At 35.5% G+C, this 72,089-nt stretch overlaps 1 protein-coding gene and 1 non-coding gene across 2 annotated transcripts; one reads left to right on the plus strand and one right to left on the minus strand.

Annotated features, from left to right (window-relative positions):
• The first annotated feature begins 18,259 nt into the window (after positions 1-18,259).
• On the plus strand, positions 18,260-18,366 carry LOC141688670 (small nucleolar RNA R71). Its single transcript, XR_012562103.1, has one exon. It is a non-coding gene; the product is annotated as a small nucleolar RNA R71 (small nucleolar RNA).
• Positions 18,367-29,016: 10,650 nt separating this feature from the next.
• LOC141682880 (transcription factor MYB108-like) lies at positions 29,017-31,026 on the minus strand. The gene is made up of 3 exons (XM_074487569.1): positions 30,700-31,026; positions 30,091-30,220; positions 29,017-29,977 (listed from the first exon to the last, which is right to left on the minus strand). Exons 1-3 carry the CDS (start codon positions 30,896-30,898, stop codon positions 29,242-29,244), a joined length of 1,065 nt encoding a protein of 354 aa, XP_074343670.1. The 5' UTR covers positions 30,899-31,026; the 3' UTR covers positions 29,017-29,241.
• Between the last annotated feature and the right edge of the window lie 41,063 nt (positions 31,027-72,089).

Here is a 72,089-nt window from a genome sequence, read left to right on the forward strand (position 1 = left end):
TCTGAAGGAGTTCTCATATTTCACTTGGTTGGAAAAGAAATAACAAGTAGTTTCTCTTTCTTCCTCACTGTGAGTGTGTGATTTTGTTTAGTGTACCTCACATATGTTTCACTCTTCTCTCCACTCGTGTTTACACTCATTCTCACAAGTGTATCACTCATCTCATAACTCCAAAATTCAGCTGTACCTGCAAGGAAAATCACCTTAGCCATCCTTAAGGAGGTCACAGGTGGTGCAATGGGAGTTCGCAAATCCCCATCCTTGTTAAACTCGTCAGATGAATCTGAGTCATAATCTACAAGTTGCTAGTTTCCCTTTTGGGGTTCCAGATTTGAATTCTGGGAAGGTAAACAATGATCCAACGAATTTAGCATAAAGATCAAAGTTCCCTTCTAATGTCTGTGAAGACATTTCCTTGTGACTCATCAGGTAATATCTGAATCATTGTCAACAAGTTACCGATCTGTACCTATGTCAGATCCACTATCCGCATATGCATTCAGGGGATTTAAGCCTGGGGAGGTAGACACTGACCACTGATATATGGCTTTTGGATCAGTATCATCTCCTAACACCTGTAAAGGCAATTGGTCCATTAAAGAACCTTGAACAATCGAATCTGACCGTAAAATGGTCAAAACTCTTGTTTCTGTCAACTCATCCTTTGTGTGTGTAACGCATCAAGAATTGTTTATGTTTGAGGTGGTGGCACTACATTGGATGCCTTGGCCGACAGGCAAATTTCAATAGACGCACCATGTTGAGAGAATGAATCTAGTAACTATTTTTTAGCCTTTTCAGCCATTACATCTTTTTGAGAAGATGTATGGGGGCTAGTAGTTGTCTCGGTTTAAATACTACTCATCTTTGTAGGAGACAGAGCTGCTGGGTTGACTTCAGAACCTTCCTTATATGGTGCACTAAGGCACTATCTCCCTCACGCTCATTCATACTTTATTTTAGTGGTAAAAGAGTGTTGGTTGGTTCTGTTTCTGTGTTTGTCTTTACAGTCTGGGATAGAAGTTGTGGGTTTTCAACCTCATGACTGTCAATGAAAGAAAGCCATTGGAGACTGAACCTGTATCACAGAACATATGGCACTATAGAGATAAAATGTACTTAAGATCTATAATGAGTGAAAATTATACATTTAATCTTTTGAGAGAAATGATATACAATAGTGATTTTAAAAGATTTTAAATGAAATAAGAAATCACTAATGTTGAAAGAAGTTTGAGTTCAATGATAACATTACCAGCTTGCAAATAGCCATATCCCTCAGTTAAACCTTTGTTGTTATCTGTAAAGGTAACCAGTGGGCCAGCTTTCTCAACCACATTTGATAGCAGGGCTCTATCTCCGGTCATATTGTCTTAACGATCCACTGTCAAGAATCCACACTACCGATTCCACCTGTTTATAGCCCTGCACTATAAATGGATTAGAACTTCTTTGGAACCCAAACTTGGTTGGGTCCGGCATACTTGTAGAATTGACCTTTGTCAGGAAAAACAACATTCTTAACTTTAATGTTCTCAACTTTCTCAATGAATGGACATTTGACCTTGTAAATAGCCTTAACAAATTTTTGTTTAGGCTTAGGCACAAATGTCTCCTTTCTAGCCTTAGAAGGACTAGCAGTCTTAGACCTATCATGCTTCCTATTATTCACATGCTGACGAGGAGTAGTCTTATCACTAGAAACATGCTTACCATTAAAATAAGCATACATCAAATTGAAAGCACAAGACATACAATTAGGAACACCACATACTTTATAAGAGCGATTAACAACAGGCAAATTATGCATGGTAGACATGGCATTTTTTTATCCAACTCATGTATGTCTGAGTTAGTCTCAGTTGCTTTCACAACTTTGATTGGAACTTTCGACACACTTCACTTGGAAATAACCTTCTCATTAGCATGATCTTCAGCACGTATTTCTTCTTGAATAATAAAGGAGGTCTCATCAAATGGTTCAGCAATTGATCCTTTATAGAGGGGTTTATCAACACCCTTAAGCACATGTGCTACTTCCCTACCTTTAGCACAGACATGAGGAGGGGAGTTTATGCCTAATTCTCCATAGCAGTATTGTAATCAAAACCTATTCCAGATGTTTGATTAACAGCTTGCTTACTGTAGAACTCTTTAGCCTTCGAACAAGAATTGAAGTAAGCTTCAACCTTAGTCTCAAGACCGGTGATCTTGTCTTTGAGAATAGTTTCGAGTTGTCTATAACAGTTAACTCTATTCTCTAGAAAAGATACTTGTTCTTTTAATTTGTCTTAATTAATGTGCACAAGTCTTAATTCATTGACCTCTTTCTCAAGGTCTTTGATCTGCTGACTTAACAGTTCATTATCACGATGAGCACAATCTAAGGAACCTCCTAGATGATAAACTAATTCAGCATCAGTAAATTTTACCTCTTTTCTTGACGGTGAAGTATTTCCATCAATAGCCATAAGAGCAAGATTCCCTTCTTCTTCATCTTCACTATCAGTATCATCCCAGCTTCTTCCCTTAGCCAGATAAGCCCTTTCAGAGTTACTCTTCTGATTTAAATCATAAGAATTCTTCCTTACTTGCTTTGGCTTCCTGCATTCTATGGCTAAGTGTCCCAACTCATTGCAGTTATAGCATCGAATGGTGCTCCGATCAACCATCCCTATTTTGTATCCACCACTACTAGTGTTAGAGGATGAAGATCCGCCTGTCTAGAATCTGTTGTAGTTGGACTTGTACTTGAACTTGGGATTTCTCTTGAATCTGACATTGGAGAATCACTTGACAATTTGGGCCATTGACTCATCTTCCAATTGCTCCAGCTCTTCCAAGGAGTAAAAATCATCACCGGATTGATTTATAGTAGGAGGATCATATTCTGCTAGTAACACATTTTCCTCAACCTTGGAAGACTGTATCATTCTCTCCGACTGTTGAGATTGTTGTTGTTGTTGTTGACCTTCAGCTACTAGAGCAGTAGATGTGCTGACCACTCTATCTTTCCCGTAGACTTCCTTTTGCTGAATCTGCTCCAACTCATAGGTTTTTAACACACCATAGAGTCTATCCAAAAAAATCTCACTCAGATCTCTAGCTTCTCTTATGGCAGTGATTCTATGTTCAAGATGAGTTGGCAGTGTTAAAAGGAACTTTTTGTTGACCTCCCTGATTGAATAATATTTTCCATTTATGTTTAGGTTGTTGATCAATGCATTATACCACTCAAACACTTCAGTAATTCCTTCTCCTGGATTGGATTTAAAATGTTCATACTCAGAGGTTAGGATCTCTAACTTGTTCTCCCTAACTTCCTCTGTGCCTTCATTAATCACCTCAATAGTTTCCCACATGTGTTTGGAATTTTTACAGTTCATCACATGTCTGTTCATCAAGGGATCAAGGGAATCAATTAAAATTAATTGAAGTCTGGCATCCAAGGAGGCTTCTTCCTTTTCAGCAGGAGTAAAATCTTCAAGCTCTATTTCATAGGTTCTAGCTTTGGTAATCACAACATCATCTACTATAACCTCTGGTTCAATAACCATCGGAATTTTTGGACCCTTCTTTAACAAGTTCATATATTTGGGATTTGTAACTTGTAAAAACAAGAGCATCTTCTTCTTCCACATAATATAATTTTCTTTATCAAATAGTGGAATTTTAACGGTTCCAAATTTTTGTGAAGTCATTATGAATTTTTGAATAAATAAAAATTTAAGGAGTGGAAGAATCACAAAAGTCTAGGATCTAGATTTGTTCGTTAATCAGAAGGCTCTAATACCAATTGTTAGGTCCCAATATGTTTGTAGAAGGGGTTTGAATACAAACTATACCATTTAATCGAATTTAGTGTGGAATAAAAATTGAAACAAAATTCAAGTTAAATAAAAATATTATTAAACTTGAAAGGTGTTACAACAACGGTATCGATTACAATGGATTAATCTCACATTAATTATCATAAATCTAGAATAAATTCGACATGAACTTTTTCTATTTTTGCAATAAAAAGAATCAAATGCTAAACGCAATTTGAGATTAAGTTCTAGGGATTTTGATTCGCTAGATAGTTACACAAGAACAAGAGAATGATTTCTAGTGGTTTGGATTTAACTTTAAAACTAGAAATTGATGGTCTTGAAATTTGCAGTTGAAGGATGAAATATTTGTTCTGCGGCTGCTGTTCTTGGTTGGTTGATTTCTGTTTTCAATGATATGATTGTCTGCTGCTTCTGTCTTTAAATATTAATCAACAGAACTGAAATGAACTGGCATGACAATCGGCAAGACAATTGAATGAACTGGCAAGACTATCGGCAAGATAATTGATTGAACTGGCAAGACTATCTGTTGAACTAGTAGAACTTTTGGTATGACAATCTATTTGAGCTGGTATGACTTTCGGTATGACAATCTGATTGTCATACCAGTTCAATTGATTGTCATGCTGAATTAATATTGAATATAAATTCAAAATCAATTCTGAAAATTCCTAATATTAATTCAGAATTAATTAATCAATTAATTCAATTAATAAATAAATTAATCTTTGCAGATTTAATTTATTTTCTTAATTAAACTATATGACTTAATTAATTAATAGAGAATTAATATTACTCTTCAACAGCAACCATTCTTCTGAAAATTATGAATCAATTCCACCACTTCAATGTTGACACTCGATGTACTCTCTGGTTCATGAGTGACTAACTTCCATGACGTTTCTTCATGTCTTGACTTTGATAACTTGATTTTCTTCAGATTAAATCCCTGTAATTATCTGATACCCTGACAAGATCTCTGTTACTTGATTAAATCCACAATCTTGATTTATATCACTGAGGCTTGATCAATTTCTTGAACTTCTTCCAGTGAAGTAATTCCTCAAGTCTGTAGATGAACCTTGTTTCTGAATCCTTTGACAGATGTTACTTTGAGAGATCTCTTTGACGATAGATCCACTATTTACTTGTACATTCTTATTTGAGTTGATTTAAATCCTCGAATAAACAAATAGGCTATGACATATGCCTTTCACATACACATACATGAACCTATGCTAGCATGGCAAGTTCTAAATCTCAAGATCCACTGTCGCTTCACAAGAGATTAACACCATATCTTATATGTTCGCGACGCACATAAGACGAATAAGCACAACCAATACTAGATATCATACAACCATCACACACTAAGGTATTAAACAACTAACTAAATAATTCCGTATTAAATCCGTTACGACCCCATGATCACGATTAGCCCATGATTGAACTCATCGTCACCATGGGTTCATATGAAAACATGATAATAATACAAGAGAATAACTAATAAAAATACTTAATTAAACCAGAGTACGTCACAAGAGTAATAAGGTTCAAAGTAAAAAAAAACTAGCATCCACTGATGCAACGAATAAAAGAATCACAAGAAAACTATGCTTCCTCTTCTTCGTTGTGATGTGCTAAAACGGTCTTCTTCCTTATCTCCTTGCTCCTCGATTGATACCACGATTCAACACCCGTGAAATGACTCTGAAAACTACTTATATAGGAGCCCCACAAGTCCCAGTCATCTCAGAAGTCGGAAGTTCAACGGGAATAGAACTCTAAAAATCAGGATTTTAATTCACGACCCTGAGCGGCCGCCCAGCAATCCTGAGCGGGCGCCCAGCTTTCTGAGCGGCCACCCAGCTAGGCTGAGCGGGCGCCCAACACCTTACTGGAAAATTAATTATTTTTCTCCTATTTTCTACTGCGTTTTGCTTCTAACTTCCCACTTGCAATGCCAAGCACATACTTAGGCCTATTCTTGATGAAATCTCTCCACAAATGCAAGTAATACCCTGAAATGCACAAACACTAGAAAGACGCATCAAATACATAAAATACTTGATTTCAAGACATCAATTCAAGCCATTATAAGATGTTCTAAGTGGTATAAAATGCCACTTCTCAGATGGAGCCTCGGAGTTAGCACGAAAGTAACCAGCAATTGTAGTCAAGGAAACAAGAAAAATCAGAATTTCCAGAAGGTTGGGGCGGCCGCGCTAGTCTTGGGAGCGGCCGCGCCCATTTGTTCGAAAGTGAGCGCGCCCGCGCTGGTATGCGGGGCGGCCGCGCTGGGTCGTGATTGCAGAATCCTGATTGCAATATAATAATGATTTTTCAGACTCCAGATCGTATTGGGCTTATATATAAAGCCTTTTGAAGACGTTTTTGATAACAATGAGAAGAAGGAGAGAGCAATAAGAAGACCTAATAGCACAATACAACAAAGGAGATGAAGATCTTAGTTTTACTTGTGATTCTTTGCTTAATTTGTAACGTTGGATGCTTGTTTTCTTATTCGTTGGAACCTTACACTCTTGTTAACGTACTTTTGATTATTATTCAGTTTATAAAGATTTAGTTTTTATACCAAACTTTCATTGGAACCCATGGTGACGATGAGTTCGGTTATGAACTAATCGTTATCGTGGGGTTCTAACGGATTTACTTATGGATTTCTACAATTAATTTTCTTTAATATCTTGGTGTGTGGTGATTGATTGATATCCTAGTATTGGTTGTGCTTATTCCTCTTATGTGCGTAGCTAACATATAAGATAGCGTGTTAATCTCTATTGAAGCGAAAGTGAATATAGAGGTTTAGAATTTGCCATGCTAGCATAGGTTCATGTATAATTTCTATGCATGATTCGAAGGTAATTTTAACCATCTTACTTTCCCTATATAATCATGATAGATAACTTGTGCATTAAACCGTTATATTTTCAAATTCTATAGACATATAGGGTCTAACCATAATTGGTGTCTACTTAGCTTCTATCTCTTTTGTGGATGTCTAGTAGTAGGGTATCCGTGCAACGAAAGTTGGCGTTTACTAGTTCTGTGTTATCTGATTAGTTGTCATCACCATTGCGTGCTAAGGTTAAGAACAATGACTTTGAATTAAGTATTTAATGAAGTTAGAATCCCATGTTTATCTCATATAGTTAATTCAATCACTTTTTTTCTTAGTTAATTCAATCACTTTTTTCTTAGTTAATTGCATGTTAGTTTAATCTTAGTTATAAACACCTCAACTTATTATTGTCTTAACACTGAGAGGCATCCATACAATTGTTGCATAGGTGCATAATCTTAAGTTAAATAAAAAGAGTCTCCGTGGGTACGCATCTGATTTATATCTTATACTACTTTTGAACGCGTATACTTGCATGTAATTTTACCGCGTATTTTCGCCCTAACATTTTTCTTCATGGTTAACCAAGAAACCAAACTTTGTCCTATGTAAGCAGAAATACCACTTGTACTCTTCCTATCTGTTTGACAACCTGCATAATCTACATTAATATAGCCAACAAGATCAAATACATTTGTGTCAGGATAAAATAAACCAAGAGTAATAGTTCCACTCAATTTTTTGAATATTCTCTTAACAACATTCAAATGAGACTCTTTAGCTTTAGCTTGAAATCTTGCACAAACACAAACACTATACATAATATCAGGTCTAGAGGCTATAAAATATAATAAAATTCTAATCATATCTCTATACATCAGAATATCAACGTCCTTACCTTGTACATCAGTTGTCATCTTACTAACAACATTCATCGGTTTTGATTTTAACTTGATATTATCATAACCAATATTTTGAGTAAGTTCCTGATATAATTTGATTATTGTACATATATACCTTCAGGAGTATGCTTGATTTGTAAGCGCAATAAATAATTGAGTTATCCCATCATGCTCATATCAAATTCACTATGCATACACTTAGAAAACCACTCACATTAAACATCATTAGTAGCACCAAATATAATATCATTAACATATATTTGCACAACTAAGATATCTTTACCTTTAAATATAGTAAATAAAGTTGGATCAATAGTACCTCGAATGAAACCATTCTTGATCAAGAATTCACTTAATCTTTCATACCAAGAACGAGGTGATTTCCTTAATCCATATAAATATTTCATCAACTTATACACATAATTTGGTTATTTTTCATTTTCAAATCCAGGAGGTTGCTTAACATAAACTTCTTCTTTAGGAAACCCATTTAAAAAATCACTCTTAACATCCATTTGGTGTAGCTTGATTTTCTTGTGGCATGCAAATGGAAGTAACATTCTGATAGATTCTAATCTTGCAACAAGAGCATAAGTTTAATCAAAATCAATACTTTTTTGTTGATTATATCCTTGTGCCATAATTCTTACCTTATTTCTAATGGCATTACCAAATTCATCGACTTTTTTCTTAAAACCCCATTTAGTATCAATGATAGAAGCATTCTTAGGTGGCTCTACAAGTTCCCAAACATCATATCTTTAAAATTGATTGACTTCTTCTTGCATTACCATAATCCAATTTTCACCATTAAGAGTTTCGTTGATCTTATTTGGTTCCTCCTTAACCAGAAAAGATGCAAAAGCGTAAATATTTGATGCTCCTTTACTTGTCTTGATTCCTTCTGATCTATCACCAATAATCAATTTTAGAGGATAATTCTTCACTGTATTAGGATACTTTGGTAGAGAATGTTGACCTATAACTTCCTCATTTGTTCGAATTCTCTTAGAAGAAGGTGAAAGGTATTCACCATCAAACATATTCTGAAGCTTTTTAATAGCTCTATTTTCTCTCGGACCTTTCAAAGTAAGTCTAGATAACTGTTCCAAAGTTTCATCTATAGGTGAAGAAGTTCCATCTTTTTTATGAGCAAATGGAGTTGCATCTTTTGACTTATCAGCTTTCTATGAGTCAGTTTTCTTCACTGCCAACTCGCTGTCAGTACCTGTACCTGCAACATCTTCCTCTTCCCTTAACAGATCGTCATTAGACTCTTGAAATGAAATATCAATAGATTCTTCAACAACGTTTTTAGATAGATTGCAAACTCTATAAGCACGACCAGTTAAAGAATTACCCAAATATATAGCTTCATAAGATTTAGAATCGAATTTACCATCCCTTTCAAAAGTTTTGAGCACAAAATACTTTGAACCAAAGACTTTGAAGTAACCAATTTCATGTTTCTTCTTTCTCAGCAATTCATATTGAGTCTTGTTGAGTAATGGCCTGATTGGCACTCTGTTAAGAACATAGTTTGCTATGTTGACAGCTTTTGCCCAAAAACTCCTTGGCAGTTTGCTTTCCTGAATCAAAATCCTAGCTATTTCTTGCAATGATCTGTTCTTACGCTCCGTAACTCCGTTTTGATGTGGTGTATGAGGTTGTTATTCGCTAAAAACGCGCTAATAATACACGCAAGTATACGTGTTCGCAAGTAATATAGAATTATTTCTAGTTTGTTCCCACAGAGAATGGCTTGGTTAACTAATTAATTTATGCACTTATGCACCAATGATATGGCTATTATCCAATGCTAAGATGAATAACAAATTGGGATTGTTTATAACTAAGAATTAAACTAACGATTATAACTAAGAGAATAAGAATGGTTGAATTAATATATAAGACAAACATGGGATTCTAACTTCATTAAATACTTCATTCAATAGCCTTTTCGTTCTTAACCTTAGCATGTAATGGTGATGACACTAATCAAATAACATGAAACTGATAAACGCCAACTTTCATTGCACGAATACCATACTACCAGACATCCATAAAAGAGATAGAAGCTGAATAGACACTAATTATATTGAGACCCTATATGTCTATAGAATTTGACAATATAACGGTTTAATGCACAAGTTATCCATCATGATTATATAGGGCAAGTAAGATGGTTAAAATTACCTACGAATCATGCATAACAATAACACATGAACCTATGCTAGCATGGCAAGTTCTAAACCCTTAATTCACTTTCGCTTCATTAAGAATTAACAAGCTATCTTATAAGTTCGTGACGCTCATAAGACGAATAAGCACAACCAATACTAGGCTATCATACAATCACCACACACTAAGGTATCGAAACAAATTAACTAAAGGAATCCATAAATAAATCCTCTAGAACCCCACGATAACGATTAGCCCATAATCGGACTCATCATCAACGTGGGTTCCGATGAAAGCATGATATGATAAACGTAGTCTTTATACTGAATAAATAATAAAACCAAGTACGAAACAAGAGTAAGGTTCATGAATAAGAAAACTAGCATCCAAGTTACAACTTAGAATAAAGATTCACAAGTAAAAACAAGATCTTCTTCGTCTTCATTGAATCGTGCTAACACGGTCTTCTTACGGCTCTCCTTGTGCTCTGGTATATCCGTCTCTCTAGAAAACATCTTTTTTTAAGTATATATAGCAGCCCATGCAAGATAGAAGTCCTCCAATTGTAAATCAACTAGAATCGGGATTCTGGGATCCCGACCCAGCGCGGCCGCGCGCTAGACTAGCGCGGGTGCGCCGTGCTTCCGGAAAAACTTCTGATTTTCTTTAATTTTTTGTTGCAATCGAGTTGGGTTCCGGAGCTTTATTCCTTGGACATCATCCTAACACCATATTAGCACCAAAATAATGCTAATTCACCTGATTCTTAGAATAAGTCCTGAAATGCAAAAACACTACCCCCAAACTTGAATCAATGTTTGTCCTCAAGCATAAACAGACTCAAAGAACAAGAAATAAAAATGCATGAATGCAACTAAATGAATGCAACGATCCCCAATAGAATAACTAAACCAAACAACAAGTAACATCTCAACAATTGCAGTTATTCGCATAAGATCAATCAAACCTCACAAATCAATCTACAAACCAGAGATGTGCGTGTGTGCAACTGCTTACAGATATACTATCGCCACTAGATCAATAATCATTACTCACTATTCATCAAAGCAATCACAAGGTTATAAACAAAATAAAAGCTACACTCAAAATAACTTATAACACTTCAATTCTTATATTGGAGTTTGACATGGATTCATGCTTTTATTCAAACAAAACAATGCTTATTTGATCGTGCAATGAGTGAGGTTCACAAAAGACTTATACAATAGTACCCATGTAGCGAGCATTAGTTTAGCGGATCCCAGACTATGAAAAGCCATAGGTCACTAGGCACAAAGTCCCCTAAGAACTTAATAACTCAAGTACTAAAGAGCCCACTCATGATCAATTATACATAACACTTATTTTTTTCTCTCTTTTTTTCTTTTTTTTCTTTTTTTTCTTTTCTTTTTTTTTCTTTTTTCATAATTTCTGAACGAGTGTGTTTCGCTCCATCTCGTTCAACCCTAGACTACTCATATAAATATGAGCCGACTACTAGCCATTTGACACCTAGCCAACACAACTAGAAATAAAATCCAATTTTTCTCCAATTTTTAAATATCCATGACTTTTATTATTAAGAGAATATCCTAAATTCTAAATATAAACAAGCGATTAAACCTCGACAAACAAACAAACCATGACCATGATCTAGCACTTAAGCAACCTATAAGACTTAGTGAAATACAGTTGTTTCTAGCATACAAATCAACTCGATAAGACTTAACATCACTAAATACGACATCACTACACTAGCATCAATATCACAAGTCAATCGGAAAAATTATCTAAGGGATCATGTTATTATGCAAATGCATGAACTATATGAACAAATTACTATAAAAACTACCAAAAATAAAAAAAAACTACATGGAAAAATATGCAACTATATGATTTAAACTATCATGAATATGCAAACTATATGCGACTCACACAAACATATTCCTTCAATTACTACCCCCAAACTTAAAATATTAACTGTCATCAGTGAAGGTAATAGTAAGGAATCAGGCACACCTAATCCGAATCAGGATTCTCACCCTCAATGGGTGGAGTGTCAGGCATGTCCAGAGGTGGATACACGGAGTCCTCACCAAATACTGGCCACTGGATGTCAACACCGGTGGCTCTGAATACAGTCCCAAGTGCCTAGGTGAGATCACGTGCAAACCTGCTGTGGATGTCATACATCACATCCATCCTCCTAGCCAGACACCTATACTACATCATGCTCATGCCAGCTCCAACATCAGCTCTTTCCTCCTCCTCATGTACCTGTTGCGATGGCCCCACCTCATCTCTTAGCTGAGATCTCCAAGCAGTCCTGCTCGTCTGGGTGGCCCCAGCAGCTAGCCTCCCACCAGGTAGATGGTTAAAAGTATAACCAAGCCCCTTGATATCGGGCTTGCCTCGATCCCATTCTTGCATCGTAGCCAAAGTAGTGATGTCAATAGGAGCACTCGGGATCTGCAACTGCTCATGTGCTGGCCAATTAACACCAACTGCCATGCACAATTTCGTCACAATAGATGCATACGGTATAGAGCCCGTGGTACTCCCCCTCAAGAACTTCAGGATACCCTAATAAATCACCATCCCAAGATCCACATAATCGCCCTGAAGAATGCCCAACAACAGTAGTGCACGCTCCACAGTAATCTCATGCACATGCGAAGATGGCATGATATTAGCACAAATAAACGCGTTCCATGAACGCAAACCTGTTCATGTTGGAAGCCGGGAACGTAGAGTACTCAGTAGTGCCCCTCTTGATCTTCCAGTGTGTATCAGGCATGCATAGTGTAATAATAATAAGATCCGGATCAAAGTCCTCTGGAGTCTTATCATTCCAAGTGTCCTGCCCGGGCTTCCTCGCAAGCTCCTCAATCACTCTCCTAATAGCATCAGCACTATACTCCATAGTCATCCCTCGCACCACCGTGAAGCCATTCTTCCCATCCTTCGCATTCGTATTAAACTCGCAAAGAAGACTCATGGGCATAGCAGCGGGTTCCTCGCAAAAAGGAACCCAGCCCATCTCCAGAATCATCTCCAACAGCTTACCATCCTTCCCCGATGGCAGAAAACCTCGCTCCTTAGCAATAGGATTTGAGAGAAGACTCGTATACTCCGCTTCAGCCTCGGGAGTAGAGAACCTCGGCCTTACACCACCCGCACTAGAAGAATTGGTGGTGCTGCTACTTACTTGAGTTCTTTGTCTCTTGGGTGCCATTGGAATGGAGTAGAGAGAATAAGAGTTTGTGTTTGAGAGAGATTTTGTGTATGAGAAATTTGTGAAGTGGTGAAGAAGTTTGTGTATAAGTGTATGTATTTATAGGAGGTGAAAAGAGAATTATATATGGAATAGAAGTGAGATTTGATTACGGGAATAGTGGGAATAATGGGTTCGATTTGGAGAGGGAAATTTGGGATGTGAGAGAGTAAAATTCGGGTAGGAATTGATTTTGTAGCAAAAATCCCGTTTTCCTCTTCAAAACTGTTATTTTTATTTTTCTGAGTTGGGACCTCGGTGCGGCCGCACGTTAGGACAGCGCGGGCATGCTCTACTTCTGCCAAATCGGCGCGGTCGCACGCTAGATCAGCGCGGGCCCGCCTGGCTTCTGAAGTTGGCCCTAAATATTTCTATTTTTTTTGTGATTTTCTCTTTTCTTCTTGCTTCCTCTACCTACTAATGTACAACAAACTTGGGTTTCCTCCCAAGAAGCGCTTGCTTTACGTCGTTAGCTTGACGTAGAAACTCGAGATCAAACGGACAACAAAACGGCACTAACCACCTCGCGGTTTACCGTGTCACCATAGTAATGCTTCAACCTCTGACCATTTACCCCTGGATCATTCTCAAAAATCTCCACCGCTCCATGTGGAAACACAGTTTTGACAATGAAAGGCCCTGACCATCTTGACTTTAACTTTCCAGGAAAAAGACGGAGACGAGAGTTGAACAAAAGAACTTGATGTGCCGGCATAAATGATTTGAGTACTAGACCCCTATCGTGCCACCTCTTGACTTTCTCCTTATACATTTTGTTGTTCTCATAAGCTTAAAGTTGGATCTCGTCGAGCTCATTAAATTAAAGCATCCTCTTCTTATCAGCTGCATCCAAATCCCAATTTAATTTCTTCAAAGCTCAATACGCCTTATGCTCGAGCTCCACAAGCAAATGACACCTATTACCATAAACCAACTGAAATAGAGACATTCCCAATGGAGTCTTATACGCTGTTCTATATCCCAAACAGCTTCATCAAGCTTCAAAGACCAATCTTTCCTTGATGGACACACAACTTTCTCTAAGATGCGCTTAATCTCTCTATTAGATACCTCAGCTTGACCATTCGTCTGAGGATGATAAGTCGTAGCAATGCGATGATTCACATTATACCTTTTCATCATAGCAGTGAACTTACGGTTGCAAAAATGTGACCCCTCATCACTAATTATGACTCTTGGAGTTCCAAACCTTGTGAATATCTGCTTGTGAAGAAAATTAAGTACCACATTCGCATCATTTGTTGGCAACGCCTTAACTTCAACCCATTTCGACATATAATCAACTACCAACAAGATAAACTGATTATTACAAGATGAGACAAATGGCCCCATAAAGTCAATTTCCCAAACATCGAAGACTTCAACCTCGAGAAGCACATTAAGAGGTATTTCATCCCTCTTAGACATATTAATCACACGTTGACATCGATCACATTTCAAAATGAACTGATGAGCATCTTTAAACAAGGTTGGCCAAAAGAAACCTGCTTGAAGAATACGAGCTACTGTCTTTTCTCCACCATAGTGTCCTACATAAGCCGTTGAGTGGCAATATCGCAAGATCCCCCCCCCCCCGTTTTGCTGTAAGGAATACATCTCCTGATGATTTTGTCAACTCCTTGATAAAAAAGAAACGGCTCATCCCACATATACCACTTCATTTCATGCAGAAACTTCTTCCTTTGAGTGTATGATAAGTCAGCTGATATGATGTTACTCACAAGGTAGTTCACAATGTTTGCAAACCACGGTTCTTCCTCTTGCACTCTAAACAGCTGCTCATCGGGAAAAGACTCATTTATCAATGTCTTGTCCAGTGAAGTAGCATTAGGGTTCTCTAAACGCGAGAGATGATAAGCGACTTGATTTTCAATCCCCTTTCTGTCCTTGATCTCTAATTTAAATTCTTGAAGCAAAAGAACCCATCTAATCAATCTAGGCTTCGAGTCCTTCTTCAAGATGAGATCGAATTGCAGCGTGATCAGTAAAAACTATCACTTTAGTCCCAAGTAGATAAGATCGAAATTTCTCAAAACCATAAACAATAGCCAAGAGTTCTTTCTCCGTAGTAGTATAATTCAGTTGAAGACCATTCAATTTCTTACTAGCGTAGTAGACCACATGAAAGATGTTGTTCTTTCTCTTCCCAAGAACTGCTTCAAATGCATAGTCACTTGCATCGCACATCATCTCAAAAGGTTCATTCCAGTCAGGTGCAGTTATGACAGGTGTCGTGATTAAACTCTTCTTCAATATTTCAAAACGGTAAGGCACTCGTCATCAAACTTGAAAGGGACATCTTTCTCTAGTAAACTGCACAATGGCTTCGAAATATTGGAGAAGTCCTTGATGAATCGCCTATAGAAACCCGCATGACCAAGAAAGCTGCGAATTCCCTTAACTGAAATTGGTGGAGGAAGACTTTCAATAACCCCCACCTTAGCTTTGTCCACCTCAAGACCCTTACTAGAAACCTTATGCCCAAGAATAATGCCATATCGTACCATAAAGTGACATTTCTCCCAATTGAGAACCAAGTTGGTCTCAACGCACCTCTTGAGAACATGTCCAAGATTTTGCAAGCATTCATCAAAAGATTCTCCAAATACAGAGAAGTCATCCATGAACACCTCCATATTATGGCCAATCATATCAGAAAAGATGGCCATCATACATCTCTGAAATGTGGTTGATGCACCACACAAACCAAATGAAACTCGTCTGAAGGCGAAAGTACCAAATGGACAAGTGAAGGTAGTCTTCTCCTGATCTTCCGGAGCGATACAAATCTGACTGTAACCTGAATAACCATCCAGAAGACAATAATACTTGTGACCAGCCAATCGGTCAAGCATCTGGTCAATGAAAGGCAGAGGGAAGTGATTCTTCCTAGCGGCCTTGTTCAGCTTCCTGTAGTCCATACAAACTCTCCATCCCGTAACTGTTCGAGTAGAAATGAGCTCATTCTTCTCATTAGCAACAAATGTGATACCTCCCTTCTTCGGCACACACTGAGCTGGACTCACCCAAGAACTGTCAGAAATGGGATAGATAATCCCTGCATCTAGCCACTTAAGAATTTCCTTTTGCACTACTTCATTCATTATTGGATTAAGTCTTCTTTGCTGCTCGATCGTAGGCTTGCTACCTTCCTCTAAAAGAATTTTATGCATGCAATAAGAAGGGTTGATTCCCTTAATATCTGCTATAGTCCATCCAATTGCCGATTTGAACTCTCTTAGAATCCTCAAAAGCTTCTCCTCGTCGCTGCCTGAAAGGTCAGATGCAATAATAACAGGCAAAGTAGATGCATCACCTAAAAATGCATACCTCAAATGTTCAGGTAAAGGCTTAAGTTCAAGAATAGAAGCTTCCTCAGTAGATGGCTTAAGGCATTTAGGATCTTTGTTCAATTCCTCCATTCCAAGAGATTCAAAAGGCATATCAATCTTCCTCTTCCAGGGAGAAGCATTTAGATATTGTAATTGCTCTTCACCTTCGTCATCCTCACTATCTGAATTCCCAATAAGGCCTTCTTTATTGCATCAGATGTTAGCAATTGATCAATTTTTGAAGTAACCACATAATCGACCAACTCCACCTTTAAGCACTCCTCATTTTATGTAGGAAATTTCATAACATTGAACACATAAAAAGTTACATCCTGATCCAGCACTCATATTGTGAGCTCACCCTTCTACACATCTATCAAGGTTCGGCCAGTTGCCAAGAAAGGTCTTCCCAAAATTATGGGAATCTTCTTATCATCCTCGAAATCAAGAATTATGAAATCAGCAGGGAAGATGAGTTTATCAACCTTGACCAAGACATCCTCCACAATTCCTCGCGGATATGTAATAGAAGGTCGACCAACTGCAAAGTCATATAAGTCAGTTTTGGATCAGATAAGTTTAACTTCTTGAAGATTGACAAAGGCATCAGATTGATGCTTGCTCCCTGGTCACATAAGCATCTGTCAAACGACACTTTTCCAATAGTGCATGGAATAGTGAAGCTTCCTAGATCCTTAAGCTTCGGAGGCAACTTCTGTTGCAGCACAGCACTGCAATCCTCCGTGAGAGCGACAGTCTCTAAATCATCTAGCTTCACTTTCCGAGAGAGTATACCTTTCATAAACTTTGTGTAACTAGGCATATGCTCAAGAGCCTCAGCGAAAGGTATGTTGATATAAAGTTTCTTGAACACCTCCAGAAACTTCTCAAATTGTTTATCCAGCTTTTTCTCCTGCAGCCGCTTAGGGAAAGGCGGTGGAGGATAGATCCGTTTCTCCCCTGTATTACCCTCAGGAGGAGTGTGCTCAACAGTAGTCTTCCTTGGTTCCACTTCTACTTCCTGCTACTCTACTTCTTCTTCATCCCCAGCTTCTTCAGTCGAAACTTGAGTTTGTTCGGGATTCGTAACCTTTCCAGACCTCAAAGTGATTGCCTTCACCAGCTCCTTGGTTTCTCTCTGTCCTAGCACTTCAGTGTCACTAGGTAATGTACCAGGTTGACGATTAAGCAAGGCATTGGCAATTTGTCCAATTTGATTCTCCAAGGTCTTGATAGAAATAGCTTGACTCTTGCACATAAGCTTCAACTCCTCTAATTCAGATTTTGCATTAGCTTGTTGCAGCTGAAGTTGCTGCCTTGGTGCAAATTGCGGTTGTTGAAAACCAGGGGGGTTGTACTGCTTAGATGGATACTGCTGATAAGGCTATTGAACCGTATTCTGAGTGTTGCTCCAACTGAAATTAGGATGATTGCGGTTGTTGGGATGATAAGTGGCTTGCACAGGTTACTGCGATCGCTAAAAATTGCTCACGAACTGAGCTGATTCACTAGAAATAGTGCACTGATCAGTCTCATAGGCATCAGCACAAAGCTCAATGACACTAGTAATTTGATTAACTCCATAGTTAGTTAAAGTGTCTACCTTCATCATCAAAGCCTTAAGTTGGGCAGTTATACCAGTTGCTGCATCCAACTCCAGAATTCTTGCTACTTTTTCCTGAGTCAATCTCTGAGAAGGATTTCGGTATTCATTAGCAGCCATCAGTACAATCAATTCATAAGCCTCATTATAGCTCTTAGCCCACAAGGCTCCTCTTGATGTTGCATCGAGCATGGGTCTAGAAGTGGCACCTAATCCATTATAGAAACAGTTTATAATCATTCAATCAGGCATGTCATGGTATGGCCACTTCCTTAGCATCTCCTTATATCAATCCCAAGCCTCACACAGAGATTCTCCAGTTTGCTGAGCAAATTGAGTAAGAGCATTCCTGATTGCAGCAGTCTTCGCCATAGGGAAGAATTTAGTGAGAAACTTTTGAGCAAGATCCTGCCAAGTGGTGATAGACCCTGGTGGTAGAGAATGTAACCACCACTTCGATTTATCCCTTAAAGAGAATGGGAAGAGTCGCAGCTTGATAACATCTTCAGTCACACCATTAAACTTGAAAGTATCGCAGATCTCAATAAAATCCCTGATGTGCATGTTGGGGTCTTCAGTAGGAGAACCCCTAAACTGAACTGAGTTCTGTATCATCTGAATTGTGTTTGACTTGATCTCAAAAGTGTTAGCTGAGATGGTTGGCCTGATAATGCTTGACTGAATATCATTGATCTTAGACTGAAAATAGTCCATCAAAGCCTTAGGAATTTATGCTTGATCCCCCATCACTACTAAAATTGGTTTCTCTACTTTCTCTTCTTCTTTTATCTTCTCTTCGTCCTCAAAAACCTCCCTTCGAACCACTACAACTTCTTCCTCGGCTTTATCCAGAGTTCTCTTACGAGACCGCGAACGCATATGCATACACGCTCGCTAGAGTACGTGAAATAAGACAAGGGAATAGATAAGTAACAATGTCTGAGTCAATGAACTTTAACAATCACTAATGACAAACACATACACAAAAACAATTAACACTACAGTCCCCGGAAAAGGCGCCAAAAACTTGTTAGTCTCTAAACACGCGCTAATAATACACGCAAGTATACGCGTTCGCAAGTAATATCGAATTATTTCTAGTTCGTTCCCACAGAGACTGGCTTGGCTAACTAATTAATTTATGCACTTATGCTCCAATGATATGGCTATTATCCAGTGCTAAGATGAATAACAAATTGATTTTGTTTATAACTAAGAATTAAACTAACGATTATAACTAAGAGAATAAGAATGGTTGAATTAATATATAAGACAAACAGGGGATTCTAACTTCATTAATTACTTCATTCAATACCTTTTCGTTCTTAACCTTAGCATGTAATGGTGATGACACTAATCAGATAACACGAAACTGATAAACGCCAACTTTCGTTGCACGAATACCATACTACCAAACATCCACAAAAGAGATAAAAGCTGAATAGACACCAATTATATTGAGACCCTATATGTCTATAGAATTTGACAACATAACGGTTTAATGCACAAGTTATCTATCATAATTACATAGGGCAAGTAAGATGGTTAAAATTACCTACGAATCATGCATAACAATAACACATAAACCTATGCTAGCATGGCAAGTTCTAAACCCTTAAATTTACTTTCACTTCATTAAGAATTAACAAGCTATTTTATAAGTTCACGACGCTCATAAGACGAATAAGCACAACCAAAACTAGGATATCATACAATCACCACACACTAAGGTATTGAAATAAATTAACTAAAGGAATCCATAAATAAATCCGCTAGAACCCCACGATAACAATTAGCCCATAATCGGACCCATCATCAACGTGGATTCCGATGAAAGCATGATATAATAAATGTAGTCTTTATACTGAATAAATAATAAAACCAAGTACGAAATAAGAGTAAGGTTCATGAATAAGAAAACTAGCATCCAAGTTACAACTTAGAACAACGATTCACAAGTAAAAATAAGATCTTCTTCGTCTTCGTTGAATCGTGCTAACACGGTCTTCTTACGACTCTCCTTGTTCTCTGGTATATCCGTCTCTCTAGAAAACGTCCTTTTTTAAGTATATATAGCAGCCAATACAAGATAGAAGTTCTCCAATTGTAAATCAACTAGAATCAGGATTCTAAGATCCCGACCCGGTGCGGCCGCGCGCTTAATCAGCGCGGGTGCGCTGGCTCTCTTACAAATGGGCGCGGGCGCGCGCTAAACCAGCGTGGGCGCGCCGTGCTTCTGGAAAAACTTCTGATTTTCTTTAATTCTTGCTGCAATTGATTTGGCTTCTGGAGCTTTATTCCTTGGACATCATCCTAACACCATATTAGCACCAAAACAATGCTAATTCACCTGATTCGTAGAATAATGCCTGAAATGCAAAAACACTAGAAAATACATTAAAATACCAACAACTTGAGTATATTTACACCAATTCAAAGCTTTACAGAGCGTAATAAAGTGTCATAAATGCCACTCAACAGAGGTGCAGAGAATTGATGTGTAATTCCTCTTTCTTCACAATATGGAATAAAAACCTTTTGGAATTCACCACCATGATCACTTTGTATACCTATAAGTGTTATTTCAAGCTTATTCTCAAGTAAATTTATTAACTTCTCAAATTCACTAAAAGCACAATCTTTAGTATATAAAAACAATACCCATGTATATCTAGAATAATCATCAACAATAACAAAAACATATCGTTTTCCTCCAATACTCTTATAAGCTTCTAGACCAAATAAATCCAATTGTAAAAGCTCTAAAGTTTTAGAAATAGATACCACTTTCTTGACTTTACGTGATATTTTGATTTGCTTCCTAGTTGACAAGAAGCACAAGTTTCTATCTTAACATACTTCAGTTTTGGCAATCCTCGAACTAGCTATTTTGTTAACAACTTGCTAAGTAATTTCATATGAGCATGTCCAAGCTTTTGGTGCCAAATTTCTGAACTTGTATCAAATGCTGCTAGATAACATGTTTGTTCCCGTTCTTCAAAATCCAATATATATAAATAGGGGAATGATCAAATACAAACTAAAATTAAAATAGAAATTAGGAACTAATCTAAGACATTAGATCTACCTAATCAAATGGTCCCCCTTAAATCACCCCACCCAACTACTCTGCACCCTCCCACACCCAATTTCAGCTTTTCTCTTCAATTTTTAATTTGATTTTTCCCGTCAAACCGTAAGTTTTTTTAAAATCCAATTTCAATGTATTTTTCTACATCTCTCAACAATCGATTTGCATACCATATGTGTTATATTTCGAATTAATTTTAAAAAAATTATTTGGTTTCTAGTTTCTATTCTAAATTGGTTTTTATTGGAGTAGTCTCCTATATATATATATATATATATATATATATATATATATATTTTCTTCCCTTATAGTAACTATAGGAATTTTGTTAGAACCAACAAGTATAGTACCATCATGTTGACCAAAATCTACTTTATGACCATTATCAAATAATTTACTCATACTAAGCAAATTATAAGTAAGACCCTTAAAATATTGATATTTTTTTAAATACAAAATACCGTTACCAGTTTTTCCTTTACCAAGAATAGGAAGAGTCTTGCTATCATCAATTGTGACACTACCACCCTTCTTCATCTTTAGACTAAAAAACTGAGATTTGTCTCCACTTATGTGCCTTATTGCACCACGGTTCAAAATCCATTGATTTGACTTTAATTTGGCCATGAGACAAACCTACAAAACAAATAAAAATAACTCAACATTTTGGTACCCATATTGGTTTGGGTCCAGTATGGTTAGTAGATATAACATAAAAAACATTTAAATCAGATTTCTAGATCCATATTTGGACCACTTTGGGAGCCTGATTCTTTGTTCTTCCTGTTCTGTCTGGCTTTCCTGATTCCAACTTGCTAACAGAAGAGTGTAGAGCTAGATTCTTCATTTTCTCAATTGGTAGCTTGACACGTTCAAATTTGCTAGTTTCAATTCTTGTCTCAAATTGTTCCATCTCAGCAAAGTTAGTAAGACGATCCATTGTATCAGTATTTACAGCAGATTCTAAAGTTGTGGTCTTGGCTTGATAGATAAATGGAATCGAGCTGAGTACTTTCATGTTGATCTCTTCTTGTGGAATCTTCTTTCCAAATCTTTGCATTTCATTGATTATATTCTGAAACCTTACTTGAGCTTCCTTGATAGTTTCACCTTCTTCAAGCTTGAAGTTTCCAAAATCATCCATTAGAGCACTAAACTTCACTTTCCTCAATGCTTTAGATCCTTCATGATATATTTCAAGAGTAATCCATATCTCTTTTGCAATCTTGAGAGGAGATACTTTATCATATTCAGCTTGATTTAGACCTATGATAATCATGCTCCTCATCTTTTCATTGTAGCCAATTTTTAACAACTCGTCAGGAGTGAGTGCATCAACATCTTTGACTTTACCTTTATCATCGTTGAACTCATAAGGACCTTTCTGAACTACCCTTAGAACAAGTGGATCTCTGGATAAGTGAGTATTCATTTGACCTTTCCACCAATTGTAGTTGTCAGCTCCAGTGAGAATAGGAGTCCTCAAATCGGCCTTTCCTAGAAATAAGTCAACCATTTGATTGATACTTTTCCTGTTACAGAAATGTTAGTATATCAAATCTCTTATAAAAAGTGAAATTCTACACCTAGAGGGGGGGGTGAATAGGTGTTATGGCTAACTAATAGCAATTTTAATATGTTACCAAATATTTATCAAACTATCAGACATCTTACTATTAAGTTAGAATATATTTTGCCAGCAAGCTGACACTCGATAGCAATGCAGAGAATAAATAACAGCAAGTAAATAATACATAGAATTTTAGCCAGGTTCGACCCCTATGTCTAGTGGTCTACATCCTCGTCCTTATCAACTTGGTAAAAAAATATATTATTAATCACTGAAATGATATGATTACAAGATTTAATAATATATCTCCCATTAACCCTTATTCTTGATAGCAGCTTGCTGATAATACTTGTTCCCTTGATTGAAATGCCCTCTAAGCCCTATACTAAACATGTATAGCCTTCTCTATCAATCTAACTCTCTGAACCCTTGTTATCAAAGCTTAACTACACAGTAACAAATGTTTACACCTTGAACAATACAAGTTTTAATGAAAATTATAACCGAAACTAAAAACTCTAAGAATATAGATATATGTGATAAAATTAGAGCTCGGAAAAAGAATATTCAATGAATGCAAGTTCTATTTTCTCAGATGGTATAGTGTATACTTCGTGGATCAACCTCAAAAGTAAGTATACCCAAATGTATTTATAGATTAAGCTAACTTTCGAATAAACAACACAACTTCCGATCTTGACAAACTATCACGATTAGTTTGTTTTAATTCAAACGTTAAAATAATCTAGAAACACGTTTAAACTAAAGATAAGATAGATTATAAAGGATTTAATAACATCTATCTTTAGTTTAAATAGAATACCAATCTTGAAGTAAGTTGTTTGGATAAAAAAATATTATAAAGAACTTACTAGAAAATAGGAAATGGTTTGAATAAAAGAGTTTAAATATCTGAGGAGCTCTAATATATAAACACGTTAGATATATCATCGAGTCCATACAAAACTCATCATATTTAATCTCCTTGTAAATCACAATTCTGATTTATCCAAACCTTGTTAGCTTGTTGATAGATTAATATTTCACTTATATAAGACAAAGTTAATAATGTTTATATAAATTACAATCAGCTTGTAAATATATAATTAAGATAAGCCGTAAGCTAGTTAATAGTGCGATCATCAAAATCATAAGGGTATCACACCCCTAATTATATTCATGATCAAATGATAATAATATTAAATAATCCTGAAAAAAAAATTAATAACGATTTATTGTAGTTTTAACTCAAAAATTTTCACGATTATGTGCTGAAATTAGAAAATCCATTTTTCTTAAGTTTAATAACAAGAAATTGATGACTAAACTACAGATAGCTTGTCGTAGCCGTTACTGTTTAAAACCGTCCAAATATCATTGATGTGCGTGATTGATCCATCTTAGTTGTAATGCTGTGAATCTATATTTTGTTTAAATGCAATTGGAGTCCTCCATGTGGACTCCTGATGTGATAGTCGATTGATTGATTTAATCGGCCCCTCTAACTTCATTCTCCTTTATACCTCTCTCTTTTTTTTTTCCTCCGCCAGTATCCTCCGTTTCTCTTTCTTTTTAAGCTATTTTATTCTACGGCTCTTTTAGGTTTATAAACGCATTTAGCTTTTCTCGAATTATTTTTTTGGCTTTAAATTTTGTGGAAAACCGCAAATTTCTCCCCCTCTTTTTAATATACAGATACTTTTGATGTAGTTTATCTTTGTTTTAGAAATCAAATGTTAATTTTTTTTCTCATTATTACATCTATCTATCTACATATCTATTATACTAAAGATGAAATAATGAAAGTTTTGTTGCGAGTCATTCTGGTCATCTATAGTTTAGTCATGTTATTGATTTATATTTTTATTTAACATAAAACACTATGATTAATAGATTAATATTCACAATAATTATATAAATATAATATAATTAAATATGTATAATGGGACTTAAGCTAAAACAAAATAATATATATACACACTATTCACCGAACATAAAAAATTATATTATTGAATCAGTCTAAAGTTACGACTGAAAGATAATTCATTGGTAGGTATAATTGGCCTGTAATAAAAAATATTCAAAATAATATACTAGTTTAAGCAAAATTATACTTTTTATATGGGCTAAAGAAAACTATAGTTTGTCGCATCGGGCTAAAATAAAATAATTTATACTAGTGGCAACCTTAAAAAAATTAAATTATTGAACGAGCTAAAATAAAATTATAATTGAAAGATAATTTGTTAGTCGATATAATGACAACGGGGAAAAATAAATTAATATTTACTAGTTATTCGGGTTAAAACATAATAACATTCAATCCAGACTAAAATAAATTAAAAAAAAAACTAAATACAATTACTTGGATTTGGTTGATATACTAGATGTATATAATTAATATTTTTCTTCTATATATATAATATCTATTCTATTTAAAATAATATTAAAAACGAGACGATGAAAAGTTTTGTTGTTGAAGAAACATTAAATATGTAAAATGGACTTGGTCCAAAAGAATAATATATATCATTCACCCGGATAGAAAAAGATTAAACTATTGAATCGGTCTAAAATAAAATTAAAATGAAGAGATAATTCGTTGTTAGATATAATAAATATAATTATATTATTGACACGAGTTAAAAACTAATAAATACTAATGTTGCGGTTAAGAAAAATATACTATTAAACTGTGTTAGAACAAAACTAGAACTGATAGATTATTCGTTGGTCACTACAATAATATCGAAATAAAATAAATAATATATAATATTCATTCAGGTTAAAATAAATAATATTTAACTCTTACTAAAATAAAATTAAAAATAAATTAGATATACTTATCTGAATTTGATCAATATAACGGGTTTATATATATAATCATGGATATATTTTCTTATATATCTATACTATTTATACTAAAATGAAAATAATAAAATAATTATTTAAATCAACCCTGTGTATGGTACAGTTTGTAGGCTGATATATATTAGTCATGTTTCTTAATAACATTTCAAGAAGGAAAAAGGTTATTTTTAAGTTTTAAAGTACAAATATATAGTAAGGTTATTTTCATTGAAATAATTAGTCATGTAATTTGCCCTCCATACGTTATTAATAAAATATGAAATTCTCGATGAGTTACCGAAAGTAAATGAGTTGTGTCAGCAAATTTAAAAAGTTAAAGAACATAATTGCAGGGGTGAATGTGATTTATGAAGCAAGAAAGGAGATGACAATGAGCTTGTCTGCCATGTTTAGTGAAAATTGGAACACCACTACCGTACCAGGTACAAACTTGCATTTTGTTACCCTCAAAGTTACTCCCTCCGTCCCTTTTGATTGTCATCACCTTAATATTATAGATTAGACGTAAATTAGTAGTCAATCGCTTATCGTAAACAGTACCGAAAGTCAAAAGAGGAAGAACAAAATGGGACGGAGGGAGTAAAAAACATTGTGGGGAAAAGTTAATTCTTTTCACAAAAAGAACTGTTCGTGCGCAAGTGCTTAATTAATCAATGTGGATCATATCGGTTAATCACTTGTCTTAAGACAAATTACACCGTAAAGAGATTAGACATGTAGATAGTCCTTAATTATAAACTTATAAATTATGATACAACCATGTGTCTAAGTACGAATACATGCAACATGAGGTTAAATTAAACCTAACTTTTAATAAATGCTAAAAAGTTAATTATCGATCACAATTAGTTTATTACAAGCAAAAAGAGGTTACCATGGACGTAAAATGTTAATAAACGTTAAATGTCTTACTAATTTCCAAATGACTAGTTTTAGCGCTTCCAACTTTTCTTTCAAAAAATTCTGAAAAGATTTTATTGATTACTCTCACAAAAATGCACGTGTTACGTGTATTATATGAATACTATAACTAATATGTACCCTTATCGTTTTAATCTTTTTTTAATAGTATACTCCCTCCATCGGTCCCTCCCATTTATTTATATTTGATTAGAAACGGAGGTTAAAAAAATAATAAAAGGATGGAGAAAAATTAAAATAATGAGTAAAGTAGTGAAATCAATTAATATTAAATATATAATAAATATAGTGGAGAGAAATAATGGAAGTAATTATTTTTTATATAATAAAAATTTTATTATTTTTATAAATGTTTGAAATATAAATAATTGGAAGGAACACGGAAAGGGACGGGACATAGGAGTAACATTTTAGAGTAGTGGTAGGTGTACATAAGTATAAAATATTTGTATATAATGATACATGATATTTGATATGGGGTGTTTTAATTAATTTTGTTGATATAAATATAGGAGATCGTTCCATTTAAAACACACTATTATGTACACCTACTATTAGCTCATGCATATTAAAACCCCGGGTTTCACTATGCTTGCACTGTACAGTATAGTCTAAACGAGTACCTCGTATTTGAGTAATATTATGCCATAAACAGAGTATATCTATTCTGGCTATAATTTTATGTATCAAATTGTTTAACTTTGAAGATCTTCTTTATACTCATTCCCAAAATACAAATATACAAAACCAAGGTGAGAAAAAAACAGTTAACTATGGAACAAATAATAGAAAAAGTAGCAATAGTTGTGGCTCTTTAGTGCTTCCGTTTAAAATTATTATTGGAATATTAATAATGTGGTAGACTAGCTAGAGTTACAAGTGGTGCTTCTAAACAAACCCCTCGTTTTGGGACCACTTTATTTAATCATGATGCAGATACAATCAAAACGGCGATCGATCACTGAAATATGCTGTAATTATATCTCACAAATAAAAATATAATATAGTTAATAATTAACTAAACTCACATCGGATTCATTCTTCTTATCATTATTTCTATACGTTCATAATTTTTATAATGCTTTTAGTCTTTACAAGTTGAAATTGCGCCTTATAATTGAACAAAACAATGGTACTAATTTTTAGATTTGGATTGTACTCAATCGAAATAAAGCCCATTACTTATGTATATAATTATATGAAAAAAATGAAAATATAAGATTGCTAAAATTTTATAATTTTAATCGGTGCATACTTATAAACATAAATACTATTTTCCCGTACCTTCAATCGTTCAACATTAATAAATTTATATAATAATTTTCCCGTCCCTTTTATATTGAACACATTTTTCAATCATGTTCTAATTTTGAATTTTTATTCAGTGACTAGTTTGATATAATTTTCATTTTGTAAACACACAAGTATAAAAATAAAAAGTAATTCATTATTATTGTACTTATTATATTTTATAGAATATAATTTTATTTTTAGGTAAAATAAATATAAGGAGTAAATAACATAGTTGTGTGCATATTTTATACTAATTTTCAAAAAAATAGTTATATTTTCATATTCTAAAAAAACGGATTTTATACTTATATTTGGCTTTGTAAACGCCGTTAATATTTTATTATTAATCGCTAGTTTTATAGAAGCAAATAAAATAATTGTAGCCATAATTTTATCTAGATTTACAAAAAAAGAAGTTATTTTTTTAGAATGTCAAAGTTTGGCAACATTTCAAAAATCAGTATAAAATATAGTCAAAAAATATGATATTTACTCTAATTTAGTTCGTTATTTATTTTATATTATGTATCTTGTTTAAAAATACAAAACTAAGAAAATAAAAATCGATTAGCAACGTAAAATATAAATTGTAACTCTAAATGAAAACATAAATGATTTCCGCAAACATCAACGGGACTACGAAGATTATGGACACATTGGCAAAAAAATGATTACTTATTTTAAAAGAAATGCTAAAGTAAAAATCGCAAGAAAATACTAGAATGTCGGCATATATATATCTACTTTGTCTAGCAAAATGGCATCCAACTCACTTGTCCGTACAATGGAATCATACAAACTTGATTATTTTATGCAGTCGAATGTATTATACTGCCACAAAATGATGAGGTTAATATAATTGGATCACATTCACACATGACATCACAAGCCCCTCACGTGCCCTTTGTTATAGCTAGGACATGATAAGAATAAAATCATACCCTTTTAATTAATAAAAAGAGGAGTGAATGAGAGTAACAATTATATATTTCGTTTCTCTGATAAAATTATAAATAAATATTGTATGATGGTGAATATAAGGACACGTGTCCAAGTCATTACCAAGGCACACCACTTTTCTTATTTTAACTTAATCTAGAACCAGGACAAGAGTCCATTTATAATTAAAATCTATTTAGGCTTGTAGATTATAGTTCTCTGGTTCAGGCCCCATAGTCTAGGTTTAGAAAATTCCATGAGTGTATTATATAAAAAGATGTACAACATTATAATGAGTTGCCAGTAAAGATGGTGGAACCAATTAGCCAAATCTCCCTACAATATTTATTTCAAACTATAGACAAAAACAACATATTTATCTATGTTATAATTCTCAAAGAATGAGATTCAATTACCCTCAAATTTGCAATTAATCCCCCCAATCAAAATAAAAGGAAAAAGGACATAAGCAAATGAAAATTTTACAACTAGAACTTTGATGAAATATATACCCTGGTACATAATATTTGAGGCTTATATCCATCTTTTAAATGTTGTTGTTGTTGAATTGCTGGTTTAGTAAGTACATATCCTCAACACTCCACAAGTTATCCGATAAATCCCCACCGTCCATCCATGAATGATGATTACTGGTGTTTGCCTCCATGCATTGAAATCCCGAATTGGGGTTATAGTAATCCATAGGGCTAATTAGGGTGTCCGTGTAACCAAGCTGATCTTGAAAGTAATAATCCTGATTAGGGTTAGGATTAACAGGAGGATAGTTGTAGCAATCTGTCATGTCAGACACAGGAGATACTTGTGATCTTCCAAAAGAGTCCGACGAGGCAGTGGTACTTGAATTTGCGGGTGTGAAGCTGCTTGAACTATTTATCGAGGATTGGATTATTCCCTCGTAATTGTTGTACATCATACTATTGGTCTGTGGCATCATCAATTGGCTTGAATAATCTGGATTACTACTGATGTTGTTGGAATTGTTCATGTAACAAGTGGGGGTGGCAGTGGCGAATGAGGAGTCCCCGGTGGCAATGGCCAAGGACGAATCCCCGGTGGCAGCACTAGCACCGATAGTACTGCCGCCAGCAGCTTGAATTCTTTCAACTAATCTTGGCATCCAGAGGTAACGCATGGTATCTTTGAATTGCTTGCTATTCACGTCACATTTGAGCTGTTTCGCATGTTTTTGAACTCTTGTCCTCCAATAATTCTTTATCTCATTATCAGTTCTTCCTGGTAAGTGTTGAGCAATTTTTGACCATCTGTCATGTAAACCACGCAAAGATTATATAATTAACCACGGTGAAAATCAGAATTTTGAAATAGGCGAGACTATAGAATAACAAAAGATGTAAACAGCGAGATATATACATACCGGTTGCCCCAACGAGAATGAAGTTCAAGAATAGTGAGTTGTTCTTCAAGAGTGATGTTTCCACGTCGTACATCGGGGCGTAAATAATTAAGCCACCTTAATCTGCAGCTCTTTCCGGTTCTCTTCAATCCTACAATTTCATTAATCCACGTTTGGTAAAGTTGATAATAAATACTATACAATTCTAACAGTACTATCCGTGTACGCAATAGTAAAACGATCATATTTTCTCGGATATATGCAGAAAATTCCTTTTCTTAAAACAACTTTAATTATTCTAAGTCGCTACCTTTTGTGATGGTGGCACTGCCACGACGTAGCAATCATATACTACTATACCATGTACAGTACCTGGGTTTCTTCTTACATATAAATTACTCTCGTGAAAATTATATGCACAAAAAATATTTCTTTGATAACATGTTGCATATCTATACCTTTTTATAAACTCTTTTTAATTAAAATTTATTTGGCCGAATGACTAAAAATAATGAACTTTGCATATAAAGAATTGTGTGTGTGTGAGAGAGAGAGAATGGGAGGGGGAGGGAGGGGGAGAGCGAGAGAGAGAGAGAGAAAGGGGAGGGAGAAGGAGATTTTGTAAATTACCTGCAGAGCGAGCTAGGGAATTCCAGCGACCTTCACCATGTTGAGAGATGTAATTCATGAGAGCAAAGTCTTCTTCAATAGTCCAAGGCCCTCTCCGAAGATCTTCTCCCATCATCATTTCATCTTCTTGATCATCACTACTGTTATTCATCGTCATGGCAACTATTTCCTCCGAATTTCTTTCACCTTTAACATCCATTTTTCCAAGTCTTTCTGATTTGATTGATTGACAACAATAGTTCTTGATTGACGCTATATTTATTTCGAGAGAGAGAGAGAGGTGAGAAAATATTTTGAAGAGGGGCAGAGAAGAATGGGATTAATACAAAAGGACAGGGAGATGGTGGGGTTTATATAGATGGATAGGTAATGAAAAAAAACAGGTGGAATAGCATGTGCGAGAAGTAGAAACAAGCCGCAATAGTAACTAAGTTGGGTTTATTCAATGGTTTTATTAATTTATTAATCACTTCTTAAACACTTGTATGTAATTATACTCACCAAGTGGCTTTCAAGTTTGACACTTTTGACTTTATTGCCTCTTGTTTTTATCTTTGTCCTTCAGCATCTCTCCTGTGCAAATTTTTATATTTTAAACATTGCCGTGTTTGTTCTTGGCGGTACTATCACCTCCTTCTTACATCTCAGAAATGTAACTGTTTCAACTATTAAATTTTTTTATATCAGCCAGAATCTGTATAATCCCGTTAGAATTTGATTATTCCTCTTTCAAAAGTTTATCCGTTGCTTATGTTGAATTACAAAACCCCCAACAATGTTATTTGATATTAAATTATTTGTTTCTTGTAAAGTACTTTGCATAAATTTAAAATTTTGAATATCATTATAAATGCTTTATTCATATTTATTACTGTATTTATTATCCCTATGTTAATTATTCCTGATTAATAATGTCATATATATATATATATAACAAGAAGACACTATTGTTTTTCCTTTTTCTCTACTTTTTTGATGCATGCCAAGTGAATGACAAGATTACTGGGAAAATGTACTAGTCATCTTTTCCGCCTATCTTTTAAGAACTATTATCTCCATCTAGTACTTCTCATCTAGTTTTTCTCTCTATAAATATTTCCTTATAATCTTCTTACTTATAAAAGTTAAAACTATCTGACAAAAAAATGGATGACTACTTTAAATTTATTAAGGTTAAAATCACTCCTTTCTATTAAAAAAACTTAAATTAATCCTCTATGTCGGGAACCTTAATTATTTAGCTCTCTCCTTCATTGGGTAGAACTCTTGAAAATTCATGAAGAGTAATATACACATATTCATTTGATGCAATTGTCTGGTAAAGCACTAACATCAACAGTGCAGTTTGTCTATAAGCTTTGGTCCAATGTAGGGTAAAATCTGAAATTTGAGGTATCATGATGAGCAGCTAAAGAGGCCTATACACGAACACTCTCATTGCTCTAAATCTTCTTTGATCACCACATTCTCCCCTAAAACTACAATGTGTGTATGCAAAAGTAGGGTACATTGCTCATGAAAAATCAAAATCTAACTCCCCCCACGCACGCCCACACACGGACACTGGAAACACATGCATGCACATACAAACTTTGTCATCTTTATACTTTCTTTTGGTGTTGTCCATGTTTACATATATCAATTCTGGACAGATATGATGATTGCATCTGAAATATGGGTACAATATATAATTCTTTAATATTTAATTTGCATTTATATAAGTAATAGATGGCAAATCCAGATTTTAATTTCAAGCATTTATTTGTAGCGCACAAATATTTGTTACTTAACAAAAATATACAAATGTTATTTTATTTGTAAACAAAAAAATGATTTGTCAATTGATCATAAACATATACCGTAACACCCGGAGAGTTTCTAAGACCCCGTCCCACATCGAGGAGATTTTTGGTTTCTGTTCAGTTTATAAGGTGAAGTACTACTACTATGTGCACCAATAAATCATGATCTTTTGGGAGCTTGTGGTGGACTAGTCGTTACCCAAATTGGCTGCATTTGGGATAGTAGGTTTCGGCTTATTTCGGACTCGGAATCGGGTGGGCTAGTCGTTATCCAAGTTGACTGCATTTGGGACAATTGGGTTCGGCTTATTTCGGATTCGGAATCAGGACTTGACCCGATTTTTGAAAAAGGTTTGAGATTTGAACCGGATTATCATTAATACAGTACAATTTTTGATGTTGGAGTTGCCTTAATTAGTATGTTCATCTCCCCCTGTAATCGTGAGAACGCTGATTGATTGATATGAATATATGTTAAATCTTAAAAAAGCCGCTAGGAAGTCATGTGAACAAAATCCCCTCAAACTACATTCGAAGAGGATAAGTACAAATTGGGAAGCAGGTCAGGAAGGAACAAAGCACCAAACTGAAAGTCAAGTCCTTGGGATTTGAGAATTCAGATAACATTTTTCATCAGTGTTTTTTGCATAACAAAACCAAAAAAGGAGGAGGAGGAAGTAGAAAACCTAGGACACTACATGCTGAAAACACTACAATAGATATGGTCACACGGGTTAAAGTCATGAGTAACATTGCGGCGACAGCTACAATACACAGAAGTAGATATATGACCTTAAACATGCGCATTCAGACCACGAGCCTATAGGCTATAACTGAACAAATGCCCTACTCATTTTACATAATTTTCATTTTCCACCGCGCATATTGTAGGTTCAATCTCTTTGAAAGATTATTTTTGTCGTTTTTAACTTTTCAGCTGTGGTCACTACTACGTTTTGTAATAGGAACGCCAATTTCTATTTTTTGTGCTTATGTTAAGCAGTAATTTGGTTTTAGAAGTCCTAACAATATTGCACTCATGTGTATCCAACAAAAGCTTACACACGAAAACGGGTATACGTATGTATTTTTAGATGATAATTTTATATAATTATTGTAAGTTTTTGATAATTTCATATCAGACACATGCTAAAAAATGTTGACATGTAATGTCTGTATATGTATCTTTAGATGATAATTTTAAATAACTATTTGTTAAAAGATATTATATGTAATCAAATTATATTTACTAGTTTAAAATTTATGCGATACACGCTTTCAGTTAAATTTATATATCTGTATTTTATATAATTTTATTAAAATCCTAGTGTCAAGAATTGAATACTTAACTTAATAACTATATAATTATAATTTAATTGTGTGTAATAAGTAAAGTTCAAATAGCGTAGTATAGAATAGTATATGATTGATGAAATTTAAACCATAAATCTTATTTATAAATAATAATTAAATATTTTGATGTTGACGGGATTCGAGCCTATAAATTTGGGTAATGTATTTTTTTACAAATATTAACATAAATATTTGTTATTTGGTAGTATTCGAAACTAGAAACTTATTTGTAACCTTATAAATAATAATATAAATATTTATTTTTGGCGGGATTCGAACCTATAAATTTGAGTGGTATATTGTTTTAATATTCGAATCTAACTATTCGGATAATTGGGTTAAGTGTTCTCACGGGTCTTGATCGAAATAGATAACAAAATATAGGGATTAACCAAATTATACGCAATTTCGATTATTATAATCCATTGTCATTATATTTATATATATTATGGGGACCATGACTTTTTAATGTGATTTAGTAATTTATTTATATACCTCTATATTTAAAATTGGTTTAAAAATACACACTTAGAGATTCGAATTTATAATTCAAATATGGCAATCAACTAAGTTCACCATCATAATGGGTGAGGTACAAGACCATTTTGATATATATGTTAAAATCATCAACTACAAATGTAAGGATAAGGATTAAAAACATATGTTAGGATAAGGAACATTATACTTTTTATATTTACGAGATCTAAATTAAAATCATTACTACATGCATTTATATATCACACTAATAATATTTATTCAAAAAAATTAACATAAAATGTGAATTTTCCATTTTCAAAAATTAAACTATGCATATTATTAAGTCATTTTGTAAAATACATAATAGTGGTTAATTTGTATTACTAATAATATGATTATACTCAACAAAAAAAATCCTAAATAACAATAATATATAATATTTGTTTAGTCAACTTTTGGGATTAGCAACATATTAATATTCTTAAAAGTCACTTGTAACTAAAAGCTCCATCTTAACTCATATAATAAATTAATCGAGTTCGAATATAAATTTTGGGCTGAAAAAGGTTAACTTAAATTTGATAAGTTCGAATTCGGCTCGACCGGCTCGAATTACACAGCTATATAGAACTATAGCAATGCTCATCTTTTTTTGATTATTGTGATTTTTTTTATATTATTAGTAATGTCCGGACAACTTACTCTGTACATGTCTTTTATGACATTATGAAAAATTATTTTTTTATATAACGTGAGCTGAGTTGAACAGTATGAGGTTGGCTCAAACTCGATTAAAAAATTCAGGTTCGAACACGAGTTCAATCGAGCCTTAATTTAAAGCTCGAATGTCGGTTCGATTCGATTAAATATATAAAATAAAAAGAAATAAAAATACAATATTAATGAAAAAAATATAATTAATAGAGACTCGATAAGACTTGCGAGCCTTACGAGCCGAGTAGAACTACATGTAATTTGGGGTTTAGTTCGAGGCGAGTTGAACACAATGAGGTTCGGCTCGAGCTCGATTAAAAAATTCGGGCTCGAGTTCGAATTCGACTGAGCCTTAAATTCAAGTTCGAATATCGGTTCGTGAAAAGTTTGATAAGCTCAATAAACTCGAACTAATTTCACCAAATATTGAGCCGATCCGAGTCAAACACTGTCAGGATCGGCTCGAACTCGATTATAATAGTTCAGGCTCGAGTTCGATCGAGAATTTAATTGCAAACTCAAAACTTCGCTCATAAAAAGTTCGATAGGCCGGAGATCGGCTCAAAATCTTGAATAGATTAGAACGAATACTAACAAAAACTTAAAATATTATAGGTCTGGCTCGAGTTCGATTCGAGTATGTATAAAAAATATAAATAAAATATTAAATATTTATATTAAAATAAATTTATAATAAAAAATTAAAAACAATAGAGACTCGATAAGGCTCGCGAACCATACTAGTCAGAGTAGTTAGAATCTCGAGTTCGGCTCGATAAATAATTTCTAAAAGCTCGAACTCGAGCTCGGCTCGATTGTTCTCAAGTCAAATTCGAATATTTAACGAGCCGCGTTCGAGTAGTTTACAAACAGTTTGACCTGTTTATGCCACTAATTCGATTAAATATATAAAAATAAATAAATATCGAATATTTAAATAAAAATACATAATTAATGAAAAACGTATAATTAATAAAAGTTCGATAAGACTCGGAAGCCGTACGAGCCGAGTAGAACTACATGTAATTTGGGTTTAATCGAGCCGAGTCGAACAGTGTCAGGTTCGACTCAAACTCGATTAAAAAATTCGGGCTCGAGCTTGAATTTGACTGAACCTTAATTTCATGATCGAATCTCAGCTCTTAAAAAATTCGATAGGATCGATAAGCTCGAAAGCTCGAATTCTATTATATCTATTATCAGGGAACATGGTTTTTTAGGAGTTGTTTCTAAAAATGGTTGTAATGATAGTATTAAATAAGAATATGGTAAGCACCAAGAACCAAGAACAAAGAAGTCATATTAAATAAAATTGTTTTATGGTTATTGAGCTCAATTTTGACCATATTTACACAAATATTGTAAGCCCGTAGGGTTTACCCGGTGCACATCCGAAAGGTAGCAGCTGCGATCTATGATTAAAAAAAAATATTGATGAACAATAAATTATCTTGGGTGCAACCCAACACAATGTAGAAATTAAGAAGGTCTTAATTAAATCTTAAAGTTTTAAAAATGGATAACAAAGATTTTTTTTTATGAAATTATATAACTCATATATAAATTATAACGTAACTTATACTTTGCATGAACATTCATACTAGTTTAGTATTGATGCGCATAGGCTGATTTTGATTATTAATTAGGAGCTTTTGATTATTAATTAGGAGTTTTTCCATCCCGATCCATGTGAAAATTCTAATATAACTTCTATCTTTTATTTATTAATTGGACAAATTCATGAATCAACCAACCTCTTAATTTTATTAGAGAAAATGTTGTTTACACGGACCTCGGCTCTATAGCCTCCCGTGATAAACATCAGAACAATATTATATCCATGGCTGCTGCATGTAGAATTTAGTGGCCGCAAAATGTGTCCATTTATTCCCCCTTTTTCAGTTTCTTCTTTTTTCTTTAAATTAATACTACAATGATATTAATAATTTAATCACCAATAATTTCAACAATGCTGAATATTTCAACTAACTTTCCGCGATGTAGTTAATTTAATAACTTGATTAACACATTATATTAGAACATGGATAATGATGAAAACAGCAAATAAAAAAAAGCTTCTACATAATTACCAATTAACCAAACGAAAATAAATAAATAATTAAATCGCGGACTTCCTTGATGAATCTAATAATGTAAGAATAAAAAATAAAACTTTTGGTTGTCGTATACTATCTCTGTTATATATTTTTATTTAGAAAAAAATATAAAAAATTATTTTAACTATAAGATTAAAAAAAATATGTAAAAATGTCAAACAATAATTAAAAAGAAATAGAAGGGGCGAGGAGTAACGTTTAAGTATGCTATAGGAGTATTAAGTTCCATTTTCTACCTCGGAATTAATTAACAATCACCTTTCTTAAATGCAGTTAAAAGAGTAGGTCTGCCACAACATAAATAAAACTAGTGAGTAAAATTATATGTAACTTGATTTATTCATAAATTGATACAAGTATTTCTGCAATAGGATTGGATTTAAATAATTTTAAAAAATGTTAAGTTAAGGAAATGTAGCACGAGCCGAGCCAGCTACAGTGTTTTACTCTCGTAAAGGGAATTAAGGGAATTGTCGTAAAACCCCATGTATGTCTATCGTCCCCCGTTATAATAATTTATTATTACTTCTTTTTCGAGGACCACCGACTATTTAGTAGGAGTATTTACTACAGGAGAGGTTCTAATCCGAGCAAATACTGTTGCCGACCCTGTTTTATTACACACGTGTCCATACTAAACCACATGAAAGATATCAAATAGCACAACCTCCCTATGTCCCTTTAAACATTTTCTAAATGATATATCGGTAATTTTCATAATATGAGATAAATTATTAATTTACGCCTAATTTGTAAGTCTAAATATAGTCGTGAGTGATTTTGTTGGATTCGTATTTATGAGTACTTTAATACGGTGAAATTTTTATATTTAATATTGTTGTGAATATGTTGAGCACTTGATGATTACCTAAACAAAACATCTAAGTAGATTTTACTTAGTGAAATAATGTAGCACTCGACGGATAAGAATTATAGTCCCGACGGATAACTCATTATAGTCCCGACGGATGATTAACTTATTATCCATCGAGTGAGTAGCTTATGTAATAATAAGTTTGTAGCACAGTGTTGTATGCACCTTTGTATAGAATCTGAAGTAGCATATAAGTCATGTTGACTTTAACTAGATATGCAGAATAGGTTGATTAACTGTACATAAGCAATGTCTTGTAATTCTGTATAAGTGAAATGAAGTCAAGTGCCAAAATAGCTACCAACGGATGATTAACAAAGCTTCGACGGATGACCAAAATAGCTACCACCGGATTCTTTACAAAGCTTCGACGGATGATCAAATGACTATCAACGGATGTTTAACATAGCAGTCGACGGATGATCAATTAAGTCATCGAAGGCTGATCTGAAAGTCGACAGATGATCATATCAAGATTCAAACATCAGTTGAACAGTGAAAGTTGACACACATCCGTTGAGTTGGATACAAGTACACTGTGGAAGCCCATTAACTGGGTAATAGAGGACGAAAAGCAAAAAGATCAAGACTGTTAGATTTTATATTTATTCAGTTCTTTTAACTTTGTAATCTTGGTAATATATAAACCAAGAGAGTAGCAAATAGAAAAATAACTGAGATAGCTAAGAAACAACAACAGAGAAATCTTTGTAAGCACTATCTTTAGCATTTCCTGTGTTCTTAGCAGTTCTATTTGTGTAAGCAGCTGTGAGCATTTCTGCAAACAGAGTCCTCTCGATATATTAAATATATCTCTGGTGGAATTGTTTAAATCCACCAGAAAGTTTTTAAAGACTCTTGTTTTTAATTACTTATGTTTTGATTCATTCAAGTTTACATTCCGCATTGTGCTAATCAAAACAAATATATCCATAATCGAGTTGAACATTTTTATTTCAAGAAAAAGGTTCAAGAATTCCATTCAACCCCCCTTCTGTAATTCTTGCTATATTGTTAAGGGAATAATAATTGGTATCAGAGCAAGCTCTTAATCTACAAAGAGTTTAAAGATCAAAACAATTCAGCAAGATGAACAAGAAAGATGTTGGAGTCAAGATTCCTTTTCTTGATAAAGATAATTACCATCATTGGAAGGTAAAGATGCATCTTCATATGCTTTCTCAAGATGAGGCCTATGTGGACTGCATAGAAAGAGGCACTCATGTTCCAATGAGAGCTGCAACAGGAAATGAACCATCTGTTCCAAAGCCAAGGCATGAATGGTCTGATCCTGATATTGAACAAGTCAGGAAAGATAAAAAGGCCATGAACATTCTGTTCAATGGTGTTGATGCATACATGTTTGATAACATCATCAACTGCAAGACTACCAAGGAAGTTTGGGACACAATATAGATAATCTGTGATGGTACTGAGCAAGTAAGAGAAAATAAAATGCAGCTCCTGATTCAGCAATATGAGCATTTTCACAATGAAAAAAGTGAGTCACTCACTGACATTTTTAGTAGATTCCAAAAGCTACTAAATGCTCTTAAATTGCATGGAAGAGTCTATCAGACTAAAGACTCCAATCTGAAATTTCTCAGATCTCTTCCAAAGGAATGGAAACCAATGACAGTCTCATTGAGAAACTCACAAGATTATAAGAAGTTTACTTTGGAGAGACTGTATGGCATTCTGAAGACCTATGAGCTTGAGATAGAGCAGGATGAAAGAATGGAGAGAGGAAAGAAGAAAGGAGGATCCATTGCACTAGTGGCTGAACTGGAAAAGGAGAAGGAAGTGAAGATGGAAGCTGTGGAATCAACTTCAAAGGCCTGTGAAAGCAAGGGTAAAGGGCTAGCTGCAGAAAGTGAAGATTCATTGAGCCAAGATGACATGGAGGACATTGATGAGCACCTAGCATTCCTTTCAAGAAGATTTGCCAAGCTCAAGTTCAAGAAGAACTTTGGAGCTGCCAAGCCAAATAGAAACATGGTAGATAAATCAAAATTCAAGTGTTTCAAATGTGGCTTGGCAGGGCATTTTGCAAATGAGTGTAGAAAGTCAGATTTTAGTAAGAAAAGATTTGAGTCTGTGGATTATAAGCAAAAATACTTTGATCTACTCAAACAGAAGGAAAGGGCTTTTATTACACAAGAGAATGACTGGGCAGCTGATGGTTTGGATGAAGATGAGGATGTCAGCTATGTCAATCTAGCCCTTATGGCCAAGTCTGATGAAACAGAGACAAGTTCCTCAAGCAATCAGGTAATCACTACAAACCTTGCACATTTATCTAAAGCTGAGTGTAATGATGCAATAAATGACATGTCTAAAGAATTGTATCATTTGCGTGTTACACTTAAGTCCCTCACTAAAGAAAATGCTAAAATCAAAGAAAACAACTTGTTTTTGAGTGAGAGGAATAATGTGCTTGAGTCTCAGTTTGTTGAGTTTGAGAAACTAAAAATTGAGTGTAGAATTGCCAAGGAGGAATTAACTGAGTCCTTGAAAAAGGAAGAAATTTTAAAGAAGCAGCTCGATCGTGAACAGGAGGTGATTAAAGCATGGAAAACATCCAGAGATGTTCATGCTCAAATCAGCAAGGTTCAAGGAATTGAGTCTTTTTGTGATGAAGCCTGGAAAAAGAATAAGGAGAAACTAGAACCTATTTTGGTAGATGGATTGCTGATAGATGTAGACTCGACGGATGATGAGGACTATCCGTCGGATAACAAAAAGTGTTATCCGTCGAATGATAAAAATCCTCATCCGTCGGCTGTGAGCAAACCCATCAGCAAAGCCAAATTAACCAAGCTAAATGAAAAGTATGGGTCTGTTTCCAAGAACTTTGTTTCAGAAGAGTCAAGTCAAGCCAAGAAAGGGAAGAAGGCTAATGTTGGTCACATGACTGTCAAACAGTTAAGTGACAGACTTGAGAAGATAGAGGTAAAAACAGAGACTAAAAGGAAAAACAATAGGAATGGTAAAGTAGGGATTAACAAACATAATAACTACACACCTGACAAATATGCTCCTAGAAAAATCTGTGTCAAGTGTGGTAGTATAAATCATTTGTCTGTTAATTGCAAATCTACCATGCCTACTCCCATGTCTGTTCAGCCTCAATTCTCTAATATGAATGCCATGCCTCCCATGCCTGTTAATGTTATGGCTACACATAACATGAATGCACAGTTTGCTAACATGCCATTTGCACCTAATCCATATTATGCTGCATATAATATGCCTCAAATGCCATTTAGCATGCCTTACTGGAATAACATGTTTTTACCAAGCATGTCATTTCCTGTTAGCCATAACATGCATGATAATTTTGTTGCATCTAGTGGTTTCAAAGGCCCAACCCAAATGACTAAGGAAGAATCTGAAATTCCTAATTCCAATGAGTTAAGACCTAAGAAACAGAAGAAGAAAGCTAACAAGGCAGGACCCAAGGAAACTTGGGTACCAAAATCAACTTGATTTGATTTTGATGTGTGCAGGGAAACAGAAGGAATCTTTGGTACTTGGATAGTGGTTGTTCAAGACACATGACTGGTGATTCTACCCTGCTCACAGAGTTTGAAGAGAGAGCTGGCCCAAGTATCACTTTTGGAGATGACAGCAAAGGTTATACTGTGGGATATGGCTTGATTTCAAAGGACAATGTCATCATTGAAGAGGTTGCCTTAGTGGATGGTCTCAAACACAATCTGTTGAGTATCAGCCAGCTTTGTGATAAAGGCAACTCAGTAACCTTCAACAAAGAAACCTGTGTTGTGATTGTTGGATTTTAATCGCAACGGGGTATGGTAAAATACTTTTACACATATAAAATCCAAATAAAAGCATATAAATCGTGGTAAAAACATAGGGATCGAATCTAACCTTTAAAATAATTCGGAGACAACGATCAGAGATCCTTAGCAGTTGCTCCTCAAGTGTGAAGCACTCCACCGGTATCCACCAAGAAAACGATGTTAAGGAGGAGGAAGGAGGTGGAGAGAATTGGGTTTTCCAAACTTTTTGGGTTTTGGGGTTCGAATAAAAATAGGGTTTATAATAGTGTATTTATAGGCAAAATTTTCAGCTGAAATTTTCTCATAAATAATATTATTATAATCCCATTTATTATTCTCATTAATAATTAAAACACCTTTTAATTATTAATCCTTTTTCTAAACACTTTAGAAATAATTCTCCCTCTTGATTTAATTTCCAAAAAATAAATCCTTTAATTAATAATATTAAGAACTTTTCTTAATTAATTTATAATCAATTAAATCTCATTTAATCAATTATTAAATTTTCCAATTAATTATTTATTTCATAAATAAATAATTATCAACCATTATTAATTAATTTCTCCACCATTAAATCATTCTCTTTTTATGGTGTGACCCTGTAGGTTCAATATTAAGCCGGTAGTAGAAATAAATAATAATAAAACTATTTTATTATTATTTATATAAATTCTCTAATTTATTAAATATGATTAATTAATTAATCACATTTATTCTACATCGTGAGGGATACTTCTCAGCATATCGCGACTATCCGGATAATATGAATTCACTGCTTAGAATACCAAGAACCTATTCAGTGAATAGTTACCGTACAATAAACTCCTTCTACCCTACAATGTCCCGATTAAATACAAGGCATGGATCTCGTGTCAAGCCTATCTAATTCAATCACTTGCTTACCATTTACTATGCTTAGTTCTATGCAAATTAGAAACTCCTTTCTAATTTCATTCACTCTGGCCAGAGATTCCTGAACTAGCATAAGTGGATCAACCTTGAACATTCACTTTCTTCACTGGAAGGGGTAGATCCTAAATTGATCATACACTATCTTCGTGTACAAATTCCTATACCCAGTAGAACCCTAATAATTGTCCCTGGAGACTAAGAACTAAACCAAAGCATAGTTCAGTGTACACAAGATGACTATGATGACCACAAGTCTAAGGATACTTGTACAACTATCATTATGTGAACAAATGCTGACACGTGAGTGAACATCAGTTGTTCAGCTGTGCGAGTCATGTTCAGTGAACTTATTCTATAATAAGCACCTACATACTAGCTATAGTGTCACCACACAAATGTCTATGAGAACAGACATCCTTCATAATGAAGCAAGCATATTATGTACCGATCTCTGCGGATTATTAATTACCAGTTAGTAATCCTACGACCAGGAACTATTTAAGTTTAGAGTTATCATCTTTTAGGTCTCACTATTATGATCTCATCATAATCCATAAAAAGCTTTACTCTAAACTATGATATATCTTATTTAAACACTTAAATAGATAGAGCCCGTAATAAAAACAAAAGAAGACTTTTATTAATATCAATGAAATCAAAGCAGATTACACCAAGAGTTATTCCTAAATCCTAATTCATGATTGGACTTAGGACATATTCCTTTCAATCTCCCACTTGTACTAAAGCCAATCACTCTGGTATCTAATACCCATCTTGTCTTTATGACGATCAAAGTGACTTTCATAAAGTAGCTTTGTGAGTGGGTCTGCTATGTTGTTATGTGTGTCAACTCTAATTCAATACAATACAAGAAATGTTACCGCGCTCCCACTAATCCTTTTGTAGACGCATGGTTCATCTTCATTTTTGATAAAATCAAACTCTTTGATTGTCTCATCAAAATGAATGTTCCATCTTCCGAGAAGCTTGCTTTAAACCACATATGGTTCGCAGCAGCTTACACACTAGGTTTTCATTTCCCTTGGAAAGAAAACCATCTGGCTATATGCCAGATCTCATAGTCGTAGTAAACAGCAATCGCAAGCAAAATCCGAACTGATTTTAACAGGGCTACAGGTAAAAGGTTTCATCAAAGTCAATCCATTGCCTTTGTCTGAATCCTTTTTCCAAAAGCCTGGCCTTAAAGGTCTCCACCTGGCCATCTGCTCTAATCATTCTTACGTATACCGTATACATAGATTCCATTCCGGATTTCATGGCACTTTGCCATTTCTCTGAGTCAACACTACTCATAGCCTCATTATAGGTCACAGGGTCGTCATCATCAATGATCGATAACTCATTGTCATTCTCAATGACAAGGCCATATTACCTCTCAGGTTGGCGAGACACTCTCCCTGACCTATGAATGGGCTGTTCCATAAAAGGTTGTTCAGTCAGAACAGGTGTTTCCACTTGATCAGTAGTAGTTTATGCTTCTTGAACTTCATCAAGTTCAATTTTGCTCCCACTGTTTCTTTCAAGGATAAACTCCTTTTCCAAGAAGGTAGCATGTCTGGAGACAAACACCCGATGATCGGTGTAAAAGTAATACCCTAAAGTCTCTTTAGGATATCCCACAAAACTACATTTTACGGATCGATATTCCAGCTTATCTGGGTCAACTTTCTTGACATAAGCTGGACATCCCCAAATCTTAACGTGTTTAAGACTCGGTTTCCTTTCTTTCCATATCTCATACGGAATTTGAGGAACAGATTTGGAAGGCACCTTATTTAGTAAATATGCTGAGGTTTCCAATGCATAACCCCATAGGAATATTGGAAGATTCGCATAGCTCATCATGGACCGAACTATGTCTAACAAAGTTCGATTTCTCCTTTTAGATACCAATCTGGAGGCGTCCACTGGGAGACTATACCATTTACTTTGAGATAATCCAGAAACACTCCATTAAAGTATTCACCACCTCGATCTAATCGAAGAATTATAATACTATGTTTGGTTATTTCTCCACTTCATACTTATATTCTTTGAACTTTTCAAAGGCCTCAGACTTGTGTTTCATCAAACACATATCCGAATCTAGATCTATCATCTATGAAAGTAATGAAGTATGAAAAATCTCCCATGGCTTGCGTAGACATTGGTCCACATACATCTGTGTGTACCAATCCTAGCAAATCTGCAGCCCTCTCTCCATGTCCACTAAATGGAGACTGCAGTGCCACTATAAAGTGAGATTTTCATCATCCCTTTTCTTTTATTAGTTTGTTCAATCTGAAATAAATTATGTCACATACATACAGACCATTATTTAAAGTACCACGTCCATAAAGAATATTATCTCTAAGAATAGAACATTCATTATTCTCAATAATAAATGAAAATCTTGCCAAGTCTAACATGGGAATAATATTCCTCACAATCGAGGGAACAAAACAACACTTATTTAAAACAATAGTCTTGCCCGTAGGCATATGTAAATGAAATGATTCTACATCTTCAGCAGCAACTCTTGCTCCATTTCCCATCAGTAGAATCACCTCCTCTTCTTCAAGAGTCCTACTTCTCCTTGGTCCCTGCAACAAATTGCAGATTTGAGAACCACAGGCGGTATCTAATACCCAAGTAGAAATTTGATTTAATGACATATTCACTTCTATCATGAACATACCTGAATCAGAAGCAGTAGTATCACTACCCTTCTTCTTCTTCAATTCTGCAAGGTAAACCTTGCAGTTCCTCTTCCAGTGCCCCACCTTGTTACAGTGAAAGCAAACAACTTTGCTCTTGGGGTCTTCAGCTTTTGGTGGAACCGGCATTTTCTCACCTACTTTCTTCTTCTTGGAAGGGTTCCTCTTCCTTTTCTTAGGATTGAAACCTTCACCAATTAGAAGAACAGAACTCTTCTTAGGGGGAAAATTCGATTCCGCAGTCTTTAACATGTTGTGGAGTTCAGGCAGGCTGACATCCAACTTATTCATGTGAAAGTTCACAACAAACTGCGAGAACGAACTCGAAAGCGATTGCAAGACCAAGTCTTGGCTCAGCTCCCCATCCATGGCAAAACCAAGTTGTCCAAGACGTTCAATCAAATTGATCATCTTAAGTACATGGTCATTCACAGATGATCCCTCAGACATCCTACAACCGAGCAACTCCTTCGATATCTCATATCGAGCTGTCCTCCCCGCCACATCATACAACTCTTGTAGATGCATGAGGATATTGTGAGCATCCATATGCTCATGTTGCTTCTGTAGCTCAATGTTCATGGAAGCTAGCATGATGCATTGAGGAACATTTGCATCATCTATCCACTTACGATACACAACATGTTCATCATTATGTGCATCACTAGCAGGTTCAGTAGGCTTAGGTGAGTCAATCACGTATTCCAGCTTCTCAATCCTGAGAACAATTCTCAAGTTTCGAAGCCAGTCAGCATAATTAGGACCAGTCAATTTGTGAGCATCTAGTATGCTCCTGAGTGATAGTGCAGAAGACATAACGTACAAAGTAAATCTGTAAATGATAAACACATAACAACACTTAGCAAATATTCGATTTCATTTCAAAACACTATATGAATCGGGTCTTTATTCATAAGTTGCTCCCACTAGTTAATCTAATTTATTCAACCCCCTACGTGAAAAATTAAGCATTCATAATGCTAGTGGGAATAGGGATCCTACATTCCATTACACAACCCCGGCTGTGGCACGAAACGCCATGTAATGTTCAATAGGCAGACAACTCTTGTCAATTACATCTAATGTTATTCCCTAATCAAACTTTAGCCTCTTGAATAATTGAGTCACGACTGTGGCACGACAAACTCAATATTCTAAGTCAAGTCTAACCCAACATTCCGTACAATTGAATCAGTCCCCAAAGGCCCACGGCTGTGGCACGTAACGACCTTTAGATTCTTATTCAATGTACACATCTCTATGTAATAGACAAGTATTTCTTATTTCGAAATCAAAGCCCTTGGCTGTGGCACGAAACGACAATGATTTAAAAATAAGAACTACTTTCTATCATGTTGGAAGGCTATGACCGACACAAGCCCGTTGTGTCATTGGCCAATTACTACTTGATATTATTTAATTTTAGAGGGATTATATTACGTTACAATCATAATCATATTATAAAGAGATTCTTCCTTTTAAATTAAAAATTTTAAATCAATTATCAATAATAAGATGATTCCCAGATCGGGTGGAGCATTGTCAAGAGGCGTCACTTAATAACCCTTTCTTACAGATAGAAATCTGTTGTTGACAGAATCATCATTTCTCTCATACCGAAAATTTATATTCAATTACGTGTTTCACAAACACAAGAATCTCATGATTGTATTCATAATATTGTTATTAAGGTTATGAAACAATTTCACTATACTAGGTTGTCTAACAAACACCTTTTGTTCATTTAAGTTCACCTAAATCTATCATCGCATGATAAACTATCATTTAAGTTCACCTTTTGTGAATATGCCTTATTTCTAAGATATACTGAAGTTTGTCAGACTCTAATCTTTATCTGATCATTTGCACATTCATACACTCTCACTCCATATGAATGATGATTATTGTGGTGATTAAGTTGTTTCAGATAAACAGTTAAGCATTATTTGCATAAATTCTGAGGACAAGTTCTGATGAAAGTTCTGATGATTAAACTCTGAAGAAACCAGTCAGTATTTTTGTGAAGAAACACAAAAATAGTCATTCATTTTTTTGAGTACAGGAGCCATGTTCTGATGACCGTTAAATTCTGATAATAGTCAAAATCTGATGCAAATCTTGTTGCTTACGTGGCATTATTTATTTACTTGACTTATTTGTAGTTTTTATTGTAACGGTCATATTTATCAGAAAATAATTAATTGAGATAAAAATAGTGATAATTATTTGGTTAATGGGTTGCGTGTTTGTTTTGGTAATCGCATGTGAGCAATAATTACTGCACGTTTACCGTGCCCACTAATAATGTTTTGACTGTTTACATGCTGTCAGGTGTCACATGTCTGTTTTACTTCCAAAAAGAGTCGTTGAGTGGGAAGAGTATAAAAATTTTAGAGATAAAAGATTATACAAATCTTTTACCTTATCTCTTACTTTAATCTCTTATTTCTTTTACTCTCTCTCTCTTTCTCTCTCTATTTTCTGACGGACTTTCTTACAGGCATTTTATCAAACACCTTGCAAACACACGATTTTCACTTGATTTCTCACAGAAATGGCACCTAAAAATCTTATCTATGATGGAGCCAAGTTTGTCCCCAACAACTACATGGCTATTCTCAACAAGGACGAGGCTCTTTCAGAACTTCACTTCATTCAAGATTTTCTCGCTCGAAGTGAAATTGGGAATGCTCTGACCCAACCACAGCTTCTCTTAGGCAAATAAATTCTGGAGTTCTGGAGGTCTGGGGTATATGATGATGGTGGTGAAGATGGGTCCCCAAGCATCATTTTCACAACTGGGGAAGATGAGCATCTGGTTACCTCGTCTACTGTAAGACAAGCATTGCATCTGCCAGAAAACTGTACTTACAGTTCACAAGTTGGGGAGTCAGCTCTTCAAAATATGATGGAAAATCTTGGGTATGAGAAATCTTTGTCCAAGATGGGACAACTGATGAGGCCCTACATCAGGAGGGAGTGGAGCTTCTTTTTCGACTGTATTAGCAAAGCCTTTGCCCACAAATGCTCCAACTTTGATGTTATCCCAATAATGAGTCAGCAAATTGGGTATGCCCTTCTTAATCAAACTCATTTTGATTATGCTACTGCAATTTTGGGTTTTATAGGTGATAGGATGAAAGAAGATAGCAACACAGTTTATTTTGCTAGATTCTGTCAGCTTATATATAATTTCTGTTGTTCTGATGCACCTCAAAACTTTAGTGAGACAATTGAACCCTTTAAACTTCACAAAAGGGCTTTCATAGACTTATTATCTGCTGATAATAAGAAGAATGTACTAAGACCCCTCCAAATTCCTCAATATGTCAAACAGTTCTTAGTAAACTCTGATCCTCACACATACACAACTATATATCCTGATGTTGCACACAACCTACTACTTCACAATCTCCTCCAAAACAGCCTTCCAATACTCAACCACAACCTACTATCAGAACCTACTTTTAACCAGCACAATCCTCTCAACCATAATCATCAGCACTTACAATCAAAACCTCACCTCTCAAATCCAAACCAACCTTTGGTACTTCTCAAAAGGTGTCAGTTGTAAAATCTGACACATCTTCTAGGCCCAAAACCAAAAGAACTATTTTTGTGCCTAAATCTCCACCAAGGAGAAGAAGAAGGATCATTCTGAGAGATGAATCTGATGAGGATGAACAAGTCCAGGTTCCTGCATCTGAACATGTGACAAAAGAAGCTAAAAAGGTAATTTTTCAGAAGGAGGTAGTAGCTGAAGAGTCAATTCTTCAGAAAGAGAATGAAGCTGAGGGTTCTGGAATTTTGAAAAGGAAAAGACCTTCAAGTTCTGATACTAATAAAGTCACTCCTCCATCTAGAAGATCAAAGAAGAGTAGAGCAGGTGTGAAAATTACACAATCTCAATATGAAGATGCTGAGGAAGGGGATCAGGAATCTCTGATCTCATCGAAACCTATTATAATTGAAGCCCTTCCAGTACCTGAAGACACTGTTCATGACACAGTGATCACACCTCATATCTCTCCATTCAAAGAAATAGCTACAGTTGAAGATCCAGGGTTAAGTCCTAAAATTGACATTCACAGGTTGTATATTCCATCTGTCTTGTATCTGGAAGCACCAACAGCTCAGCCAATATCTCCTGTTTCACCAATTCTACAGGCTGAGATACCATCAACTCCAATTCTAGATATAGATACTGAAGATCAGAATCCAGAGGCTCCAGAATCTCCTTCAGTAACACAAACTCTGGTGTTATCAGAAGATGATGAGATGTTATCAAATTTTGGAGACAGTGCTCCAGCAAGTGCTCCAGTCAATGCTCTAATTCTTAAAAAGGAGGCACTGCTTAAGTTTATTGAAGAAGATACTCATGTTCCATGGGAGGAAACTTTTAGAGGAGTGGAATGGACCAAGAAATGGAATGATAATGATTTCATTCCCAGCTCAAATGTTCTGTCAGAACATATTTCAAAAGCTGATGAGTTGCTGACAAATTCTGATTTCAAGCACCAACTTAAAGTCACTGCTTTCAGTACTAAGAATCTTCAAGGTCTACACTTCAAGACACATGAAAAGTTTGATAAACTTCAGGAAAATGTTGATAAGCTAGACCTGATGCTTAAACTAGACAAGAATAGGTTTATCAGACCAATTCATGACAAAGTGGAAGCTATTGAGCAAGTTCAGATCAAGCAGCAGGCCCAACTGGATGAGGTCTTGCAGAATCAAGCTGCTCAACAAACACAGCTCAATGAAATTCAATCTTCAGTGGAACTTCTTCTTTCTCTACTTCTGTCAGATGATGCCAAAAAGGGGGAGAAGGTAGTTAAGTCCAAATGCTCACCTGGCCAAACACTGAAGAGGAAGGATGATAAAGGAGATGACCAAGGAAACCCTAGCAAGGGCAAAAGTCAAAGTCAAGGCAAGGAAAGCAGCAAAGTTTCTTCACAGAAACTAATTTCTGATTCTAGCAAATCTTCTACATAGAAGAATTCAAGTTCTGAAGTTGTAATGCTCAAACTCTGATAGCAAGTTCTGATAATCAAGTTCTGATGACAAATTCTGATGTTCTCATTCAGTCTGGAAGTCAAGAATCTCAGAAGTTTTTACAAACTCAGAACAGCAACATCAAATAAATGTATCTATCATTCTTTTTTTTCTCAGGCTGAACCAAAGAAAGCGGAAGAAGCTCTTCAAGATTTTGATTGGGTGAAAGCGATGCAGGAAGAGTTAAATGAATTTGAAAGAAATAAAGTCTAGACCTTAGTGCCAAGACCAAAGAACAGATCTGTTGTTCGTACAAAATGGGTGTTCAGAAACAAAACTGATAGTGATGGCATAATTACAAGGAATAAAGCAAGGCTGGTTGTAAAAGGATATTCTCAACAGGAGGGAATTGATTATGATGAAACATTTGCACCGGTTGCTAGATTGGAAGCCATAAGGATATTTTTGGCTTATGCTGCTCACAAAAAGTTTACAGTCTTTCAAATGGATGTAAAAAGTGTTTTTCTTAATGGAGAATTGGAAGAAGAAGTATATGTTGAACAACCTCCAGGTTTTGTAGATTCAAAATTTCCTCATCATGTCTACAGACTTGATAAAGCACTTTATGGCCTTAAGCAAGCTCCAAGAGCATGGTATGAGACATTAGCTCAGTTTCTTCTGGAAAGTGGATTTAACAGAGGGACTATTGACAAAACTTTATTCTATCTCAACCATGGAAAGGACTTACTTTTGGTGCAGATATATGTTGATGATATCATTTTTGGTTCTACAAATGACAGACTTTGTAAAAGGTTTTCCAAGCTAATGCAGTCAAGATATCAAATGAGTATGATGGGAGAACTTAGCTATTTTCTGGGCCTTCAAGTCAAGAAGAATGAAGAAGAAATTTTTATTTGTCAATCTAAGTACACCAGAAATTTGTTGAAGAAATTTGGAATGCAAGACTGTTCAAGTGCATCCACTCCTATGTCCACTGCAACAAAATTGGATAAGGATACTCGTACATCTGTAGATATTACTGATTACAGAGGTATGATTGGCTCATTACTCTATCTAACTGCAAGTAGACCTGATATCATGTATCCTACCTGTCTTTGTGCAAGATTTCAAGCAGATCCAAGAGAACCTCACTTAACAATTGTGAAAAGAATTTTCAAGTACCTTAAGGGTACAGCTGATCTGGGATTGTGGTATCCTAGGGAATCAGACTTTAAGCTAATGGGTTACTCAGATGCAGATTTTGCAAGGTGCAAAATTAACAGGAAAAGCACAAGTGGAAGATGCCAATTTCTTGGACGCAGATTAGTTTCTTGGTTTAGCAAGAAACAAAAGTCAATTTCCACATCAACTGCAGAGGTAGAGTACATTACTGCAGGAAGCTGTTGTGCACAGATTCTTTGGATGAAGAATCAGTTACTGGATTATGGGTTAGAATTTTCTAAAATCCCTATTTACTGTGATAATCAAAGTGTTATTGCTATGACAGGTAATCCAGTTCAACACTCAATGACAAAGCACATCAGCATAAGGTACCATTTCATAAGGGAACATGTGATGGAAGGTACAGTAGAATTGCATTTTGTTCCAACAAATCAACAACTAGCAGATATCTTCACAAAACCACTATGTGAAGCTACTTTTACAAGATTGGTAAATGAACTTGGAATGGTTTCAGGTTCTTTCTCTAAATCTGTTTAGTTTATGTTCTGATACATCAGACTTTATGATCAGTATTTACAGATATTACTCTCTTTATGTAATCTATGCTTAAATTAAAATTTACCTAAGTGCTGATTGTTGTCTGATGTGAATTTCTAAACTGTGATAGTGATATGAATGTTTCTGTGACTATTCAATCCAATGAGGATAACTGTGCTAGATACTGCCTAGTAATCTCTAATATACTAAATATCCCATGTTTGAAGTAATTGTTTATGTGGAAATCTTTTGACACAAGCAAATTCTGATATTGAGCTTATTTAGGTTTACTTTGTGTATCTTATTACTAAGTCAAAAACTAGAATGGTGCTTCTTATCTGTTAAGTTCTGATGTTTGTAAAGCTTATGGGTGTACTAAGTGCTGATAAGCCTCACTTATCAAAAGAAAAAGAAAAGAAAAAAAAAATCAGGTACTCCTTTGAGATCTAGAGAAAATATTTGTGGAAGGGAAGACCCAAGTGCATTGCTGGTATTAAGTAATATGCATTAGAAAAGCAAAATAAAATTTTCTTGGTGAATTTTCACATTCTCTGATTACTGGAGAAATACTCTGATAACAGCGTAAATTCTGATAAGCAGTCGTGACTCATTTACACTGAGAAACCACTGTAAAAAGGAATTTCAAAATATGGATAAAATAAGCACAAAACAGTTAAGGTGAACTTATGTATGAACTCATTCTATAGTAGACTTCAGACTAATGACAGATTTTGAGAAAAGTTCTTAGTTATGCCTTATTTCTAAGATGTACAGAAGTGAATCAGACTTTACTCTTCGTCTGATATTTAGCTTAATGCACACACTTACACTCCATATGAATGATGAAAATTACTGTGGTGATCAATGTTATTTTAGATGAACAGTTTAAGTGTCAGTTGCATAAATTCCGAGGACAAGTTCTGATGGAAGTTCTGATGATTAAGTTCCGAGGAAACCATATCAGTATTTGTGTGAAGAATTACAGAAATAAACATTCACTGTTTGGGTAAAGAAGCCATATTCTGATGAGTTCTGATGCTTACGTGGCAGTATTTATTTACTTGATTTATTTTTAAGTCAATACTTGAACGGTTATATTTTATCAGAATATTGGATTACGTGAGATAAAGCAGTCATAATCATTTGTTTCGTGGGAACAATTTTTTTTGGAAAAACTGAATGTGCATAGTAATCATTACTAATTTCCCGTGCCCATTAATTCTGGCTTTAGATCGTTTAATGACTGTTATTATTACACTTTGGTCTAGGGAGACGAGGTATCATTATTTTTACCTGTAACTATTAATACTCCTCACGTCTCTTGGTATTCTATTGGCTATTTAAACCAACTATTCATTCCAGCCAATATATCTTCCATTTTCTCAAAAACTCACTCTTTTTACATACTCATCAAAAACATGGTTCGTTTCAACTTGCTCCTGAACTATTATACCTTCAATATCGAGTTGAGTTGTGATGATTGGCGACATGAGTGGCATGTAACTGACATTCCTGAAGAAATCTGGAACTCAGTTCCACAAGAGGTTCACACAGACCTCTTATTCTTTTATATGGACTATCATCTCCATTGTGATCGTCTGGAAGAGGAAAGGAGAGAAGCTCTCCGTCAGCAAGAACGAATCATTCGTCTTGCAGTGCTCTTCATCAGCAGCAGAAGAAGCTAGTCATTAGGTCTTCTTAGACTAGGACTAATGCTATTGATGTTAAGAATCCTAAGAGTAGGACTGTCTTGTAATTTTTGAATGTAATTGATAAATTTGATGAAATGTATTCATCTGATATATTAATGAAATTTCCTTTAAAATTGCAAGATTTGGTCTTTGGTTCTCAAATTATGTGACTATGCATGTCTTAATTGTATTTTGTTAATCTTTACTTCATCATTTTTTTAACTTTATCCTGTGATGAATGTTTTGATTTAATAATGGTCAATAATAAATTTTGATGATTTGAGAAAACAATGGAGGTACAGGTTCAACAATCAGAACATGTTACTAAAGTAGCTGAGAAGGTTTCTTCTCAGAAAGTTCAAGAATCTGGGAGTTCTAGGCCACTCAAAAGGCCTAGAAAGATAAATTTTGATGATAAAGCTCCCAAAGTCTCTCCACCCTTGAAGAGATGGAAGAAACAAAGAACTAACAGGGACACAGCTGAGTCAGATTCAGAGGATATGAAAGCAACAGCTAAGGAAAAGGATCAGGAATCTCTGATCTCAAAGGTGTAAAGCATAATGTAATGTAACATGTAATCGAGGATTTATAACTCAACATGAAAACAGAAATAGATAAACATTATTAAACTGTGAAGCACAGGAACCCTTCAGATGAAGACAGGATAAACACAAAGAACCAAATGATGTGATTGATTTATTAGGTCCTCCTACAGATCATGGGAAGAAGTTCACTACTATGTTCAAGCAGCCATGAAGAATAAGACATCAAGGGGCTTTAAGTATCAGTTGCATGTATTGACTTTGAGTATTACAAGATCAAGGGTTTAGTGAAAGAAGCAATAGATCAACATCAGTATGTATCAACTTAAAAACACAAGACAAATTGAATCAGGATTCTCTTAGTACTAGTTGTTTGTGAACCAGACCAGTGCACCAAACATCAGCATTCAAGAAAGTATTTTGATTCAATTAACAGAAGAAAAGTGATTGATACATTGAAGAATGGTTTGTCAAAGAGCCAAAAATATTCTAAGTAAAAGACAGCTCTCTACCTGTCGCCACAGGAGATGTAACCACAGAGAAATGGTATCAAGGCACCCCTGTCGCCATAGGAGATGTAACCACAGAGGTGTTGGAACAATTGCTCAAGGCAACTGTCGCCATAGAGGCTGTCGCCACAGGAGAGTAATTATCGCCACAGAAGCGTGTCGCCACAGAGGTTTTCACCACAGAGAACAAGACAACTCTGTCGCCACGGAGCTGTCACCACAGAGGATACACAGTGAAGCCCTGTCGACATAGAGATGTCGCCACAGAGGATACACAGAGAAGACTTGTCGTCATAGAGATGTCGCCACAGAGATGTTGATTCACTGATTCAATTTCAGAAAAATTAATGAATTGTGTGGACAATAATTGGCCACCTGTCCATTGAATTTTGAAAGTCTACAAAGCAGCAATTCAATATAATTCATTCAGTTAGTTATCTTCTTCAGCAAACACGAAAATTTTACGAGAGCTCTATTAAAGCTTCACATTTATTATTCTTGTAAACAGAATGTTATGCTACTGAATTTATTGTAGCTAATCAATACTTTGACTAGATTGTAGCAACCTCAAGGTTTATATTAATAAAACAATATATTCCTCGAATTGGTTTTGTATTATTTTTGATTCCGTACTTTTAACGAAGAACTTGAAATGAATCGAAAAAGATTGTAGGTATCGTATTCAACTACCCCCTTCTACGATACTTTGGGACTAACAATTGGTATCAGAGCTTGTTGATTGACACACAAATCAAGATCCGGAGAAAGAAACAAGTTCTTGAAAAATTCTTGAATATTTTTATTTTCAAAAATTCTCATTTCTTGAAATTTTTTGAATTTTAAATAATTTAATTCCGTCAAGAAAATGAATAACCAAAGAATTGGAAGCATAAAGGTTCCTCCACTCGACAGAGATAATTACAACCTATGGAAGAAAAAGATGATGCTGTTTATAAAAGCTTCGAATCCACTTTACATTGGGATACTACTGAATGGACCTTATGTTCCGATAGAAGTAATTGTTGAATCCACAACTGCAACTACTGTAAGAATTCCTTCCACATCTACTCCCAGGGATCCGTCTAAATATACGAAAACTGATAAGGAGTTGATAAATCTGGACACAAGCCTTCAATTCATAATTATAGAATCGACCGATAAGGATATGAGTCATCAGTTTCTAGGAAGTAACAGTGTAAAAGATATGTGGGAAACCATTGAGGTTTTGATGGAAGGTACAGAGGAAGTCAAAGAAAACAGGATGGATGTTCTGACGACTCAGTATGAGGCATTCAAACTTCAACCCGGAGAAGCATTGTCTTCACTCTTTGAGAGATATACAAGACTGTGAAGTGAATTAAAGCTGCAAGGGAAAGTCTACCCCATACGAGAGTCTAACAGAAAGTTTATGCTGACGCTCCCAGTTCACCTGGAACAAAAAAACACATCAATCAGGGAAAGATCAGATTTTATCACTATGTCCCTGGATGTGATCTATGGTAAGTTAAGAACATATGAGCTGGAGCAAGAGCAAAGAGCCATTATCTATGGACCTGGTTCTGTTGACAGTAAGATTACGGCAGTTGTAAAAACCATTGCACTTGTAGTTCATGAACTAGAATCTCAAGAAAACAAGGTTGCACCCTTCTCAACAATTAAAGAAATTATCGTAGCTGAAATTACTCATGGTGAGCCAGAAGATGAAAGTGAGTTCTATACTCAAAGGGAACTTGAACAGTTGGAGGACAAATCGATGCCATACATGGCTGCAAAATTTAGTCATGTTAGATTCAGAAGAAAGCCCAACTACAAACCAAGGGGTTCATCAGGGAGATTTCAGAAAGGAAGCTACTCGTCAGGGTCAAGCTCCAGAGGAGGCTACAAGTCAAGATGGGTTGACAAGAGCAAAACCAGATGCTACAACTGCAATGAGTTATGGCACTTTGCATCTGATTGTAGAAAGCCCAAGGCAGCTAAACCAAATGATTCCTATGAAAGGAAGGAAACTTATTAAGATCTGAAAAGGAAGAATGAAAAGCTGAAATAGAAGCTGAATGCTTATGTGGTAAAGGAAAAAGGGAGAGCCTACATTGCTGAAGGAAAAAGCTGGGATGATACTGATTCGGATGAAGAGGAAGAGCATGTAAATCTGGCTCTCATGGCATACTCTGCAGAGGAATCACCATGACCATCTCAGGTTCCTGAACTTACCACTATAGAAATGTCTGTATGAATACAAATCAACTGTGCATGAACTTACTTTAGAATTGTATAATGTTCAGACAAGCATGCTTGCATATAAAATGGAAAATGATAAATTAGTTCTTAAATCTGAGAGTTTAACCTCTAGGAATGAAGAACTACAATTGCTTGTAGTTGGACTAGAAGACCTTAAGTAAAAAAATGAGTATATAGAGAATAAGGTTAAATGCAATGCAGACATAGAGGCCATTCTTAGAACCCAAATTGCTGACTTAGAAAAGAAGTTACAGGCGTTTAAGAATGCAGCTCTGACTCAAAAGGAGATAATAGATAGTCAAAGATTTAAATTTAAGACTTCAATAGGACTTGACTATTCGAAGCTGAACAGTAAGAAACATAGTAGCACATCAGAGATAAACATGTTTGTCTCAGAAAAGGTTCCATATGTTATTAAGGATGATGTATCTCCAATATTTACTGAGTCTGTTTCAGAACCCTAAGGTTCCAGCTACAAAAGCTAAATCCATAGCTGACCTAGGTACTAAGCTGGATAGAAAAGAACCTGAAACGCTTACGAAACCAGAACCTATAGTCAATTCTAAGACTGGTGTAAGTGCTAAGGTTAAGACTAAGAAGAACAGGAATGGCAAGGTAGGTGTTAATAAGAAATCTGATTTTGCATCATCCTCATCTGCATCTAGGAAGCTTTGTAATAATTGCAATTCTGCTACACATCTTACACATGCATGCACTAAAGGTAAAGTAGAATCTATTGCAACTTCCAGTATGCCTGCCATGCCTAACATGCCTAGTTTTCATGAACCTTGTGGTATAGTTGGATGTATGCCATGTGCTTTTGTTACCATGTCTGATTATTTTAAAGCTTTTCATTCAACTGCTAGCACTTGCATCAACACTAAGACAAGCATGAGTAATAAGCACACACAAGACAAGACTGTGACTCCTATTTATAAGTCTGACAACTCTGTTGAGACTAACACTGAGAAGGAGCCAGCCAAAGTGAAAGCTAAGCCTGTTAAGGGTTCAATTATTGATTCTGTTTCTACTCCTAAACCTTCAGGACCCAAGAAAGCTTGGGTACCAAAGTCTTCTTAATCAATCTGTGTTTACAGGGTAAGGTAAGGAAAGAGAAGATCATGTGGATATTGGACAGTGGGTGTTCTAGGCGTATGACAGGAGAAACATCCCTGCTCACAGGTGTGGTTGAGAAAGCTGGCCCTATAGTTACCTTTGGAGATGACATCAAAGGATTTACTAAGGGATATGGCAATTTGATAATTGGCAATGTCATCATTGAGAATATCTCTCTTGTAGAAGGATTAAAGCATAATCTTCTGAGCATAAGTCAGTTTTGTGATAGGGGATACAATGTTGATTTCAGAACAGAAAGATGTTTGATCTTTCACAGGAAAGATGAGAAGCTTGATTTACAGGGAGTAAGGAAAGGTAATCTGTATGTAGCTGACTTGAAGTCTACCTGTGATGGAGTAAGCAGATGTTTCTACAACAAAGCTTCATCAGAACTAAGTTGGCTATGGCACAAGAAGCTCTCGCACTTGAACTTCAAAACAATGAACTCTCTGATCAAGAAAGAACTAGTGAGAGGACTACCACATATAGAATTCTGTCAAGAAGGACTCTGTGAAGCATGTGAAAAAGGGAAATCAAAGAAAGCGTCACACAGAAGCAAGGAAATGACAAGTATAACTGAACCTCTTCAGTTGATTCACATAGATTTATTTGGTCCAGTGAATGTATTATCACTATCAAGGAAAAGATATGCTTTAGTAATGGTCGATGATTTCTCCAAGTACACATGGGTGTTGTTTTTACAAACCAATGATGAAGCACCTCAGCTGATAGTGGATCATATAAAGAAGATTGAGATGGAAGCGAAATTACCAGTTAGAAAGATCAGATCAGATAATGGGACAGAATTCAAGAATGCATTTCTAAATGAATTTTGTACGGATAAAGGTATTTCGAGACAGTATTCAGCCCCAAGGACTCCATAGCAAAATGGGGTAGCAGAAAGGAAGAATCGTACCTTGGTTGAAACAGTAAGGACTATGCTAAGTGAATCAAGACTTCCCACCGACTTCTGGGTTGAAGCTGTCAACACAGCATGTTACACTCAAAATCGTACCCTGATTAACAAAGATCATGACAAGACTCCTTATGAGATTAAGGCTGACAAGAAACCAACACTAAAATACTTTCATGTGTTTGGTGCTAAATGCTTTGTGCTAAAGGAAGGAATTGAACATCTAGGAAAGTTTGATGCTAAAGCGGAAGAAGGCATATTTCTTGGCTACTCTCTGGAATCTAAAGCTTACAGGGTTTATGTGATCCTTGATCAGAAGGTGATTGAAAGCCTTAATGTAACATTCGACAACACCAAGTTGGAAAGCCTGCAAAGAGAAGAGGATTCTGAATCTCTGGAATTTGAAAATCTAACAGATGCTCCTATGGATATAATAGAACCTGAGATTGTTAGAACTGTGCCTGTAGCTGATTCAGGATCAAGTGGTGAAAATGGTGGAAATACAGATCATGATAATCATTCAGGAACTGCATCAAGAACCACTACAAATAGAACAGAATCATCCAGTCATGGTGACAACAACTCAGGGGGAGCAGGAAGAGGATCAATAGTTCACACTCAACATCAGGCTGAACAAGGGGAAACATCAAGATCTTATATGCCTCGTCAAAGGGTTTGGAACAAAGACCATCCCTTTGAATTGATCATTGGTGATCCTGACACAGGAGTAAGAACTAGACATGCCACTCAGAATGTATGCCACTTCTAAGGGTTTCTTTCAGAAATGGAACCTAAGAAAGTGGATGAGGCACTGGAAGATCCAGATTGGGTTATTGCAATGCAAGATGAACTCAATCAGTTTGAGAGGCAGAAAGTATGAAAGTTGGTACCCCGACCAAAAAACAAGTCAGTGATAGGCACTAAATGGGTATTCAGAAAAAAGCTAGATGAAGATGGCATTGTAACGAGAAACAAAGCCAGACTGGTAGCTAAAGGTTACTCTCAAGAAAGGGTATTAATTATGATGAAACCTATGCAGCAGTAGCTAGACTTGAGGCAATCAGGATGTTTCTGGCATTCGCAGTACATTCAGATTTCAAAATTTATCAAATGGATGTGAAGAGTGCATTCCTGAATGGAGAGCTAGAAGAAGAAGTATATGTGGAACAACCACCTGGTTTTGAAGATCCTAATCTGGCTAATTTTGTATACTTTCTATTCAAAGCTCTCTACGGTCTTAAGCAAGCTCCAAGGACATGGTATGACACTCTCTCTGAGTTTTTACATGAAAATGGTTTTACTAGAGGTGTCATAGATAAAACTCTGTTTCATAAAGTGCATAAATCTGATATGATATTAGTTCAAGTATATGTTGACGATATTATATTTGGTTCTACTAATGATGATCTTTGCAAGAGATTCTCTAAGCTAATGCAGAGTAAGTACGAGATGAGTATGATGGGAGAGTTGAACTACTTTATTGGATTACAAGTGAGTCAAAGGAAAGATGGGATATTCATTTGTCAATCCAAGTACATCAGAGAACTTCTTAAGATGTATAATCTGGAAGATTCAGCTCCAACAAAGACTCCCATGCCAACAGCCTCCAAGCTTGATCAGGACAAAACTGGTAAGAAAGTTGACATCACAAGCTACAGAGGTATGATAGGCTCATTACTTTATCTCAAAGCAAGTAGACCAGATATCATGTTTGCAACATGCTTATTAGCTAGATTTCAAGCTGAACCAAAAGAATCTCATCTAATAGTTGTTAAAAGAATATTTAGGTACCTTAAGGGAACTCCAAAACTTTGAATTTGGTACCCTAAAGGCACAGGTTTTGACCTAGTTGGCTATACAGATTCAGATTTTGCAGGTTGTAAGATTGACCGAAAAAGTACATCAGGAAGCTGTCAGTTTCTTGGAAGACGATTAGTATCCTGGCATAGCAAGAAGCAGCACTCAGTATCCACCTCAACTGCTGAAGCTGAATACATAGCTGCTGGAAGCTGTTGTGCTAAATCTTGTGGATGAGGAACCAACTCCGGGATTATGGTCTATTGGTATCAAAGATTCCAATATTCTGTGATAATACAAGTGTAATAGCAATCTCAAACAATCCAGTTCAGCACTCAAGGACAAAGCACATTGATATCAGGTATCACTTTATCAGAGAGCATGTCACAAATGGCACTGTGGAGTTATACTTTATACCCACAGAAGATCAAATTGCAGACATCTTCACCAAACCACTTGATGAAAACACTTTCTCTAAGTTGGTTAGTGAACTTGGGATGTTAAATATCTCTAATTAATTTTAGAAGTCAATAACTGCAATTTGGTCTGGTTAAATACACTTGTTGTTTAAATTCAATATATTACGGACATCTGAATTTACATGCCATTAACTATTTCTCGTAATTCAATCATGTTTGTGCTTATATACAAAATATATAGATGGTTGAGCACATTCATATTGATAAATCTATTTAATTTGATCTCAGTGGACTTTAAATAATTAATATTTAAATGGTTTCATTGAAATTAAAATTAAATATATTGCAGCATAATTATTTTTCACAAAAAATTATAGTATTATCAATAAAATGATAATATTTGTAAAAATAGTGAAATATAATTGTGATTTGTTATTTGTTTTAAACATTCTTTTCATTGAAAATATTTTACAAAGAAAAGGAGGGGTGTTTAAAATAAATTTCAGGTTGGGAAAGACTTAGAAAATTGTCTAAGTAACATCCCTCTGTGTCACCACAGACTGTGTCGCCACAGATTGTGTCGCCACAGAGAGTTTGTACTTAGAAAATTTCTAAGTGTGACTCTCCTGTGTCGCCACAGAGAGTTTGTACTTAGAAAATTTCTAAGTGTGACTCTCCTGTGTCGCCACAGACCGTGTCCCCACAGAGAGTCTGTACTTTGATTATTTCTAAGTGTGACTCTCCTGTGTCGCCACAGACTGTGTCGCCACAGAGAGTCTGTACTTAGATTATTTCTAAGTATGCTGCGAGTATATATACATACACTCAATTCATTTTCATTCATATACGCACAACAGCATAAATCGCAGGAGAGGAAATGTTTTTTGCTTTGATCATATCAGTAATAGAACTCTGCTAAAATTTATAATTTTTATAGATTCTGAAAGCCCATTACACAAGGATCATTTTAAGACCAGTTTCAACAAATTTCACCGGTTAATTATTGAAATCGATTTGCACTTGATTTTGTGTGTTTAAGGCTTTGTTTGGAAGTATTAATTGATTTGATTAGTTATCTAATTTTTCTTAAGGCATTGTTTGGTTAATCCTTTAGAATTAAAGTGTGTTAAATTAGAGTCTATTTATTTCTCTTAATAATTCGAAGTGCTCAATTTAATTTGTTTTAAATCTAAACTTTATTCTCATTTTTTTTAATGGCGAATAATATTCAGATTCCAAAAACAAATTTTGTGTCTATTGAACGTGATCCCGTGAAAATGGTACATTTTGAAACTTGGATCTGTTTTTTAAACGAACACTCAATTGTGCACTTCGCATTAACGACTAATGTGAAATTGAATGTTGAGCTTCTCAGGCATGTACACACAACAACTATAAACTCTTCAGAAGATGAAAAAATAGCTTTTTCTTTTGACATTGATGATGATACCATCAGAATTACAGAGGATGATTTCAATGAACATCTTCAGTTACCTCGAGATAACTTTGATGACACTCCAGAAGATTGGGAACTACTCAGCTTCTTTAGAGCAATAAGGAGCACAATGATAGCGAATGATGATTTACCAAGGCACTTCAACAAAATTCATCTTCCGAAGGAATGTAATCTATTCTTTAATATACTGTCTCATTGCTTGTCTCCCAAGACAGCTGGATTTCATGGACTCACTATTTTCAATCAAGTTGTTGGGGTTGCTGTCGCGAATAATCTTCGCATCAACTTTGGGAGGTTATTCATGGAGCACATTTTGGAGAACCAATCAAATCATCATAACTTTATCCTATATGCAAGGTTTCTTCAGATAGTGCTAAATGGAAAATTGTCAGAAGCCCAAAAGACATCCACTCACAGTGAATTAATGCAAGATCCTCCTGTCCTGTCTCAACTGGTAGTAACAAAGCTACACAAGAAATGGAACTATCCAAACTCAGAGGTTGCTTTCCTAACAGACCACATGATAGATACCTTTGCCACTATCAATGCTCAATATGATGAAGAAGAAGAAGAAGAAGAAGAAGAAGAAGAAGAAGAAGAAGAAGCTGAAGATGCATCTATAGCTGCAGATGAACCTCAAGCTGAAAATGAACCACAGGAAAACATTGATCATGAACCTGAAGAAAATGTGAATATAGAAGCAGATCAATCTATTTCTGAGCATGGTGACCAAGCAGAGGCTGAAGTAGAACAAGAACAACAAGCCGAACCTGAAGATTCTCCTCAACCTCAACCTGAAGCTGCTAGTCCACCACATCAAGCTGCTGAGTCTACTCAATCTAATACCCCTGTCTATAGACCAGTCTTCTCAGGTATGGGTACTTCTTCTATGAGTCGTACTTTTGAAGCATGCTCTGATTTCATTAGCATAGATGAATTACACCTTGATTCTCAGTACACACAAATACTTGTTGAACAAGTTGATAGGTTAGGGAGTGAATTTGGCATGCCACAAATTCATAACCACCCCCTAGAGCCACACCAAACACCGTCATCTCTCCTAGCTCAAACCTTGTAGTATAAGGACCCTATGCAAATAGAGGGAGAAACTGCACTAGATGCAGCAAATAAGGAAGGTACTTTGAGTGAACCCGCAGCTCTGTCTCCTATGAAGCAAAGTAGTGAACATCCTGAGATAACTGTAAACCTCCAGGTATCTTCTCAAAAGGATTCTCTGGCTAAAAAGGCAACTACACAGTTACTAGATCTATCTTCTCAACAAGGTAGGTCTATTGAAATTCGCCCATCAGCCACGGCATCCTGTAACGAGTCAAACACCTTATCCAATTTCCAAGCTCTTGAAGCTTTAAATGAGTCAATTAGAAGAGTACTATTTGGTGAGGAAATATTGACGGTAACAGGGAATTCAACCATTTTACGGTTAGAATATCCTGTTCAAGGTCCTTCAATGGATCAACTGCCTTCACAGGTGTTAGGAGAGAGTGCTGTAATCGCTGTCAAATCTAGCACAACACTTACCTCCCCAGGACTAATAAACCTGGATACATCTATGGATAGTGGATCCGACGTAGGTGCGGATCGGCAACCCATTGGCGATGAACCAGATTTAACTGGTGAGCCTAAGGGGAATGTATCTTCACAGATACAAGGGGAAGCTGGGGATCAGATGCCAGATATGAAGACCCTAGTGCTCCCTCCAGAGATTCAAACTCTGGATGAATCATCTCCTGATGATAGGCAACTTGTCTCAAACAAGGATAGGGAATTGCGAACTCCCATTGTACCACTGCTGACCTCCTTAAGGATGGCTCCAGTGTCTTCTACAGGTACACTTGGAACTCGGAGCTTTGAGAAGAGTGAACTTGTGAGAACGAGCGAAATACATGACCCTAAACCGAGTGATAGAGTGTTGAGAGATACACTACGAGAAGCCTGTGAGACACCTACCATCCATACTACACCTATAGATCTATCAAACTACGTCACTAAAGATTATCTTAAAGAGCAGCTAGCATTCAAAGACAACTATCTCAAAGAATAGCTGGCTCTTAAAGATCAACACTTTCAGACAGAACTATCTCTCAGAGATCATCAGATCGCCAGTCTTTCCGATCAACTTGAACATCAACAAGCAGCATTCGCCAGTTTGCGGGAATTTGTTGAGCGATCTCTCTCTCATACAGGAAAAGGAAAAGCAACTGCCAACACTGAGCCAAAGATCTCAGTTAGCAAGCAGGCGCTGATCCCGGTTTCATCTGAAGCAGCTCTTGCCAATACTAGGCCAAAGACCTCAGTCAGCAAGCAACTTCCTACTTCTCTTGAGATCCATGTCTCGACCTTACATGCTCAATCAACACCAGCTCTGAAGGATAACCCCACTGAGGGGGAGAAAAAGGTAGAAGAACAAGAAAAAGTGGACACTGCTGTTAATCTACTTCAAGATGCCTTTCAGACCACTGGTACGTATGATGAATTTGAAGTAGAGATGAAGGAAGAGTTAGAGGAGAGAATTGATGCAAGGGTGCTCCTAAAGGAAAGATTCTCTAAGGAAAGTGCAACATCTCAAGGGGAGCAATCAGGGCATCTGAGCAGAATTATTACAACTCAGAGAAATCTGCTGTCTCAGATATATGCTCTGACACCCTTATTTTCAGAAGAAGAACTAGAAGAAGGTAAAATAGATGAAAGTGATGTTCCGATAGGGTGTGAGCCAAGATTTGAAAAAGTGGCTACGGAAGAAAGAATGATCATTACAGAGATGAAGAATTTAAAGACGAAGATGCTTTCTCAGATGACTGTCTATCTTATGGAATCACAGAGAAAAATAATCGCTCTTATTTGAAAATTCAAGAAGAAATAGAAAGATCCAGAGAAAGAATTCAAAGAGCTATTCAAAGAAAAAGGAACATAGAGGAGAGAGAAGCATATCTTCGAGCTAACAGGAAATGAAGTAAATGGGAAGAAATAAAGAAGAAAATGGATAAACCAGAAACATATCACTATTCAGACCCTGGAAACTATAATCTGTTGAGAACTGTGGAGCACTACAGAGAGACATATGTAAAAATCCATGAGTTCTATGATCAGTTCAGCAAAGTAATTACTGGAACTACTGTGAACATTCTGAAGAATGGATGGAAGATCACTATCAATCACAGAGATGGTCTACAAATGAAAGTGTCTACTAGTGTACTGAAGAAGTTGAACATTGTTGAACTGTTTGTCTTAACCTCAAAGATCCCATGGTTGAATACGAATGAAAATGAATACTTCAGAGACAGACTTTGGAGAATGATGATCGATGTATCTCCTCAAGCATTTATGTATCCATTCGTGATCAAACTTGTTGCGGGTGGTAGATTGCAGAATATCACCATGTCTGACCAACACATAAGAAGCATTCGATATCTACAACTTACCTTTCTGGAAAGTCAACTAAGGTGCAAAAGAGCTAAGCTGACAGCTCCAGGTGTTAAGAGATCTGAAGCAAATGTCAAAGCTGCTGAAGTTCTATACGCTTATAGGCTCAATGACAAGATGATCAGAGACACAGAGAAGGATATGAGGGAAATCAAAAGAGAATATCATGAGATGGTGTTCATTAATGGGGAAGCAGAAATTAATCTTTTCAAAGACAATGAACCCATAATCAGCATTGACAGTGAAGGAGAGTTAGTCTTTAGAATCAACAAATGCAGAATCAAAATCAAAGAGTTCAGGACAAGTGAATCAAGCTCAATTCAGCAAGCCTTGACGGATGTCAAACTATCTACTTGTAAAGATGACAAGGTTGTTCTGATCCCTATCATAAAGATTCTTGATGAAGTAATGGAAAAAGAGTCGATCAATGACACTATAAGAGTAAGAGGACATTCAAAAAGGATAACAGCCTTCGTAATGTCCAGAAAGTCCTCTCTATTGTTTGATCTGGTTCCTAAATGTTCTAAAGTCAAGTATCTTGAGATAATGCTTCATGAGCTAAACAATCCACCTCCAGTCAATACACTTGAAATAGAAGCTCGTGATTATGTTCAAGCTAGATTGAATGAGCTGAAGGAATCTCCTCCTAAGAAGAAAGTCTCTAAGAAAATCCGTTAAGCCTCAAGAAGAAGAAGGAAGCAGGAAGCAGAAGAAGACAAAGACAAAGAAGAAAAATTGAATATGTTCAGACTAGAGGAACACTTCTTTGTAATTTGTATCTTAAGAAATCTGGAAATGAATATGTAATCCAGAATGTATTTAATATTTTTATCTGTTTTACAGTTCGTACTTTTTCTTATTATCAGTTGAGTTATCCTTAAGGATTTGCTTGTCGAACTCTAACAATCAAATAGGGGGAGATTGTAAAGCATGATGTAATGTAACATGTAATCGAGGATTTATAACTCAACATGAAAACAGAAACAGAGAAACATTATTAAACTGTGAAGCACAGGAACCCTTCAGAAAAAGACAGGATAAACACCAAGAACCAAATGATGTGATTGATTCATTGGGTCCTCCTATAGATCATGGGAAGAAGTTCATTATTATGTTCAAGCAGCCATGAAGAATAAATCATCAAGGGGCTTTAAGTATCAGTTGCATGTATTGACTTCGAGTATTACAAGATCAAGGGTTCAGTGAAAGAAGCAATTGATCAACATCAGTATGTATCAACTCAGAAACACAAGACAAATTGAATCAAGATTCTCTCAGTACTAGTTGTTTGTGAACCAGACCAGTGCACCAAACATCAGCATTCAAGAAAGTATTTTGATTCAATTAACAGAAGAAAAGTGATTGATACATTGAAGAATGGTTTGTCAGAGCCAAAAATATTCTAAGTAAAAGACAGCTCTCTACCTGTCGCTAGAGGAGATGTAACCACAGAGAAATGGAATCAAGGCACCCCTGTCGCCACAGGAGATGTAACCACAGAGGTGTTGGAACAATTGCTCAAGGAAATTGTCGCCATAGAGGTTGTTGTCACAGGAGAGTAATTGTCACCACAGAAGCATGTCGCCACAGAAGCGTGTCACCACAGAGATTGTTACCACAGAGAACAAGACAACTCTGTCGCCACAGAGCTATCGCCATAGAGGATACACAATGAAGCCCTGTCGCCATAGAGATGTCGCCACAGAGGATACACATAGAAGACTTGTCGCCATAGAGATGTCGCCACAGAGATGTTGATTCACTGATTCAATTGCAGCAAAATTAATGAATTGTGTGGACAATAATTGGCCACCTGTCCATTGAATTTTGAAAGTCTATAAAGCAGCAATTGAATGTAATTCATTCAGCTAGTTATCTTCTTCAACAAACACAGAAAGTTTACGAGAGCTCTATTAAAGCTTCACATTTATTATTCTTGTAAACAGAATGTTATGCTGCTGAATTTATTGTAGCTAATCAATACTTTGATTAGATTGTAGCAACCTCAAGGTTTATATTAATAAAACAATATATACCTCGAATTGGTTTTGTGTTATTTTTAATTCCGTACTTTTAACGAAGAACTTGAAAAGAATCGAAAAAGATTATAGATATCGTATTCAACCCCCCCTTCTACGATACTTTGGGACTAACAAAATGAGCCAATTATGATTGAATCCCTTCCTTCTACACAACCAAAATTTGCTGAAGCCACTGAATCTACACCACCACTGTCACCAATTCAAGCTGAAGACATTGCTCAAAACAGAGTACCTACACCTTCTGTGTCACCTATCATTGAACAAGTACATGCTGAAACTACAGGTACAAGTGTTGAAATAGACATTCACAATTTAGTTGTGCCTAAAGTTCTGAACTTAGAAGCTCCAACCATTCTTCAACAAACTACACCAACAACACCAATTTTAGATGCTGATATCAATGCAAATATTCCAACAACACCTCTTCTGAATCCAGCTAATGAAGATCAGATATTAGGTGAGCATCAGAATTTGGATGTTGATCAGAACTTAGTGGATGATCTTGAAACCTCTATAGCCTCACACACTATCATTTTATCAGAGGAAGCTAATTCTGAAGGCTCTGTAAGTTTCGATGCTGCAAATACTGAGAATACTGGTGAAGATGCTATAAATGAAAATGCTGATGCAACTGGTCCTTCAGGACATGCACCTCTACCGGCAGTTAGTAAAGCTAATTTGATTAAGAAGTTTGTGAGAGGGGATGCACCAGTACCTTGAAGTGAAACTCCAAGAGGAAAGGAATAAATCAAGGAGCGGAACAAAGTTGATTTTGTTCCTACTGAAAAAATTCTTGCTGAGCACTTGGCTAAAGCTGATGAGATGCTACTGAATGATGACTTCAAAGCACAGCTCAGAGTTACTGCATTGTGTACAAGGCACCTTCAAGGCCAACACTCAATAACTTAAGCCAAGGTGAAAAAAATTCAAGAAACTCTGATTCCGCAAGACATGAATGTCAAATTGGAAAAGAACAGGTTTTTTAAACCAGCCTTTGACCGCATTGGGTATATTGAGAAAGATCAGGAGAAACAGCAAGCTCAGATTTCTGAAGTACTGAAGAATCAAGATTCTCAACAAGTGCAACTCAATGAAATCCAATCTTCAGTGGAATTACTTCTCTCTTTCCTATTACCTGATGATGCCAAAAAGGGGGAGAAAGTGATTAAGTCAGTGATTAAGTCCAAATGCAAATCTGATTTAGCACTGAAGAAAAAGGATGATGGAAAAGATGACCAGGGAAACTCTGAAAGGGGTAGAGGTCATGGTCAAGGCAAAGGTTCTTCACTCAGGAAAGCAGGAACTTCTACACAGAAATCAAGTTCAGATGCTGATAGAAGAATAAATTCTGATAAGCAAGTTCTGATAAGCAAGTTCTGACTAAGCCTGATGTTCTGATACAGGGTGAAAGTCAAGAATCAAAGAAGTTTATGCAGACACTGAAGTTTAAGGGGAAGGACACATCAGTATACTATCAAGACCCCAAGTTACAGAAGTTGGATGAAGAAATTTCAAAAAGACTATTTCTCAAAGACAATCCAGGAATGGACTTTGAAAGTCTGAAGAAAGAAGAAGCCAGACTTAAAGTAGAAAATGACAAATTCAAGTCTAAAGCTTCTATTACTGTAAAGAAACCTCCAAAGCCTAAGGGCATTGTGATTAAAGAGAAGACAAACTCTGAGGCAATCAAATCTAAATCCAAAGCCAAATAACAGGTGGAAGTTGATCCTATATCCAAGGGTAAAGCAAAAATTGATGAACCTGTAAAGGTATATATGCCAATCATGGATCTGGAAGCAAAATCTGATGAAGATACTAGTCTGATTTTGAAGAAAAAGAATATTCAAACAACCTCTGACATAGCTCATATTGTTCAAGATCAGGACTTAGTACATTCTGATATGACAATGAAGCAAGAAACCTCTAACAGAGCTCAAGTTGGCTTGATATCTGAAGATAAAGAAAAGGAAACCTCTGACATTGCTCATGTTAAACCTTCAAAAATTCTACTACCTGGGTTTACTAAAGCTCAACAATCTACACAACTTTTGAAGACTACATCAAGTGGTTTTGAAGCAAGAGTTATTAGAGGAAAGGAAGCTAGAGACAAATTAGGATTGGGTAGTTCTAAAGAAAAGAGGGTAAATAATACTACCTCTGATCCAACTTCTTTGAGTGAACCAGGAGTAGGAACAACTCCTGAAAGATTGAATCAACTAGAGTCTGTACAAATGGTTTACCACTCTGTATTGAAAGAAGATATCATGTTATATTTCATGACAGATGGGAGGGTATTCCAGATTAGAAAGAATGTTATTCGTTTGAAGTATTTTGAAGAATTGTAACATGTGTTATTTCTACTTCAAGTGAAAAACAGGTCAACAGATGGTGCTGCCAGTTACTTAAAATATGAGATTCAAAGGCAGAAGAAACTTTACTCTGTAAAGTCTGACAGGCCATACTATCCTAAGTACAGAGCTCACAATGGTGATATAGTTGAGATGAAGCCTAATACCGCCAAACTCATCACTACATTTCTTGGTATTAAAGGTCTTGAATTCAATCTAGAGTCTGATAAAGCCTATTTTATTAGACTGGATCAGGATATAAGGAAAGTAAAAATAAATGATCTCAGGGCTGCTATCTTCCAAACAGGTGAAGATACAGTTGAACTTAAAGATGCAAAAAGGAGGATGAAGAATGAACTTGAATATGCTGAGAGAAGTCTGTTAAGGAATTATCTCAGAACAACTACTGACATTAGAGAGATCACACACTGAAGCCAAGTCAAGAACTGCAACTGTTAAATTCTGAAGGTTATACAGGTTAAAGCTGATATTAGACTTTAAGGATGGTAAAAGCTATAAAGACTGTGAGTTGTAGTTACTTAGTCAAATTCTCATATGCATTTGTACTTAATGTTTTTGACATCATCAAATATCTATTGAACTTGTATATTATGCTAATTTACAAGTTGGGGGAGATTGTTAGATATATTTGTGATGTCATGTCTAATAATGATTTGTGTTTAGTTTTTAGATCTTAACTAATAGGACAAATCAGGACTTAACTGAAAATCAGTACTTATACTGAAGTCAGAACTTAAGATATTAGAACTTAAGTTATTAGAACTTAAGTTATCAGAAGATATTTATCAAGAGATAATATCAGGACTTAAGAAGACATTCAGATGAGAAAGACGACTGATTGAAGGAAAGAAGATTAAGGCAAACACAAAAAGAGATATGCATGGAGAAGAATTCTATGAAGAATAGAATACTTGTAAGAAAAGATAACTAGTTGATATATTTTAAGATGCAGACTTATGTTTGATATCAATTAGAAGTTTATCTTGTAACTATGTGTCTATATAAACACAGTATAGGGTTTACACTATAAGTGTTATCTTAATCGAGGATATTATTCATTATAACCCTAACAGCTCTCGTGATATTTGTTCATCACTGAGAGAGAACGGTTCCATTGTAATACTGTTTCATTAATAAGATTATTCTGTGTTTCATACTTTGTTTTTAATTCGATTTGATTGTATTAAACACTGTATTCAACCACCTTCTACAGTGTGTGTGACCTAACAGAAAGTTACACAGAAACACCTTGACAAGGTTATATCTGTTCAAGTGGTACTGGATGCTCATTATAAGAGTAATGTCAAAGAAAAGCTGATTCTATTTCTTAAAAATGGAAGAACATACAGATTTTTAGGTCACACACAC

This window comes from Apium graveolens, chromosome 9 (genome assembly GCF_009905375.1).
Source record: "Apium graveolens cultivar Ventura chromosome 9, ASM990537v1, whole genome shotgun sequence".
NCBI lineage: Eukaryota > Viridiplantae > Streptophyta > Magnoliopsida > Apiales > Apiaceae > Apium > Apium graveolens.

Excerpts from the sequence above, each read along its gene's own strand:
- LOC141682880 (XM_074487569.1), bottom strand. The coding sequence starts at position 30,898 with ATGGATGTTAAAGGTGAAAGAAATTCGGAGGAAATAGTTGCCATGACG. Across the intron at positions 30,221-30,699 it reads TTCCCTAGCTCGCTCTGCAG|GATTGAAGAGAACCGGAAAG; the intron begins GTAATTTACAAA and ends ATGAAATTGTAG. Across the intron at positions 29,978-30,090 it reads CATTCTCGTTGGGGCAACCG|ATGGTCAAAAATTGCTCAAC; the intron begins GTATGTATATAT and ends TTTACATGACAG.